We start from the raw sequence: 72,089 nt of genomic DNA, 5'->3' as shown, positions 1-72,089 counted from the left end.
TTGAACTCCGACTCTTTCTTCAATAGCCCTCTGATGGCGTACGTCCTTCCTGCAAGGTTCCGTATAAATTTCCCATAAAACTCCAACATACCCATGAATGACTTGATTTCATCCTTGCTTGTGGGGGGCATCAAACTCACAATAGTGTTCTGGAGCTCCGCTTTGGGCCGTATTCCTTCAGCTGTCACCTTATGTCCCAAAAAATCCAATTCTGCGCAGCCAAAGACGCATTTTTCTTCTTTCAGAGTAAGCCCTTGTGACCTGAACCTTCCTAGTACTTGTCTCAAAGTCTCATCATGTCCTTTGTGGTCTTTAGCGAATATGAGTACGTCGTCCTGATAACACACGACTCCAGGGATGCCTTTCAAAATGTTCCCCATGAGCCTCTGGAACACGGCGGCCGCCGAGACCAGTCCAAAAGGCATCCTCTTGAACTTGTACGCGCCCATGGGTGTCACAAACGCCGTGAGTTCTTGTGACTCTTCATGCAGCTTGATCTGAAAGTATGCAGAGGCGAGGTCGAGGGTGGAGAACACCTTGGCCCCTTCAAGCAAGCTCATCATCTGGGTGATGTTCGGAAGGGGGAATCGATCAACCACGACCTCTCTGTTGAGCGCTCTCAGATCAATGCAGAGCCGGACCGACCCATCCTTTTTCTTTGCGGCCACAATGGGTGCCAACCATTCCGTCGCTTCCACGGGTTCGATGACTCCTGCTTTGCATAGTATCTCCAGTTCAGATTTCACCTCTTCTTGGATGGCAATGGGAAGCTTCCTGACCTTGGCTACGACAGGCTTGGCGTTTTCCTTCAACTTGATTTTGTGGCAGTAGTTCTTTAAGCATCCTAGTCCTTCTCTGAATACTTCTTTGAACTCAGACACTACATCATCTTTATGTTGGATTATCTCCTGTATTAAGATCTGGGGGTTGCAGTTGGGATTGAGATACACCCCCAGCTCCTTTTGTGCCTGCCACCCCAAAATGTTGTCTCCGACAGTGGACACATACACCTTGGACACTGTTGACCTGTTCTTGTATTCTATCTTGCCCCAGAAATACCCTTTCATGGAGATGGGACGCCCAGCATACCCTCCGGGTCTCATATCCATTCTCCTCAGGATTACCTTCCCTTTGGATACACAGGTGAACTCCTTAGCATCAATAATTGTTATTCTAGAGCAGGAATCGAACAACGCCTCTAACTCAGTGTTCCCTACTTTTATGGTGTCTTTGGGGCTGCTGACCTGCCCCTCCTCAACCTGTACTACAATTTCTTCACACACAGTGTTATTTTTGCCTTTGACCTGACTTTCTTTGACCTGCACCACAAATTCATCACAGACTACGTTCGTCCTGTCCCTACTCTGTCTGTTGAACCCTTGTCCAGTCTTACAATATTGCTTAAAATGACCTTTTTTCCCACACTTGTTGCATGTGAACCTTAAAGCGGGGCACTCTTTATCATTGGCGAGATGCCCTTGCTTGCCACATCTGTAACAGGTGCCCTTGAATGATCCACTCGCTCTGTTTTCTTTCTGCTCTCTACTCGTTACTTTCTGCCCTTTGATCACTGAGACGGCCTCACATTCGGTCACCACTTCACTCACAACGGGCTTATCATCTTTCCCTTTTTCTCCTGTGTCCTGCTTAATCTCCTTGACACATTGCAACATGTGCTCCACCTGTTTGGCTATGATCAAGACCTCCCTCAAAGGTGGGTCATCCTTGAGCCATAGTTCTTCTCGTACACGCTCCATTCTGCAACCCACTACAAACTGATCCCTTATCCTCTCCTCACTTGCACCACCAAATTTACAAGTTGCAGCTAGTTTCCTCAACTCCGATACAAAATCTTCAATAGATTCTCTCTCCTTCTGTGCCCTCTTTCCAAAATGGTACCTCTCCATTATGGTGCTAGTCTTGGGAAGGTAATGTAAGTCCAATTTTTTAAGACTCACTTCTACCTCATTGAGGCCTCTCGCTTCCTGCGTACCTAAGTCCGGGAGGTGATCTAGGACTTCTTCCCCCTCTGCCCCTAAGTAATATGCCAATAACGCTACCTTCCTCTCAAGTCCCAGGTTAGGCCCACACACTGTGGCATAATTCAGAAATACTTTCTTCCATTTTTTCCATTGAATACTCGGCTCCCCCGGGTTAGTCAGGAAGAAAGGCGGAGGAGTTACGCTCTGCATAATTGGCGTGGGGAGCACCAAATCAGCCTAGGACCTCAACCCACAGGTGAAAGTATGTTGCAGGGGCAGGTAGAGGATAGAGTAAGGTATAATGTCACAAAAGTGCTTAAGTAAGCAGAAACGCAAGCACAGGGTAACAAGTAACCCAATAATATACAGAGAAATGCTCTGTGCTGTTCACAGTGACATGGAAAAATAGGGTACAGTTAATACTACTTCACATTTTCCTAAATGACTGTTATGAGGAGGGCATAAATCAGTTAGTGACAGCGGCGAGCATGCCAGTCCATGGGAATACAAAACACAAAATGAAAGGTGTATCCTCTGAGATGGCGCAGAGGGATAAAGAGCACACAGCGTAAGACCCCTGTCACTATGACTAATTCTACCAGGGTGCCTTACACTGTTACAAACACACCACCGTTAAAAACTGCAGGCTGATGAGGAGAGTCCCTCGCAATTTCCTGGGTCACACAACCTCACAACAAGACGGCATGAAAGTCAAAACGCAGCATGGGAAGGTTCCGGAGATCTCAGTTACTGAAAGTGAGAGAGTAAAAGTGACGACCTGCTTATGCCGTCCTTAACTGCAACACAATGCCAAGTTCATCAATTGAAATGACAGGCTGGCGCGCTGAGAATTCCTTGCTTGTGATCTCATGTGGGGCGCAAAGTTGGCCTGTCAGGGATCTGTCTTGCTGCAACGCCCTCGTGAATGAGCTCACTGCTAGAGTCAAAGGTCAAGTAGCACACCTCCTTCTCCCCTCTGGGCGCAATGAATCACTGAAACGGGGACGGGGTTAGAGTAGCCCACACTCTACTTTTCTGCTCTCTTCAGGAATGCCTCATGGAGGTGGGAGCTGCGCGTCTTACTTTGTTAGCTGGTAGACAGATGCCAGATGCCTACGATGTGCCTGCCAAATTAATCACTGCTCCAGACACCGGCAGTCGAACGCCTCGCTTCCTCAGCTGACTGTCAAAAAGCCGGTTAAAAACTGTCCGGCTGCCGCCTCAATCTCTGCTCGCAGGCACCAACAGCGGCAATCATTGACACACACGCTGACCCCAGCCGCGGGTACTGCTCTCCTCAATTACAGAATGCGGGCATTGAAATCGCGCACCAAGACCAGCTGGCAGGCATACCTTACTTCAGGCAAAGGCGCCGACCGGAGCATTCCTTCTTCCGACCAGCAGCTGCTTGCACACCCGCTTGCCAAGGTTCAGCACTCCTTCCACGATTGTTCCGTGGGAATTTCTTTACACGCCTCGGCTTCTTTCATGAACATTAGTTCATTCTTCCTTTTATTCAGCGTGTTGAGGTCGCAGGGAAGAACCCGTCCTCGTCGCCAGTGTGGAAATGTGTTGAATCACACACACAAGACGGTACGTGGGTTTACCAAAACCATTTATTTAACATCGGTAGTAACCTGACGACCTCAGCCACAGCCTCCCGCCGAGATCCTCTTCCTACAGTCCCCGGCGCTCGCTCTGGAATGCTGGTCGCGGTGACATTCGAAGTGATGTCACCGCGAGCAGCTCCATTAGACACGGAGCCGCCGGGGGTGACAGAGGTGGGAGATACCACACCTGGCCACTGTCACCATCATTTAGGCCGCACCTTTCCTATGGTGTAGGTTGGATATGTGTTTGAAGTGGTCAAGTTAGATATTTGTCTATGCACACATAGAGGGTATTAAATTGTCATACTTTTGTGGAGTTTTGTACGGGAATGTGTTAATTTTGCAGTGTGTACCATACACCTACTTTATCTAGAGTTGTAACAAATGCTGTTAGTGCTGTGTTTGCTTTCATGACTTGCAGTTACACATTATTTACACATGCATGCACTTGGTTATATTATTGGTTGTCCCTGATATACTTCAATTCACAGTTCCTGTGTGTATTGAGCTTTTCAGCCATGTGCAAAATGTACTGTGCCCCAGGGCCCCAGCCTTTTGAGGGTTTCGCATGATAGAGGCATCCCTATTCTGCAGAGAGTGTTTCTATTGTGCCCATAGAATGCTTCTCAGATGAATTATTTGGAATCTCATTTACTGACAGTGCCTTTTCATGTGCGTGATTTGTGAGAGTCCAATACAGAGTTGCAGCAGAGATGGTGTGTTTCACTTTAATGACGCATCCATACAGATGTCTCTTTGACATCAAAGCAGGTCCTGGGATATGTGCAGTGTGAGTGTGTCACAGAGATTAATAGGTGTGATATTGATAAGGTGCTATTGTGTGACAGAATTTAATGCACAAATCACTATCACTGATTATGAGTTGTAAACACATGTCCATTTGTGTTCCATGTTCATGTGCAGTAACAGTGATATGGGGCCAGATGGCATCATATAGATGTATTTGGGTTACCCTTTTAAAATCATCCCACACAGGATCCCAGTAAATATGCCTGACCATGCCACCCCAACACCCTTGCCTGGTCCACTTAGTTTTCCTGAGGAGTCTATGGAAACAGGTACTGGTATGACTTACCATTGGTTGTGTCCGCGACAGTGTGGGTTTGGACGTGATCAAGCACATAAAGCAGCAGCAAGACGTGTATGATCATCTCCATGGTGGTACAGAACTTGTAGAATTGAGTAGAGGCAAGTTTTCCCCTTATATACTTCCCTTTCTGCCAACTCAGTTGAAGTGGTTGAACTGCCCAGGTCACGACCTTTGTAAGGCAACTTGCAATTGGGCCAGCGGTTACACTGGCAGTCAGGACCTCAGACAGACTCACTGGCCTATTCTGATGCTGGCAGTTGTGGTGGGACTGCGATGGTATTTTGCATAAAAAATATCATGTTTCATAATACAGCGACCGGACCACCAGTGGTGTGGTTACCCTTGGTAAGGTGGACTTGGGACCACCAAACCCATAATCAAACCCTTAGTGCCAGTTGTTTCAGAGAACTACTAGAAATAATATCCACTTTCAGGATAATAATTAAATAGCTTTAGAATATAATATGTTAGAATTGCATTTAAGAAGGGTTTGATGAGAATACTAATGTGGATTTCAACATGGTTGCACAAAATGGAGATTTTGTCTCTTTTTAATTTTGAGCATGTGTGTTATATCATTAATATGAACAGTATATGTACAACAATAAAAAAATACCCTTTTCTATTGTTCACTATATCAGCCCTGAAGAAGCAGCATGTATGGAGCAAAACATGTGTTGGTTGACAATATCATGTGTTTGGAATAAGTAAACTGCAACTATTTGTTGAAGCACTTTGTAATGATGTGGAACAATGTTTTCAAATAGTGCTTTTATTTTATTTTCTATGGTAAACTGCCTGGGATACATCTGTAAGACAATCTATTCTGAATATTTATTTTCTGTTGTTTTCTATGGCAAAGTACCTGGAATAAATTTGAATGAAAATTCAATACTTAGATGATTATTTGTGGATTTGGTATATTGCTGTCACATTTAGCTCCCTACAGAACTGAAAGAGCTGTGATTGCAGCAATCTCTAGCAGAATATGCTGGAAGAGGCCAACATAGACAATGAGAGATGATTCCTGGACCTCCCACTTGTTTTCCTGCTCCCCAGAAGGGACAAGGGACAGATGAGGCACCAAGTGGCACCTACATAAGCAGAAGGAGATATGGAGGTTCTGTGAGTTATGGAAATGCCACAATATTTCCTTGGCACAATTTAAATGACCTTTGTGAATTTTGTCATTACTATCCTCATTGGTGTGGATTATTTACATCATTATTTAATATTACCTCAAAGTATGATGATGAGAAATTCATGGGGGTGTTGGTAGGAAAACTAGAAGTGGATTATCTTGACAACTTATGATTCTGCACAGTAGCTCTGATTGCAGTTTAAATTCTGTAATTGTTACAGATACCTATTCCCACTTCTATCAACAGACCATATTTTAATATATCTGCTTTTGAATTAAGCCTAATCAGAGTACTAGCTTGCTAATCTATCTCTTCACAGTGCAAATGCAACCATTTCACTTTCACCAGCTCCTTTCACAGAGATGCATCATGTCTTGGAGTTGCGTTCATGGCAAGCAATCTATTTTCAACATTCTCTCTGCTAGAGAAACACTGTGAAAAGCAGCATCACTGATATGGCTGCTGCAATCAATTTAATTGTATGGCATTAAGTCAGTGGGATAAATATGTAATTAGTTACAAACAGCTTGTTAGGTTCATATGATACTAAATCTTAAAGTATCAATTTCCCGTCTTCTGCCAGTTCCACTGTGTGATCCCTTTAGCCTCACAAGCTCTTTTCTTCGATCTGAATCACTTATTAGTAGATGACTCATTTTAATGTCTTGCTCTCGCATGTTCTGATAATTATGTGACGGGTGAGAAATATTCCTGACCCACTTCTGTATTTCTGTGCTGCTTTCTTATACTGTCATACCTTTTTTCTTCCTTACAAAGCGGCCTGTTCACAACTGTAAATTTACAAGTGTACTTCTACACTTAGTGTAAATCCACAGTTCTGTGTTAGTCATCATTTCTGAGTGTAGATTTACACCTAAATGTAGACTTACAAGTCCCCACCCCATTCCTTCAAGGGGTACAGACATCTACTACTTAATTTATGAGTTTCATGTTCAGTGTTCCCTGTAGGGTGTGCACAGTGCTATTACAAGTGTGCGGTGTGTTCTCTAAAGCACGCAACTTCACTGCAGATCCAATCACCCATTTTAAGCGCTTGAAAACAGGTAAAGTTAGTTGTTAATGTGTCACTTCCATTATCTTTTTATGCCTCAGGAATTTATTTTCACACAGCACTCATTGTAGTACTTCAAGACACACCACCTCACTGTTTTCATGCACCTTGCAAGAATTCATGATGTTTGTTCATTACCACTCTGCATCCTGGTGGCCTTTACAAAAAGATGCATAAACTTGAGTAAAGTATCACTGCTGGGATTGATGCTTCTTTTATAAGCCTAACAAAACTATACAGTGTATGGGTGCTACAGTTCATTTGAAACTAGCAGTAATAGTAGACTTTAGTGTGAGTGATTTAAAAACAATGTACAGTACTTTTTCTTATTTAAATGCATGTGTTTTGCAAATATATATAACACTCACACTACATCAAGCATGCAGAGAGGACAGCTTTACTAAAAAGGTCAGGGGTCTTTTGCATTGTAAAAGACATCTTAACATTGACAGTCTTCAAGCTGCAGTGGGTGCATTAGCCACCTGAGCTAACACTATAAGCTACTGAGGCACACACATACAAGCAGTATATTGTGTTATTTTAAACTGAGAATCACCATTTGATTTGGTTTAATAGCTCCAACCATTTTATTTTCTTGAGCACTGTGCATGTTTACTCATTATGTTGCAGTTCGCCATAGAAAACAACTGTGGTTTGTGCGCTTCTTCATGGCTTCTGTCACCGCATTACCAGTCCATTTAAAACACTATAAACTGAGGCATATGGATGCTTCGCATTGTATTCCTACTGACAAAATAGGGCAACCCAATTATCCCCAAGGAATTGGGTAAGTTCAAGTACATATAAAAAAATTCCTTGAGGAGTTATTCACATGGGCATTTCACATTTATATTGGTCACAAATGGTATCCAGACAGTAAAAGAATTACAACTGTAATCAAAGATGTATTCAAATTTCTCTGTATTCATTTATATTTTGAAATAATTATTAAAGCATTATATCCACAAATTCATGACAGAATAAATACACGCTGTGATTAATATACAAAAAAGCAAATAGCAACACTGCAACTACCAGAACAATCCCATATGATGCATCTGTTAGGGGATTGGCGGTAGTGTAGACACCCTTTTACCAACAAATAATATGGTCAGTATGAATAACAGTCCATATCTTTCACAATTCTTGATATTCAACACAACTTGAAATCAACTTAAATCAAGAAAATCAAGGGCAAAGAGGGTGTGTTGTCGACGTTTTTGTATTTTATGGCCACCTGGGTCCACAAGACCATCCTCAGGACTGAGCGTTGCATATAGGGAAACTCCTGTGGATACTAACAAAAACAAACAAATGAATACACTCTATATCCTATTGTATCATCTGCTCACAAGAGGCCAAACACCAGTGTCCGACCAACTAAACCATGCAAAAGTGTGACCAATTTAAAAACACACCATGAGGGCCCATATGCAAACATACAAAACACCCTGGTGTAGCCAAAGCAAACCAATTAAAATATAAAAGACCTTGCTGGTGTCTCACTCACATATGTTGAGTTTCAACCAGAATTCTACCACACCATCACTAGGGATATTGATCAAAGAAAAAAGTGAAAGTTTGTGATCAAATATTGCCACTTTGCAAACAATGTGCCAAGAATGGTGATTAGATTAGAATTCATCTCATCCACTCGATAAAGAAATCATCTTATCTACAAATAAATGGCCAAATCCATGATTAATATGACTACTAGCATATCGACTTCCACATAGGGACAACACATAACAAATAACAGGGCCCTCCCGAGCCAAATGTAATCATAAACGATGATCACTTACTTAAACTCAATTAAATCTGCAAACCAACAGCATCCGGCTGAAGTAGGCTGTTCTCAGCTTTAACCCTATTTGCGTCTCTACGCCACAGCACATGATGCATAAGCGCGCAAGTATCCACCATGTTTGAATGAGTAAAATATGGAAAGAACATGAACCAATGAGTATCTCGCAACTATTCCGAAACTCATAAGGGAACGAAAAACAAGATTCAGATAAGGGGGTGATTCTAGTGAGCACTCCCTTACTTACTTATCTCATAATTAATGAAATAACAAACCAGGACCATGGCGGCGGCCATGTTAAAATAGGAACACCGTGCCCGCCATACTGGAGTGTGTTAGAGACACACAAAAAAAACTCAAATAAGGGGCGTAGACTATAATACAAATTCTGAATGATGCAGTTACTGTCAAGGCAAATTAATATGGACTGTGAAAGAACCAGGACCAGGGAAATGGCCATGTACGAATGGGGACACAAGTAATATATGCAAAAAGCAATAATGCATCCACTTATTGCTACATATAATATGTTAACTTTGCAGGACAAACAAGTCCAGGTACGGGGACAAGAAAGGCTCTAATAGAAATGAAAATACTCACAAATAGCAATTAATATAACACACTTCATCAAGGCAACCACAAACATATATAGATATGGGAATAACAGATGTCAATGCAGGATAGAGATCTACCCCAACAGCCACAGGATGTTACAAGGACTGGTGCACAGGAATGAGCTGCTAGGTAAAAAGGCTAAATCAAAGAGGAGCATATAACTACAAGGTAGCCAGGCTCTGCCATTCCACTAATCAATCAATCAATCAATCAATCAATCAATGCATTTATAGAGCGCGCTACTCACCTGTGAGGGTCTCAAGGCGCTGAAGGGGGGGTGCTGCTACTGCTGGAATAGCCAGGTCTTGAGGTGTTTCCTGAAGGTGAGGTGGTCCTGGGTCAGTCGTAGGTGTGCAGGGAGGAAGTTCCATGTTTTGGCTGCCAGGTAGGAGAACGATCTTCCTCCGGTGGTGGATCTGTGAATCCGTGGGACGGTGGCGAGGGTGAGGCTGGCGGGTGGGAGTGTGGAACGAGAGGCGGTTGTTGAGGTATTCGGGGCCCATGTCGTGGAGCGCTTTGTGCGCGTCGGTGAGTAACCTGAACGTGATCCTCTTGCTGACAGGGGGCCAGTGCAGGTTTCTCAGGTGGGCGGATATGTGGCTGTGGCGAGGGATGCCGAGGATGAGTCGAACGGAGGCGTTCTGTATGCGTTGTAGTCGTTTCTGGAGTTTGGCGGTGGTTCCTGCGTATAGGGCGTTTCCGTAGTCCAGTCGGCTGGTGACGAGGGCCTGGGTGACAGTCTTTCTGGTTTCGGTGGGGATCCACTTGAAGATGTTACGGAGCATGCTCAGGGTGTTAAAGCAAGAGGATGAGATGGCGTTGACTTGCTTGGTCATTGAGAGGGAGGAGTCCAGGATGAATCCCAGGTGCGAGCGTGGTCCGAGGGTGTCGGTGCGGGGCCCCAGCACGGTGGGCCACCAGGAGTCATCCCAGGTGGATGAGGATTGTCCGAGGATGAGGACTTCCGTCTTGTCTGAGTTCAGCTTCAGGCGGCTGAGCTTCATCCATTCTGCGACGTCTTTCATTCCTTCCTTTTTGGCGGTGGCTGGGTCTTTGGTGAGAGAGAGTATCAGCTGGGTGTCGTCAGCGTAGGAGATGATGTTGATGTTGTGTTTGCGTGCAATGGCGGTGAGGGGGGTCATGTAGATATTGAAGAGGGTTGGGCTGAGAGAGGAGCCTTGGGGGACGCCGCAGATGATCTCGGTGGCCGCTGAGCGGAAGGGAGGGAGGCGGACTCTCTGGGTTCTGCCGGAGAGGAATGAGGTGATCCAGTCCAGGGCCTTTCCTTGGATCCCAGTGTTATTAGGGGACGGTGGCATACGGTATCAAAGGCTGCCGAGAGGTCCAGGAGGATGAGAGCGGTTATTTCTCCGTTGTCCATGATGGTCCTGATGTCATCGGTGCCGCGATAAGGGCAGGCACGGTGATGTGGTTGGCTCGAAATCCGGACTGGGACGGGTCGAGTCAGTTGTTTGCCTCGAGGAATGCAGTCGGTCTTCTCGATGACTTTAGCCGGGAAGGGAAGAAGAGAAATGGGGCGGACGTTTTTGAGGTCTTTGGGGTCTGCCGTGGGTTTCTTCAGAAGGGGGTTGATTTCTGTGTGCTTCCAGCTCTCAGGGAAGGTGGCTGGCGTGAAGGAGTTGTTAATGATGTTCCGGAGGCGGGGTGCGAGGATGATGTCGGCTTTGCTGAAGATATGATGGGGGCATGGGTCTGATGGGGAACCGGGGTGGATGGTGTTTATGATGTGGGTGGTGTCTTCAGTGCTGATGGGGGTCCAGGTGCTGAGGGTGGTGGTGGGGGTCGTTGGTTCGGTGACTGGAGGCGGAGTCTGGGGTCCGAAGCTGTCGTGTATAACTGTGATCTTGTGGTGGAATAATGTGGCGAGGGAGTTGCAGAGGTCTTGTGATGGTGTGATGTCGCTGTTGCTGGCGCTGGGGTTGGAGAGCTCTTTGACAATGCTGAAGAGTTCCTTAGTGTTGTGGGTGTTGTTGTCTAGCCGCTCTTTGAACGCTGCCCTTTTGGTGGTGAGGATCAGCTGGTGGTGTTCACGAGTGGCGTTCTTGAGGGCTGTCAGGTTTTCTGTTGTCCGTTCGTGGCGCCAGGTTTTTTCGAGGGTACGGCAGGATTTCTTTGATTCTTTGAGGGCGTCTGTGAACCATGATGTTTTCCTGTTGCCGGTCTTGTTTGGGGGGGTTCTTCAGTGGGGCGAGGTCGTCGGCGCAATAGGTTATCCACCGTGCGAGGTTGTGGGCTGCTTCGTTGGGGTTCGTGGCATCGGCTGGCGGGTTCTGGTTTAGAGATGAGAGGAGCTGGTCTGTGGTGATTTTGCTCCAGCATCTTCGGTGGGATTTGTCGTGTGCAGTGGTGCGATGTATTCTTTTCGAAGGTGAAGTGGATGCATCTGTGGTCTGTCCCGTGTAGCACGGTGGAATCGCTTAAGGAGACATGGTTGCTGGCGGTGAAGATGGGGTCGAGCGTATGGCCGGCGAGGTAGGTGGGGGTGTTCACCAGTTGTTTGAGTCCGAGGTTGGCGAGGTTGGCGAGCATGGTGGAGGTGCTGTTGTCGTTGTTTTTCTTCAGGTGGAAGTTCAGGTCCCCTAGGAGGATGTATTCTGGGGTGGCTAGGGTGTGCGGGCTGGTGAAGTCGGCGATGGTTTCGCTGAATTGTGTGCGCGGGCCTGCGGGTCTGTAGATGAGCGTTCCTCTAATGGTGGTCTTGGGGTCGGTGTGAATCTGGAAGTGCAGGTGTTCGGCGGTGGAGAGTGTGTCTTCGATGTTGGTCGTGATGTTGATGGTGTTACTGTAGACAATGGCGATCCCTCCTCCGGTTTGGTTGACGCGGTCCTTCCGGGTGATTTTGTAGCCGTCCGGGATGGCTATGGCGATGTTGGTGGCCGAGGAAGCGTTCATCCAGGTTTCCGTGAGGAAGGCGACGTCCGGTGCTGTTGTGTCGAGGAGGTCCCAGAGTTCGACGGCGTGTTTGTGGACGCAGCGGGTGTTGAGGAGTACGCATTTGAGGTTGTTGTTGCTTTTGCTGCTGTGTTTGGTTGGCGGGGGTAGGTTCGAAGGCATGTAAATTTGCAGGCTTTGAAGGCAAAGGGTCCGTGGGTTCATTTCGGGGTGGCTCGGTAGCAGGCGGGTGGGTGTCCGAGGTTAAGTGCGTTGAGGTTGGCGGAGTCATATCTCAGTCGGGTACTCTGGGTGCGGCGGGGGTCAGGGGTTCTGGCGTTGGGCGCAGTCCAGGCGTGGATGGGCGCAGACGGGCTTGCCTTTGGCGCGCCAGCGGCGTGGCCTCCATATGAGGGGGTGTGGGAGGGAAGAGCAGCTGGGAGGCGGGAGTGGGGTGGCGAATGGGACAGCGGGGCGCGGGGCCGCAGGGACGCAGTGGCGGGAAAAGGTGGCATGGAGGGGAAACGGGGAGGGGGGCAGGGAGGCACAGAAAAATGAAGGGAAACAACAGTGATCAGGGGCACAGAATGCAAAAAACGGGGGAGATTGGGCACAAGGGCACAGAAAAACGAAGGGAAACAACAGTGATCAGGGGCACAGAATGCAAAAAACTGGGGAGATGGGGCACAAGGGCACAGAGAAACGAAGGGAAACAAAAGTGATCAGGCACAGAAGGACTTACTCAGGCAGCAGCGAGAGCACTAGCGGGGCAGGGCCACAGGTGGACCGTGTAGCAGTTGGGGGGAGACCTACCTGCTGGCAGGGTCAATTGAGTACATTCACCACCGTCTTTGCTGATCAGATCCACCTGTTCTCCTTCATTGTGAGCAGGCGATCACCATCGTGTGTCTGTCTAGAGCATTTGACTACCTCAAGTACAAACCATTTCATGTCAGAAGGTGCATGTGACATATTCAGATAGTGTTCAACAAGGGGTGCAGATGTTATTCGTACATTCTCCACGCTCCATACATTCTATCTGAATTTACAGCTCATTCATACCATCACTTAATACACTTCACTGCACACTACACATGCTTTCATACACCAAACCTGAATATATTGCAACAATTTTACTGAAACAATACTTGATACTAATTCAAAAATAAGGCCATATACAACATCTTCTAAGTCAAAACATGTGCAAATTTCATCTATGATTGGCCTGAAACACTGTGGTCTGTGCGTTTCGAACCCCTTCTAATACAGGGATTCCCATCAGGACCAGAATCGCTTCAGTTAAATCTCAAAAGAGTCCGATCCTCGTTCTTTCAATATTGACACACTTGGAACACGCTGGGGGCGACGCGGCGCCGGTCGGCGGTACAAATGCCGTTCTTACATCTCTGTATTCCATCTTTTATCTCAAGAGCGGGTGTTGAGGAGTACACATTTGAGGTTGTTGTTGCATTTGCTGCTGTGTTTGGTTGGCGGGGGCAGGTTCGAAGGCATGTAAATTTGCAGGCTTTGCAGGCAAAGGGTCCGTGGGTTCGTTTCGGGGTGGCTCGGTAGCAGGCAGGTGGGTGCCCGGTGTTGAGTGCGTTGAGGTTGGCGGAGTCATATCTCAGTCGGGTACTCTGGGTGCGGCGGGGGTCAGGGGTTCTGGCGTTGGGCGCAGTCCAGGCGCGTATGGGCGCAGACGGGCTTGCCTTTGGCGCGCCAGCGGCATGGCCGCTGCGCGGCCTCCATATGAGGGGCTGTGGAAGGAAGGAGCAGCTGGGAGGCGGGAGTGTGGTGGCGAATGGGACAGCGGGGCGTGGGGCCGCAGGGACGCAGCGGCGGGAAAAGGTGGCATGGAGGGGAAACGGGGGAGGAGGGCAGGGAGGCACAGAAAAACGAAGGGAAACAACAGTGATCAGGGGCACAGAATGCAAAAAACGGGGGAGATTGGGCACAAGGGCACAGAAAAACGAAGGGAAACAACAGTGATCAGGGGCACAGAATGCAAAACACTGGTGAGATGGGGCACAAGGGCACAGAAAAACGAAGGGAAACAACAGTGATCAGGCACAGAAGGACTTACTCAGGCAGCAGCGAGAGCACTAGCGGGGCAGCGCCACAGGTGGACCGTGTGGCAGTTGGGGGAGACCTACCTGCTGGCAGGGTCAATTAAGTACCTTCACCACAGTCTTTGCTGATCAGATCCACCTGTTCTCCTTCATTGTGAGCAGGCGATCAACATCGTGTGTCTGTCTAGAGCATTTGACTACCTCAAGTACAAACCATTTCATGTCAGAAGGTGCATGTGACATATTCAGATAGTGTTCAACAAGGGGTGCAGATGTTATTCGTACATTCTCCACGCCCCATACATTCTATCTGAATTTACAGCTCATTCATACCATCACTTAATACACTTCACTGCACACTACACATGCTGTCATACACCAAACCTGAATATATTGCAACAATTTTACTGAAACAATACTTGATACTAATTAAAAAATAAGGCCATATATAACATCTTCTAAGTCAAAACATGTGCAAATGTCATCTATGATTGGCCTGAAACACTGTGGTCTATGCGTTTCGAACCACTTCTAATACAGGGATTCTCATCAGGACCAGAATCGCTTCAGTTAAATCTCAAAAGAGTCCGATCCTCGTTCTTTCAATATTGACACACTTGGAACACGCCGGTCTTTTAAAGCTTGAGTCCTCAGGAGAAACTCGGAGTTAATCTTAGAATAATTTGGACGGAGTTGCGCTGTTAATGCTCTGGCCATTCACGTGGTCCTGGTTCTTATCACAGTCCATATTAATATGGCTTGACAGTAACGGAGCATTCAGAATTTTTACCACAGTCTACACCCCTTATTTGAGGCTTTTTGTGTGTATCTAACACTCTCTAGTATGACGGACACGGTGTTCCTATTTTAACATGGCAGCTGCCGTGGTCCTGGTTTGTTAGTTCATTAATTATGAGTTAAGTAAGTAAGGGAGCGCTCACTAGAATCACCCCTTTATCGAAATTTAGTTTTTCGTTTCCTTATGGGTTTTTGAATAGTTGCGAGATAGTCGTTGGTTCATGTTCTGTCAACATTTTACTTATTCCAATATGGCGGATACTAACGCGCTTATACACAGATGATGTGACGTAGAGACGCGAATAGGGTTAAAGGTGAGAACAGGTAGCTTCAGCGTACAAGGACCATATGGAGTAGCTGGACGCTGTTGGTTTGCAGATTTATTCAAGTTTAAGTAAGTGATCATCGGTTATGATTACATTTGGCTCAGGCGGGCTTTTATTTGTTATTTGTTAATTGTTATGTGTTGTCCCTATGTGGGAGTCGATATGTTAGTAGTCATACTAATCATGGATTTGGCCATTTATTTGTAGATAAGATGTTTTCTTGATCGAGTGGGTAAGATGAATTCTTATCTTTCCACCATTCTTGGCACATTGTTTGCGAAGTGGCTATATTTGATCACAAACTTTCACTTTTTTCTTTGTTGACAGACCCCTGAAGAAGGGTCTCGGAGGACCTGAAATGCATTGGGTTGCTCAAGGATTTGGAATGTTTATAATTTGAAAATACATTGGTGCCAGGAAGAGCACCTCAACATGAACAATAAAGCAATTTTGATGAAAAAAACTTAGAGCCATTGGAGAATAATTTGGGATATTGAGAATTTAAGTTACTTTGAACATAAAGAAGAGTAGAAACTCCTCAGTTTCTAGATAATAGTGCACACACCTAAGGAAAGGGTGTCCCCAACCCACATTGATTTTTGTGTTTTTAAATTGGTCACAATTTTGCATGGTTTGGTTGGTCGTACAATGCTGTTTGGCTTCTTGTGAGCAGACAATACAATAGGATATAGGGTGTATTCATTCATTTGTTTTTGTTAGTATCCACAGGAGTTTCCCTATATGCAACGCTCAGTCCTGAAGATGGTCTTGCTGACCGAGGTGGCCATAAAAGACAGAAACGTCGACAACACACTCTCTTTGCCCTTGATTTTCTTGATTTATATGGACTGTTATTCGTACTGACTATATTATTTGTTGGTAAAAGGGTGTCTACACTACCGCCAATCCCCTATCAAACAGGTGCATCATATGGAATTGTTCAGGTAGTTGTAGTGTTGCTAGTTGCTTTTTTGAATATTGGTCACAACGTGTATATATTCTGTCATGAATTTGTGGATGTAATGCTTAATGAGTTATTTCAAAATATAAATGAATACAGAGAAATTTGAATACATAATTGATTACAGTTGTAATTCTTTGACTGTCTGGCTCACATTTGTGACAAATATAAATGTGAAATGCTCATGTGAATAATTCCTCAAGGAATTTTTTGTATATGTACTCACATTGTATTTCATCATCAGTTTCCTAGGAGGATTTGCTTTTACAGATGAAGTGAATAGGTATTTTTATGCAGCATATGACTTGTTCAGTGTATACTGTGAACTAAGTTGCATTCAGGTGCCTAGAATAGAAATGTTGGGTGCATTTGTATAGAGGTACTTGATTGAAAGCTCTGGAGTTGAGGCAGATGCATTGCTAGTTTCGCACAGTGCTTGCCAATAGGTCCTAGACGTGTCAGGACTACATGCAATTCCAAACTTTGGGCTCACTACATACAGTAGTGGCTGCTACCGAACGGGGGTGGTGAGGTGGGGGAAGGGCGGGTGGGGAATAAAAAGCACTTACCTTAATACAGCCGGCCTCCACCTCTCCTCTGTCTTCCCCGAATACCCTAGAAAATCATGATGCTGCCTTACACCAGCATTGCAATTGATCTGAGCTCCATGGTATGTAGCTCAGAGAGGGACTGGAATAATGTTCATGTTCTCAACCCAAGCTGTACAATACAGCCTGTAGAAAATAAGCAAAGTGCACATGACAGTTTGGCCAGCACGAGACGGCCAGCCAAACCGTCATGTGCAGCTCGAGACGGCTAGCCAAACCGTCATGCGCAGTTAAGGTGCAGCCACCACTCCTCCTCCGTTGACATTAGGGAGCCAGGTCCCGAACTGCTCTAACCTAACCTGGCTTCAACTGCAAGCTCAATACAAACAATTTAATGATAATAACGGAATGTCATTATCATTATATTTTTTGTATTGTGCTTTCAGTTGAAGTAGTGGTGTGATGCTCCTTCGCCTTAATGGAGGAGCCGCCGCTCTCTACATACCACAGAGAGTGATGTGTGAGGCCAATAACATGAGCTCTATCCAGGTGAATAAGCACTATTAGGCAGTTTCTGTGATCTACTAGAAGTAATACAGAGATGGGCTTTGGGTTGGCTCCCTTCAACCAGTGCTTATTGGGGGGGCTTTCATGGCTTGCCATTTCTTGGATGTACTGTCCATCAAGACCATCACATGTGTATCTTAATTGTAAATCTGTCATATGTCCCCTCACATGGTGCTGTATGTGTGGAAAAGCACCTTCTTTTCACATTAAGGAAAAGGTTGTAGTGGTACTTGCACTGATATTTGTCGCTGCATGTATGGCCAGGTTCTGGGCGCAGATAGACTCGGCTGCAGTGACTATTCATGGCTGCACGCAGAGATAAAAAATTAGAGGGTTACTACCAGTAACCTTTCGCACCTAAGTGGAGATCTCTGTAGTTTGATACATGATGCTTCTATTTTGAGAATTTGTCGCCTATTAGAAGCTGGCATCGGACATCTGCGTTTTCACTGAAGATGTTTTTAGAGCGTTTCTGGAATTTCTGATTCGGCTTGTTGAATGTTAAGATTGGGTCTAAGTACAATACAATTACCTCTACTGATTTTGCCCTGAGCAAGCCTGTGACAAAGCAAAATGCACAGACTGAACTTGCTTGTATTCTTTGATGAGGAAGAAGAAAAAAAAAAGAAAATCACAAAGGATCTATTTGTCCTGTTATGCTTGCGACAAACTTCTCACTGCATACCCTACTTTATGTTGCCTCTCAATTATGTACAATATTTCTTAAAGAATAGTCAGAAAGTTCTCAGAGAGTTCACCTACCCGTCAACCACCAAAAACCCAATAACATCCTCACAGGAACTCTGCAACGCCCTCGCTGACCATTTCCACAACAAGATAGCAACCATCTCCGATCCCCAACCCACCAACCTCCTCAGCAGCCCAGCGACCACCACAGCTGATTATCCGCTCACTGCTTGGGAGCATCTCAGCACACCAAACACAACCACTCTAATGAACTCCATCCACTCAGGGACATCCACAGACCCTTTCCCCCAATGACTTTTCAACCTCGAAAGAGACAAGATCATTAAACAGCTCAACACCATTCTCAACACCTCCAGAACCACAGCCACCTTTCTAGATGCCTAGAAACAGGCAAAGGTGGGACCCCTTCTCAAGAAACACTCTGTAAACCCAGCAAGATCCAGGCCTACTGTCCCATCTCACTGTTAATGATCCCGCCAAAGTCCAGGAGAAGGCAATCTACCTTCAACTCACAGAACACCTGACGAGAAACATCCTGCTGGACCCTTCCCAATCAGGTTTCAGAGCCAACCACAGCACCAAAACAGCCCTGATTGCCGCATCAGAAGACATCCACACCCTACTTAACAGAAGAGAATCAGCTGCTCTAATCATGCCTGAACTTTGTGCAGCCTACAGAATGATCTTCTGGTGCACACTCATCTATCGGTCATGCCAGATTGGAATCACAGATGATGCACTGGGTGCACCCAGATAGTCTGTCTCATTCCCTTCACCTCACAACCCAAGCACACCATCTTTGGTGTCCCCCAAGGCTCATCCCTCAGTCCAGTCCTCTTCATCATCTACATGAAACCCCTCATAGACATTGTCAGGTCTCACAACATCAACATCATCTCCTCTGCCAACAATACCCCGCTTATCCTTTCGCTCTCAGGGGACCCCACCTCGACGAAGACCAACTTCCACAACTCTATGAAGAACGTCTCAGCCTGGAAAAAGAACAACTGCCTCAAGCTCAACATGGACAAAAAATAAGTTCTGATCTTCTGCAGACACTCCATCCTCCAGAAAGACTCCTGCTGGCTATGATCTCGGGGACACCCCCACTCCAAAAGACCATGCCCGCAACCTCAGTGACATCCTGGACAGCGAACTCTCCATGAAACATCAGGTCAATGCCATCATATCAGCCTGCTTCCACATACTCCACAAAGTCTTCAAGTGGCTCCCCATCAGCACCTGGAAAAAGGTGACGCAGGCCCTCATCACAAGCCAGCTGGACTACAGCAATGCACTCTATACAGGCACCACCACCAAACTCATGAAAAGACTGATGATGATCCAGAACACAGCTGCCAAACTGATCCTCAACCTAGCCAATTGGACCCACATCACCCAGCACCTAAAGGACCGCCATTGGCTCCCTTTCCAGGGGAGATGCCATAAAAAGCTTCTGACCCACTCCTACAAAGCCCTCCACAACGAAGGACTCACTTACATGAACCACCACCTGCATTTCCACTGACCTCCAAGGAACCTATGCTCCACACACCTCGTCCTTGTAAAAATACCACACATCCGCCTCTGCTGCTCCAGATGATTCTTCTTCTCCCACCTTGCTGCCAAATCCTGGAACTCCCTCCCCCTCCACCTCCGCACCTCGCCCTCGCTGACCCACTTCAGGAAGGGACTCAAGATCCGACTCTTCGACTAATGCCTGCAGCACAGCACCTGGATATACTCTTGGGTGATAAGCCACACTATACAAGTACAACTTGATTGATTGATTGAATAATTTTAAAAAGTCTGACCTACAAAATCATTTTTATTTTTAACATCATTTTCTATGGGGATTTATTTTAAGACCCTACCTCCATCAATTTCTGTCGGAGCTTGTTGCAATATCTGTGAGTGACCATGCATGGTACTTGACTTACTCCAGGCTACACAGGAGTATCTTTACTAGTGTTTACTGTTTTGTCATCTTTAGGGCCCTAGTACCTTTAAAATTGTAGTTTGTGAATAGAAAGTAGCTTACTCTTTTGTTGGTGATTAGAGTTGCCTATCCCTCCTTAAATTCTTCTTTACTTTTCCTATATTCCTCCCATATTGTAGTAGCTATTTCCCATTACCTAACACTCCCCTGCCCCCCCCACGTTTACTACAAGTAGTACAATCACATAGGTGGCGATCTTGCTTTAGAAAAGATAAGAGAGGTGAAGGTGGCGATATCCATCTTTTGTTTGTAAATTGCATTGTGTAGTAAGCAGTACTACAGTAGAACTACTTTACAACTACAAAATGCAGTTTGTGAATCAGACCCAACGTTATTTGATTACTTATTGTGAATTTAGTAGCATTTGCAAGGGCCAAACCTCAAACCTGAAGCACTAAATCAAGACAGTTGAAATTCATACCCTCATAAATAACTTGGCAAATTTTAAATATAGGAAATGTTCTCCTAAGGGAATCATGTTTTTTGTGTGGAAAAGTGACAAAAATGTAAGGACCAACTCACATTTTGTAGTACATAACCTAGGACTGCAGTAGAGCTACTTACGTGCTACAAAGTGCAATTTACAAACATGCCACAGAAGGATTCTGCCTCTGTCTTTCCTCTCTTTAATGTGCAGAGATCTCTGTCACGAAGAATATTTACCCAAAATGTAACTTTTAACAAAGTTTACTAAAAACTAAATAAAAGGAAAAGTTACAAAAGTGGATTTTTGTTTTCACTTATTGTTTAAAAATTAAGATTTATAATTTAAATTACTATATAAATGATTGTATTTAACATCCACATAGTTTGATGAGGAGTTAATGTGCTGCACAAGTTATTGTATTAGTTACATTAAATATTTTCAATGATTCCATATTTATTGCATAAATTAAATACTTGTTTTTTTTAAAAAGCGTTATAAACTTTATTAAATGTTCCTCTACTTTTCCATAGGGAGATTACCATGGTGGGAAAAGCAGTTGGAAAGTTTCCAGTTGTAAATTTACACTCAAATTCTGTTGCAGGAGGCTACAATGAGGAGGTGGAAACTTGTAAGTCTACACCTAGGTGTACATCTTTTCCACTCAGAAATAGGTAATAACTAAAAAGTGGAGAGTTACATTGAGGTATAGGAGTAGATCTATACGTAGGTGAATATGCACATATATTTAACATTTGTGAATCACCACCTAAATGTACTAATGCAAATGTGTCTAAAATTTCTAAGGAAATGTCATCCTGGCAGAAGATCTGTCATGTATAAATTGAATCCGTATCAGTTTTTTTCCCGTTCCTACCTCCGGGGTTACTGGTGGCCCTCATGTGGCAGTACCTGCAGTATGGGCTGCACTTGTTAAAAACAGGGCACTTCACAGTAGTGCTGTAAGGGTGCCACCTAAATAACACCACATTCTAGGGCAATGATATTTTCTGAAATAGAGCTGACAGGAGATTAGTTTCCCTTTCTGTGTGTCTCTATGTGCTGAAACTGCCACTGCTCACATTGTTGTGGTGAAATACACAATTTTCAGGTTTCTAAAGAATGTTAGCCTTATCTCCATAGCAGTGAGATCTGCGTATTTATCTGAAAGGCTATCTCTGCCATTCCACCCACAAGGGCTGTTTAACCCATGATGGCCTACAAGAATAAATGCAGAAAGCCAGGAATGATAATTTGTTGTGCATTTCACTACTCTGCACGTTGACACCACAATATACAATGCCATCGTCTAGTATTGTTAGCATAATTTTTTTCAAACAAAGGCATGTTGCATTGTGTGGCTTATAGTTTTTCTTTTAACCCCTTCCATGCTGATGACGAACCCCAGCCGTCATGCACTACGGTGCTCGTGTGCTGATGACGGCTGGGGTTCGTCATGAACCCGCCCACTCAATAAAACTGCCGCACAGGCGCAGAATTGCGGCCGCATGGTAGGGGTTAATACTTTCCTTATGGGCTGAAAGCCACAGCATACAAAGTGTTGTTGGCAAAAATTCCAGAATCAGATATATTTCAGCTATCTTTTAAAATTTAACAAATTTGTTGTTGTAGTGTGATGAACAATCATGTACCTAGAGGGATATTCTTCAACAGTGGGTTCTATAACTTGCACTGGGAAACATTCAACAGTACTGTTTACTAGTTGTACAGACTCCTGTATGGGCCACCTTGTTTATGTGCATTATGTCACTTATGACAGCATTTTATGTTCTCCCATTGTTAAACTGTCAGACTTATATTACAATTGTACATGAGTGACTTAAAATATAGTTTATTGGTGTCTACCATGAGATTAAAAATAGGAAAGCCAAGCAACAGGCCCTACTTCTCTTTTCCATAGACTTGTTTTGCTGCTAGATAATTGCCCTGTAGGGTCAACAACAACAAAGATTTTCCTCAAGAGTGTTTCCCAAGAATATAGGTATCTCACATCAAATATTGTAAAACAGTTCCTGCTTCATACCGCATGTTCACCAGCCTCAGAAAGGGGGTGGAGGGGGTGACTGGGCAAATGTTCGTAGGGCCCACTCCCCGAAGAGGCCATACAACACGCTATTGGTGAGGCTATCAGCACGTGTAACATATTTCTCAGGGTGAGTTAGCATAATCATAGCCTGCACTATAAAGCAAGCCATGCCCACACTGCAATGCTTCAATTACAGCTGACTGGGTGTGGGTATGCAGAGGCCTTGAGACTGTGAACAACACATCCAAAACCAAAGCATCTCCTGCCTCACTACCAGCAAAAATTGGGGAGTGGTATTTAGGCACTGACTGCTGGATTCTATAATTTCGAGAAGTACCATCTGTGTTGCAACCTGTCTAGAACGGCAGACCAATGGAGGATGAGCAGACCAACTCTTAGATCTTCCTGGACATCCTACTCTGATGGAAGTGTTCCTGGTTGCTACTTTATTTATTGCTAAGGTGAGACATTTTACATAAAGAAATTCAATTGTGTTTGTTTCCACTTTAGTACCACATATTATATTACTGCACTGATTGGCCTCTATTAAGGTCAATGAACCATGCCCTTTCTGCCATGACAGTTTTACGAGTGACTTAAGGAGAAAGTGAGTTGCATTGTTCCTCCTATTTAAGGCTTTATTGTATAGCAAGATCAAAATTATGTTTTTACTAAACCATACAAAATAGTGGAAATCTTTAATAGAAGTATTTGAAGGTGCTCTCACATGTGATGATCATGGAATGGATTCACAGAGAAGAAAAGTATGTGTGTGAGCTCATACTGTTTGGTCAAGCTTGGAAGCCTGGATGGAAACCAGGTTTCCTGATTAGACATTGTGAAATTCTGATCCTCTGTGGGTATCACATTCTCTCCCTGTTCTGGCCTGAAGACAATTTTATTAGTGCCCAAGAGTCAAGTCAGTTGCCCAATGCCATCCATACAAGGTCTTTATTGTTGGTATTGATGAAGCAACATTTATGGTCAATTATACTATATATGAGAGAGGTTTTTGTAGAGTGCATATTCTCAACTAAATTATTTAAAGGGGTTCTTAAATAAAAATAGAAACGGAGGCATAGAGAAGAAATGTAAGCAGCCAGAATCACAAAGGTTGGACAGTCAGTAAGCTGTGATTAAAACTACAGTCTGTGGGTCAGTGCTCCGCAACTAGTATTTGTGCTGGGTCCAACAAAGCTTCTGATTGGCCTGTTCTGAATTGCATTCAAAATAATCTTTGTATTTTTATATGATTGGGAAACAACATTGGAAATGCCCCCTTCATATAACACATACATCTTGGCCAGAAACAGTGCAAGCGTCCCAACCACAGTGAACAGGAACAGTGAGGGAAGCATCAGCACACGCCTTTCTCATTGTTGGACTGAAAATGCGCCAAGTCGACTCCTTCAAGCATTGTGTGAGTTAAGTTAGCATTTGTGGTACCATTCTGTATAAAGCCACCATTTTGTACCATGATCGAAATTAAGCTTCTGTTTCATACTGCCTGCTTCAGCAGAAAACAGACTCAATTGTTTCTCTTTATTATTCAAGTTTGAGCTTCACTGCACTGATGAATAGATTGTTCTGTCACTGCATGCCTTTCCCAGTAGGTAAGCCTGCTCCCACTCTCTGAGGGATGGGCACTGGCAGAGTAACACAGAAACTAAGATAGCATGTACCGGGTCTTAGGATGGTAGCTCATCCTTCTGTACCACCTTTGTTCATCAGCTCCCAGACTGGAAAATTCCATTCTGCTGGTCTTTAGGGGTGCTGGAAAGGTATATCTTGTATTACCATGTTGGCGGGGGTCAGTCCCTCTGCAGTAATCCCCGAAGGCTGGTCAGACTGAACTCCCCTCAAGTGTATGACTAATAAATAACTTTGGTTTGTATTCTGCACTGTCTGACCAACTCTTCATTTGTATGGAAGGCTGAGAGGTGGTCGCGAGTGACCCGGGTGGCCTTAATTGGGTCACTTCCTTCACCAGCACAGGCCAGGGGCAATTTTGGCAGCAGCAGTGCAAGGTTTACTTCCTTACAGAACTGGGACAGTATGGCAGTGGCAAAGCAAGCGCCCCTCTCTCACAGAAGGCAATATGTGCAATCTTCTTTTTCTAGCTGAACAGATCAAGTAGGTAGTACTAGCATTCATCTCTCAGAGAACATACACAGTGAAGTCATGAATGGCATGTAGGTCACAGACAGATTTCGGGAGTGGGTTTTAAGTCACTGCGACAAATGTATAAGTGGATGGATTTGTGAATTTGTGAGTTCTGACACCATTCTTGTTTAGATTATATTTCAAGTCGGCATCCTGAAAGACCTGCTGCTATCAGATGGAGTCCTGCTGTTTGTGTTGATTCTTTGGTGTTCCATGTATTGAGCAGGAGCCATACCCTAGTAGGTCATTGTTATTTGGAGCAGCCTCGCCACAACATACCTAACTATGCTAAAGACTGCAGGCAGGTGCCACTGCCAACCTCTTCGAAAAGGTCTTGAATGCACCTGCAATTCCAGGTTCAGTGCAGCACCTGTACAAAATGGTGATGGCCAACAGTGGTAGGGACCAGTGTTTCTTGACATTTTTTAGGAGGATATGCTCCTATGGTAAAACCATAACCACAATTGGGAATTGTGTTAATCCCCTGCATGTTATATGACTTAGGAGGAAGTACAAACATCTAATAAAGCATTCAGTTACAGGGGTTGCTAAAATGAAACCTGATTTACCGCACATTTTAGCACACATTTAACAACTACCTGAATGGTAATCCACTCTAACACTCATGCTAACATGTTACACCCATCCGTGCTTACTCTTGGAATGTAGGCCAAGAATAAGAATTAATTGTGATTCAGAGTGCAAATGTATGCATAAATGTGAAAAAATCATCTATTCCCCCAAACCATGCACAGTTGTAGGGAGATCGGTTGTTTTCAACTTGCCACTGAATTTATTACTTTTCTTTCCGTGGAATTGGGTGGCAGTTGTTTGCGCGTCCGGCGACCAGGTATGAACACTGTGTACTCCACTGAGAGCACCCTCTCTGGGCTCCAACTAAGATTGTAGGGTGGATTTTCGGGCCCCCCGGGGGCTAGCTCGATTGCTGGACCCCAATTATATGTTGGACTACACGCGCTGATACTGCTCATCTCACAACGGTGAATGCATGGGGTGTCTTTGAGTCTTCTTCATCCGCAGGCGCACCGAGGCCACAGATCGAGGCCTCTCCTGTCTCAAGGAACCTCTGCACCGGCTCCTTGCTCAAGCTTTGAACCACTCCTGCACATCTGACCTGCTGCACGCACTGCCAGTCAACGGGGGCCTTCTCCACTGCGAATCTGCTGAGGGGCCCTATGGAGGACACTGTTGGATCTGCCTCCGGACCTGCCATGACCACCATATCCATGGGAACTTTTTGCCAAACTACCTTCCCCCTACCCCTCCTCGCACTACTCCTCTCCACTTTCCTGCTATTGACCTCTGCCTTCACCTGTCCTGGCCCTAGTCCCCGCCCTATTTATTTCCTCGCTCTACTCCTCTCCACTTTCCTGCTGCTGACCTCTGCCTTCACCTGGCACGTAGTCCCCACCCTGTCTATCTGCAAATTTTCCCTCGTCATTTGAGATCTAGCTATTTTGTCTGATGCCCGATGGAGCTACCTGGTTTAGCTATAGGGGAGACAGGTTGGGGATTCCCTCCTTGGACGTCACCTACCCAGTCGGTCTTCAGCCAGACTTCCTTTCGTCTCTCCTGTCGTCTCTTCCTGCATCCTCCCTCTATTTTTCTCTCTCCTTCTCTCCTCTCTCAAGGTTTTGAGACTGAACTATTCTGTCGAATGCCTGATGGAGCTACCTGGTTTAGCTATAGGGAAGATGGGCCGTGTACTCCCTCCTTGGGCGTCACCTACCCAGTCGGTCTTTAGACAGACTTTATTTCATCTCTACGTTGTCTCTTCCCTTATCCTCACTACCCCTCCTCCCCCACCCCCCTACTTTTTCGCTCCTCTCTCTCCTCCCCTAATGTATTGCTGATTGTTTTGATATAATGTTTACTTGTTTGATCTTTTCCTGATATATTGTTGAACCACATTGTTGCACTTCCTTTCGTCTCTCCTGCAGTCTCTTACTGCATCCACCCTCTATTTATTCTATCCTTCCCTCCTCTCTCAATGTATTGAGACTGAACTATGTTGTCTGATGCCCGATGGAGCTACTTGGTTTAGCTATAGGGGAGATGGACCGTGGATTCCCTCCTTGGTCGTCACCTACCCAGTCGGTCTTTAGACAGACTTCTTTTCATCTCTCCTTATTGTCTCGTCCCTAGCTCCTATCCCCTCTCCCCCGAATCTCTCCCCTTGCCTGCTACTCTGCCTACCCCCCTGTCCTTTGTGCCCTTTGACTAAGCACTCCTTCTCCCCTTGTTGGGAAAGATCCAATATTTACACTCTGGAGTCTCAGCGAACCCGCTGAGTGAGTCCACTGCGCCAAGGGAGCCACTCACACTTGAGGTTTGGTATGGCACCCCTTGCCAAAGCACTCCCTCTCCCCTTTCTGGGGAAGGATCCAGTATGTAGGCCTTGGAGTCTCAGAGACCACTCTGAGAGAGTCCACTGCACAAAGGGAGCCTCTCGCAACAGAGTTAGGGAAGTGATACCACTTCCACTGGGATCACAGCTTACTGGACTTTGGACGTTTGCTTTGACTCGTCTACCGGTTTGTGTCCCCGTCACCCTTCCCCTCCTCTTCCCATGCTGTGTCTCTCACCCTACCCTCCTCTTTCCCGCCTTCATTATCTGTCTACTTCCCCTGCTCCAACCCCCTCCCCTGATTCTCTCACCTTGCCTGCTTTTCCCTTTTCGTATTTGTGCTTATTGTTTATCTCGACCTTACAAGTTACTATGTGGCCATGCTGTACGAACTATGTAACCTTTGTAACGATGTAACCTGTAACTGTGATCTGATGCTCATGTAAAGCGCTCTGATACCTCCAGGTCTAGCCAGCGCTATATAAAACTTTTGAAATGAAATGAAATGAAATACGCATAAAATATTTTGAAAACTGACCTATCCATTGAATTCTGAAGCAAAGGAAAACAACAACTGCTTGTATTATTTTTTCCAGTGCAAAACTGTTTCTTTGGCATCCCACACTCTAGATGTGAACCTTGTGTTTCGTGCTTTTATTTAAACAAGTCAATGTTAAGGAGATGGCAGGGATGCACCGTATTTACAATACCGTGCAACCCTGTGTTTGCGCTATCGCTGAACTCAGATACCTAGCGCCAATGCAGGCACTCTTGCACCATTGTGCAAGAGTGCCTACGTTGATGGAATGATTGTTTATGTGCAGGAAGGTGTCCCTGCACATAAACAATCCAGAATGGCGTTTTGCTCTTTCTATGTGTGTTGCAACCCTGCGTTTGCGCTATCGCTGAACTCAGATACCTAGCGCCAATGCAGGCACACTTGCACCCTTGTGCAAGAGTGCCTTCGTTGATGGAATGATTGTTTATGTGCAGGAAGGTGTCCCTGCACATAAACAATCCAGAATGGCGTTTTGCTCTTTCTATGTGTGTTGCACAATAGAAGCACACATAGAAACAGAAAAAATGAGGAGTTATAATACATTTCTCCTAGTTTCGCAATTTTAAGACCAAGTTATCCCTGGTCTGAACTTTGGTGCTGCTTCCTATTTATTCCACCCTTGTAACTAGGGGAGAGTGTCAAAATCAATGGGTTTTGCAGGGGAGCACCCATCACAACACCCATGGGCCACCCCTTTCTTGCTAATTATAGCTTGGAAGGGTGCCTTATTTACAAGGCAGTGTTAAGTCACTTTAGGTGGCATTACACCGCCTTGTAAATAAGGCAAAGCCCCTATTGCCACAGGAACATCAATAAAAGTACTGGTCCTGTGGCGAAAGGGCCTTGTAAATATGCACCTTAGTAACTCTGTTATAGAGGTTGAAGAAGAATTTACAAATTGTGTAACATTGGTGACCGACGTGGCATTACAAAAACTGTGCCTAATGAATCAGGCAGAACCTGCACCATGGTTCAATGAAGAATTTAAGGAGGCAAAACTCAGACTTCGCCAATTAGAAGAGCTGTGGTGCAGGAAGCCTGAGGATGACTTCAAAACCAAATTCAAAGAGGAATAGCTAAATACAAACTAAACTATTATTGGTAAATTCTAACTGTTATACTGATTGGATTACGAAAGCTACAATTGCAAAAAAAGAAACCTAGAAGAACTTATCGCTTCAGAAAAGGTTTCGGCTAAGGTGAAAAGTATCCAGGATTTGTGTGATAAGCGTAACTTCTTTATAGATAATTAAAGACCATACCACCACTAATCACACAAGCCTGTCGGAGTCAAATAAGGAGGTCATTAGCACAGCATAAACTTTTTTCTCTGAAATCGATGTTGATTGATTGGGTGATTTAATTTCTAAAGTCAAGTCGGGCTCACCGATGGATGCCTGTCCACCATATATTCTGATGGAACTTGTTACTATAACAAATAGCCCACAGATAACTACACTTAATACATCTCTTCAACAAGGCATTGTGTCAACTGTCTTCAAACATGCGTAAGTCATCCCACTGATAAAGAAACAAGGCGAAGATCCAATGGTACCTTCTATTTCCTGCAAAACCTCTAGATGCCCGCATTGCTCATGAACTGTATAAACACCCACAGGATACTGCCTTTTTCATCCTTGTCAATCTGTTTTTCGAGCTGTACACAGCATGGAGAGGCATATTCACAAGCCCCTGCTGCCACCAGACCATCACTTTTTTTGACACTCCGATGGCTCTGTGTGCTGGTCGATATTTACAAACTTGCATGGCTTTTCATGGCTTTGTAAATTCAGCCACTTTTCATGCATCAATTTGCGTGAAAGTGTTGAGCAATGGATGTTGTTGTGTGTGTTCCGATGCAACAGCCTTTGCTTTTTGACGCTGCCCATAATTTACAAGGATGATATGTTAAAAAGCAGGTATTAGAGTGGCGCAATGAGGAGAAATACTATTATTTCTCCTGGTTTGTTGCTCTTTCTATATGTGCTGCAGATAGAAGCAGCAAATTGCCATTAATGATTGTTTATGTGCAGGAAGACGTCCTTTCTTGAACATAAACAATTATCCCTGCAACACAGGCACCCTTGCATCATGGTGTATGGGTGTATGCATTGGCGCTAGGCAGCTTTTTTTAGTGCTGGGGCAAGGGAACAGTGGCAGCCTGTCAAGGTAAGCGTGGTAGGGCGGTGGGCAGGGGTGGGTGATGTAGAAGTGCCAAACGACGGAATAGGTCAAATAAATAAAACCACTTACCTTGCGCTATTTCTTTGTAAATATACCCCAGAGTCTGTTATACTGACAATTTTGGCTGAACTAAGATGGAAAGATGACCAGGAGAAAGTCATCGCCCAGGTGTTGCTGCATTTTTCCATGGCATTTGATATATTTGATCATAAGATCTTAATCGGGTAAATGAGACAGGTGTTCCAGGGACTGCATTGCACTTTCTCAAATCTTTCTTATGGGAGCGCAAACAGTCAGTAAATTAGTGTATTTTTCGGCTAACGTGATTTGCCATCTATTTAATCTATATATCAGGCCTATGATTGTGGAGCTGGTCACCAAAGACTGCAGAGTATAAAACTACAAATGATTCTCAGTTGTCATTCCATCTAAATGGTACTCATTCCTCATACGCAAAATTCCAGAATACTGTGAGGTCCATTGCCATTGGATGGGGGCTAAGCAACTCGAACTGAATGTGGACAAGAGGGAAAGAGTCTTGCTGAATATCAAAACAAGTGTTTGGAATTGTATACACTGTCCGAGTGTACTCAGTTCAATGGCGACTCCCACAACCTCTGCTACTAGTTTAGGGGGTGGTGATTGACAGCAACTTTACATTACACTCTCCAGTAGGATCTACTGGTTCTAAATGTTCTTTTTTGTTAAAAAATTATGAGAAACAGCCACTTTCATGTGGAGACTCGACTATGGTAATGTTTTACAAGCAGGATTGCCTAGCATCACTTGTGATAAACTTCAAGTCATTCAAAATGAAGCTGCAAGTTTGATATTCCTGCTTTTTAGGCATACACATGACACACCTTAATTTAAAAAAACTTGACTAGATTCCAGTAAAGGAACGCATACAATGTTAGGTGTGCTGCATGGTGTTTAAAAGTTTGAATGGAACAGTCTATACATTTGTAGCAAACGCTGCGAATCACTAAACGAGATGTATGAGACATCTTCGCATCGCAACATTAAGGAATTACTAATTTACTGTGTGAATTCCCAAACTGCGACTTTCCAGTTTGCAAAATCGCTAAATGAGAAATCGCAGTTTTAGAAATCGCAATGAAATATATGGAAAAATCGCAATTTGGGAAAATTGAACATTTGCAAATTAGCAAATCACAATTACCACCAAGTACATGCAGGTGGTAACCAGGAGCATGCTACTTAAGCCAGCCCACAATGCATCAGGTTCTCCACAATGGCAGCACTATATGTAATAGCCAGGAGACTGCGAATTCGGGCAGTAGCACAGAGGAGAATGCGACAAGAACGGATCTTCCAACTGCGCGTAACTCTGTTCCAGCAGACTGAAGAGTAGATCCATGAGAAGTACAAGCTGGACCAAAAGACCATTTTAGACCTGAATAATGAGCTGAATCCCTATCTGGAACACCCAACACGCAGGACCCAAACAATTCCCACCCATGTGCAGGTCCTGTGCTCCCTGCACCTCCTGGCCTCAGGGAGTTTTCAAGGGGTGATAGCAGTGGCTTGCGGGGTCTCACAGAGTGCCCTGTCATGCTTCATCCATGCCTTCTTAGATGCAATGCTACAGAGGCTACCACATCACATACACTTCTCCAGCCAAAACAGGCATTACAGAAAACCAAACTGGACTTCTACTAGATTGCACCTTTCCCCCACGTCATTGACTGCATAGATGATACCCATGTGGCCCTCACCCCCCATCAACAAATGAATACGTCTTTAGAAACTGTAAATGCTACTATTCCCTGAATATACAGGTTGTGTGCTACGCCAATAATATCATCAATGACATTGTAGCTAAATACCCAGGCAGTACTCACGACTCTTTCATCTTTAGACATAGTGGGATACACAGACGTCTGAGTGCTGGCGAATTTGGTGATGGCTACCTGCTAGGTAAATGCATGGCACACATCCATCCATACAGTATATCTTGTGAGGGGGGACAGTGACTCACCTATTGTTTCTATCCCTGCAGGTGACAGTGCCTATGCAGTGCGGGACTTCATCCTGACCCCGTATCTCGATCCAGCCAATGCAAGGCAGAGGAGATTCAACAGGGCACACAGATCTACGTGCTGTGTCATAGACCGTACGTTTGGGATCCTAAAGAGACGGTTCCGGTGCCTGCATAAAAGCTGAGGAGCACTCCAATACAGCCCTCAGACCTGCTGCAAAATCGTGGCAAGCTGTGCAATGCTCCACAACATAGCAATGGAAAAAAGGCACCCCAATTGACGTTACTGATACAGATACATCGGACGATGATGGCCCGGGTCCCCCTGGCAGACCAGCATCTGGAGTTGGGGCAGTTGCCAGAAGTCAGAGACGGGCTGAGAACACACAGAACTACTTCTAGGTGAGTAAGGATGACATGAGGCAACATCATTATTTTAATCAGTTCTGAGTTTATTCAAACCTTAAATAGCATGATGAAAGTGTGTCACACAGTCTGACAAACACAATGACTGTTGCTGTCCACAGCACATTTTATGTCCACAGTGCAGGTAGTCCTAAAAATCAGTGAACTTTGTTGGGATGGGTTGCATCACCCATTGGTATGACTCTTTTATTGTACAGTTCACCTCCTTCAGTGACGGACTGCTGCTGACCGTTCTCCTGGCTGAGTGCCCTCCGTTGGGTACATAGGTGCTGCACCCTGTCTGCCACTGCGCCTTCTTGCATCTGGCAATGTTGGTGTGTAACTACTCCTGCTCGATGTCTCCTCACTCTCCCCTGAGACCATGAGTGCTGTGCCACCTGTGTATGCCATCTGCATCTCTTCTAAAACACTGGTGACCTGCGCCAGGCCTCTTGGGATGTTGTGGCAGCAGTGTGACATTTCTACTTGCATGCTTATGCTTCGATGTGTCAAGTTGCTTGTGGTGGTGCACAGGCGGTTCACCGCCTTTGTGTAGCTGTGCCAACGGGCGCTAGCACGTTGGGCAACCCTGTCCCGGGCTACTTGGTCACGGTTCAATGTCACACACAGGTCACGGCCATGATGCCCTCCCCCATGTTGCGCTGATTTCTGTTCAATTTGCAGAGCTGCCTATTTATTGACCTCAATTATTTTTGTTGCAGGCGCTGTACCTGCAGCATGCTGTTCTCCATACCTGCGAAGACTGTGGGATCTTCTACTGTGGCAGTGCTGTTCCTGGCCCTTGACCTGCGTGTTTCAGTTCCTGTCTCCCTCAGTTGGTGACCATTATCAGAAATGGGGTAACCCTAAAAAGTCAAAGACCTGGGTGTTTAACGCTATTCAAATACAATGGTCTCTAACCATTACTTTTACTGGAATTGAATGGATCAATACATATTAAACTTTTTCTACTCAGTCACGGGATATGTCTCGTAGATCAATCCTATACATTCAATATATTATAGCTAATCAAGAGCCAAGAACACAGAGTGCAACAACAATAATTATAAATTCAGGAGCATATTTAATTCATTGCATTCATAACTATCTCAATATAAAAGAGTTTGAGGTTGCCCAAAGTGAGCGTGCATAGGATAAAGAAATGGCAAGTGTTTAAGAAAAGGAAGAAGAGACATACAGGTGTATTTACAAATTCAAATTCACAATAAATCAATCAACACAATACATCATTTTCAGTAACCTGGGTGGTGATATAAATTCTATACACTATTTTCATTAATTGGAGACATCGCTTCCAAAATTATATTTGCACAAGAAAATGTGTCACACTATCCAGGTATACAAAGAAGGGAGCGTCGACGTTTCGACTCGTCTTAAAGCCTAAATGTAAGTTAGACCAAATAACAACAAATAAAGCAAACAACAATACAGTTTGAAAATATAAAGACCTTCTACTGTGCACATGTGCACTGCACACACCTCTGGTGGTTTATTGTAGAATACAACATGACTATCCCAGTGACGCTTGAGACAGGATTATGGCAGGTACAGAATCATGCTCCCAGTGTAATAAAATGTAAATTGGTGGGCATAGAGGAAGCTGGAGGAGTGCATAGGGAAACTCTGTTCAGTAGCTAGTCTAGTTTGTGACAACCCGCCCTTCCCATTGAGCAAGGTAATAAGTCCATTCGCTGAATATATTTAGTATTCTTTCTTTTCCCCTTCCCCCCTTCTCCCACCTCCTCCTTCTTTGCTCTCTCCCCTAAAATGTAAATAGCTTTTTACTGTGATTTTATTGCCTACTTCATTATGATTCAAGTCATCTTTTATAATCTGATTTTTCTGTAAGCCTTTAATGTATGTTTATTGACTTTAGGATTCAATAAAGCGTATTAAACATAAAAAAAAGTCCATTCGCAGCTCTCCAAACTAGTTATCATTAGATAAAGGACTTAATTAAAAGTGGCAGATTCATATCTTTGCAAGGTATCAGAGAGAAATGCAACATAAGTTCATAGGAAGTGTCACTATATTGCTGACTGAAAGCCCCTCCCAGGGGATATTTGTATCCTACTCAGACCATCCATATTGGGTCCCATTATTAACATATGCCCTTACTACTCAAAGTAGGGCAATGGAATTACTTAATTATGTAAACTTACACAAACACATAGTCAGAATGCAAGCTTACGTTCTAAAGCGGTTTGGGAGAAGGTCTCTGCAGACTGCTAAAGTCCAAGGATGGGTGTGTAGCTGCGACCTTCTGAAGTCGATAAAATGACTACCATTGACAGGTTTAACAATAAATAGCTGTTGTTTCAGAACCATGATATTCTTCAAGCTACCCTTCATTATAAATATGTACCTTACAAATATGCATATTATGTTATTAAATTAGTTAAGTCAAACTTGGATAACAAGAAAGGAAACTTAAGTTAAATACAAACAATTATCACTGTCAATATTATTTGAAAATAATTGCTGTACATTTTCTCATGCTCATTGGAGAAGTATGATAAATATTACAATAATGTGTAGTGATATGTTGAGATGCTGTGTCAAATGTGGTCAATTTATACTGTAGTGTCTGTGTAACCACAATAGTCAATACGATTAAGTAATATATAAAAATAAATATCTTGAAAGTCCATACTACATTTGAGCAATCTTTAAAAGAGTTAGCCAAGCAGGAGCTCTTCATTTCCCCTCATCCATCGGCACTGGAGTGGACATACTACATTGCCCATCATCCATTTACACAGAAAGTGACATAATTTCCTACCTGCTCCTGACTTCAGTCAACACTTCCGTCTATTCCACCTTCTGGGTGTCCCCAGTAAAGGGTGTACACAGACAAGGGAATTACCTCTATGGGCCTGTAAGTGTCTTTGAGCCAGAACCCTTGTTCCAGTGAAACCAACTAGGAAAAATTACAATAATGTGCCTCACTCAGCACCCAATAACTGTCAGTCTCCGTGATCACACCCAGATGTAGACAACCCAGACACTCACATAGCTTTCACACTACAAATAGACCGAACCTCAAACACATCTCACTAGCAAGAAAAAACCCAAACTACAGAAAACACATACCACCTTATGATTATTTTTGTTTGCTCTGTAGAGCTCCAGGTGCCAGACAAGTCAGACCTCATCATCTACCACAAGCTTGACACCCTCTTCATCACAGAAACCTGATTCATCCCCACATCTTCAAATATCCGAGACGCCCATCATCCCAAAGGCTACAGCGTCCATTGTGTTTACTGTGCACATAAGGTGGGAGGAGTTCAGACTGTCATCCGTAAAATGTCATAGTCTTTCACTAGAAATGCAAGTAACATTCAGCTCCATGGAGATGCTGATATGCCATTTCCCTTTCTCTGCAACTCACACTTCTGTATTGCATCTCATCTACAGGTTCCCAGGACAGAACAAGGTATTCATTGACTAATTCTTAGTTCAATTCACCACTTCATACATCCAACCTTTCCAAACTACTCTCTTGGATGACTGCAACCTCACAGACAATGCATGTTCACAAGAAAACAAGAGACACCCTCTTCAGTCTCATTGGTATACCCATTGTTGTTCAGTATATCGCACAACCAACACACTCCAAAGGCCACATCCTTGAACTGGTCTTCTAAACCACATTAGAAATGCAATGGAAACCACCCATAACCTTGAATTGGACTGACCACTCTGCTATCCCTATCTCCCTGCTCAGCGTACTACCAACAAACCAAAGTCAACACAAAAAAGAAGACCAAGCCTTCAGATCCTTCAAGGATTTCTTCATAGGCAACCTAATGCAGGAACCTACTGCTCACCCCATCACTGTCACATCTGATGCCAGCACCTTTCTTTTTTTTTGTTTTATGTTGGAAGATCTTTATTTGGAAAATAGCAAGAAATGCAAAGACCAGCAACAGATTAAATATAATGAAATAGAATCATAACAGAAGAATTGTCTAGTGCATGAATACAAAATGAAAGCTGGTAAAAAAAAATAAAGGGGTGAGTAAGGGAAGGGGGAGGGGAAAAAGGAGGAAATAGGAGAGGGAGAGAAGTCTTACACATTGGCATAATGATATAATGCATATTTACACAGGAGTGTGAATACAATCTTAATTAATAAATAGGAACAATAAGCCAACCAAGGTAAAAAAAAAGCTGAAAACAGAGAAGATAAACAGTTCAAGGAGGTTTAACATTTTCAGAACATAAACAGGATTAATCTGCTAAAACTAGATTATCTAGATAAGTCATAAGAGGCAACCAAAACAGATCTCTAATAACCATTGGTTTACAGGAGGAGGCGAAAGCAATGTCAAGTCGATGAAAATGGCAAAGACTATTCCACCAGTGCTGGACAGAGAGTTTTGAAAGATTTTTCCAGTTGAGAGAAATGTGTTGGAAAGCTAGGGCAATCATAAGGTCAAAGAGACCATGACCATGGGAGGAACGATCTAAGGGATAAGAAAGACTTCCAAAGAAGAGAAGAGGAATGGAATTGGGGATAGAAAGGTTAAACAGGCGAGAAATATAGGACCAGACTTTCTCCCAAAAGTTAGAAACCGAGGGACAAAGAAAGAAAAGATGAATGAGATCAGCATCAGAAAAATCACAGGTCCACCAGTTAGAGACAGCGGAGTGGGAACATTTAGCAATGGAGATAGGGGTGAGATAAAGTTTATGATAAAGAAAAAACATAGATTGAGTAAGAGAGGCAGATCAAGAGATTTTAAGAGAACGGGACCAGAGTTTGTCCCAAAAGGGAATGGTCCTTCGCATCCCAGGTCAGATTCCCAAGAAAGTTCCAGTTTGGTTTTTGCACATTCTAAATTAGGAGCGCAGAAATGAGAGAAGCTTTGGGTAAAGAAAGGAGTATCTTAAGAAGAGAATTTTGAATTACAGGAATAGATGAAGAGGGGAGAGAATAGTAAGCATCTAGAATAACTGCCATAAGAGTAGTGGATTTCTGTAAGAAGGATCGAGAGGAATGAAATAAGATTTGGAGTTGGGGAAAGGAACGTGGAGAGAATCCATCAAATAGATATTTAACCCAAATTATACCCTTTAATCTCCAAGTTTTCCAAAAAATGGTCCTGTTGTTAATGCAAATATGGGAATTGTGCCATATTGGAGATTTAAAAAAAGGATTCTCTAGAGAAGGGATTAGAATGTATCAAGGGTTTCAAAAGGGAGCAAGTGTGTTTAAACAAAGATAGAGAAGTAAAAGGAGTTTGGGCTGAAAAAACCATAACTTCCTTGAGAGAGAAGGGTAATAATAAAGTTTGTTCAATAGACAGCCAGAGGGAAGGGAAGGGGGAGAGTTCAGAAAGGAGCCACTTCGATGCTTGTCATAGGGAGAATGACTAATGATATAGACGAAAGTCAGGGAAGTTCACACCACCATTATATTTTGGTGCGCAAAGAGAAGATAAAGAAATACTAGCTTTTTTGTTCTTCCAGAGAAACTTAGAAAGACAAGAGTCAATTTGCTTAAAATAATAGGCGGGAATATGGATGGGGATTTTGTTTAAGACATTAAGGAAAAGACGAGAATTATCTGAAGTCAATCTACCCTTGACAATGCCACACTGTTCCATACCAAGCAAATGGGGCATAAGGGGGTCTAAGTGTAAAGCAAGAGGTTTGGCAAACAGTTTATAATCAATATTGACCAATGAAATCGCACAATAGTTTTTACAAAACATAGGATCTCAACCTTCTTCACGTATAAGGCAAATTGTGGCTTCCTGAAAAGTTCCTTCCGTCTTACCAGCTAGAAAAAAATGAATGGAAAAGATTAAAGAGCTTAGGAAGTAATACGTTTGAAAAGTGGAGGCGAAATTCAACAGAGAATCCGTCTGGACCAGGAGTCTTACCTTTCTTTAAAGAATGTAAGGCAGTGAATAATTCATTAAGGGATGCATCTGATTCAAAATTAGAGAGTTTGAGGTGAGAATTAGAAGATTAGTAAGGTATGTTTGGATAAGGGAGGAAGAGGAAGGAGATTCTGGAGTATAAAGGTCTTTATAGAAGAGTTTAAATTCATTAAGAATATCCTGATCTTTGTGAGCGACAGAACCATCTGAAGAGTAAATAGATTCAATTAAATTATGTTCTTTGCGTGTTTTAAGGTAATTTGTTAGAAGTTTACCTGCTTTATTATGACCACCATAATAGCGAGCGCTACTACAAAGAAGTATTGAGGATGCATTATCGGTCATAGTCTTATTGAATGCTAATTTAGCCCTTATCAAGTCTGATGGTATCGTGTCCATGGAGGAAGTATAACATGTATGTTCTAAATTCTTAATATGTGCTAAGGAGGCTTTTATTGTTGAAGGAAACGTTTCTTCTTTTTTGATACAAAATCTATAATAAAGCCTCTCGCAGTAGCTTTAAAGGAATCCCAAAATATATATGTGGGGAGGTATCTGGGTCACAGTTAAGGTAAAAAAATTCATTGACTAAAGAATTAAAAGAGGAAGAAAAAAAGGGGTCAGAAATAAGGGAATTATTAAAACGCCAACGGAAGGACCTGAGACGCGGAAGGAGCAGGTCGAGATCTGTCACAATTGGGGCATGATCAGAGGTGACAATAGGTTCAAAAGAGGAGGATATCAAATTTTGAGAAAAAGATTGAGAAAGGAAAACATAGACTTAATGGGAAAGAGAATTATGAGGAGGAGAGAAGAAAGAAAAGTCTAAAGTATCAGGATGGGAAAGTCTCCAAGAGTCAACGAGGTGTGTCTGAGTAATAGTATTAAGAAAATAAGGAGTGTAAGACCAATGAAGGATAAAGAGGATTAGAAACAATAAGAAGGAGATAGAGTAAGGGAAGGGAGAATAAGAATAAAAGAAGACAGTACATATCAAAACGATGACTTTAATACCTACCTTAAAGAAAAAGGGACAAGAACGAGAAGCGGCAAGGGACAACGGAAACAACACACCCAACAGGGGGCAACACATCACACTAGGACATCTATACAATAAACTCAATCAGAAGCAGGAATATGGAACATGGATAAAATCTAGCAATTACCCTGAACCTGTAAATGTCAATAAATAAAGAAGCACATAAGAAAAGGGAAACAGATAATGAAATCTGGTAACATAAAATTTGGCCATTACAGACCAGAAGTAGAGTAAGGAGAAGAAGAAGTAGGAATATTCAAGAATGCGATGAGACAAATAAAAGGATGAGATGCTGACAGAGAGAGTGATCATATGAACAACAAGGAGATTAAACATTATAGAGTGTCTAGTGAAATAACAGAAATAGGAGTGGAGAACATGAAAAAGAATAGGGTAAAGCTAACCATTTACCTGCAAAGGAAACAAGGGATTATGTATAATAACATTAGGAGAAGGGAGGAGGTCTAAAAAGCAAAAGTTAGAATAACAACCTCAATACAGTAGTACAATGAGAGAAGTATAAAAGTCAAGATCCAGAAGAGGAAGGAGTAGTTTCCATTGATTTAGAAGAATGGGACTGGATACATCTGTGGAGGTCAGCTGGATCTTCAAGGGTTGAAGTTTTGTTGAGAAAAGTAACTTTAAAGAGGCAGGGATGAAACAAGCTGTATCTTGCGCCTAAGGAGCTAAGAACAGGAGGAAGATCCAGAAACTCCTGTAGTCGTTTGGCAGTCATTAAAGAAACATCTTGGGAAATGAATACTTTGGTGCTGTGGCATGAAAGATTCTTTTTGGCTTTGGTGACATTGGGTACCAAAAGAAGATCAGTGAATTGTAGAAATAAAATAATTGTTCCACGAGGGTTTGAAGGAGCGAATGAGGAAGAAAGACGAGGACCCAGTTTATGAGCTCGTTGTATGTTCAGTTTACTTGTAGTTTGGAGGTCCGGAAACTGTGGCAGAAAAGATGCAAAGTACATGACGGGGTCGTCACCTTCAAGGCCTTCAGGAAGATCATGAATGCGTAAATTATTGCGATGGTTCCTATTTTCCAAATCTTCAGTCGCTGTCTTCAAATGTACGATTTTCTTCTGCAACGAGGATATTTTAGAAGATGAGGCTTGTACATCAGTAAGATGATGTTCCACCACAGAAATACGGGACTCCATAGAAGACCATTTATTGTTGCAATTGCAAACGACAATTTGTTTCCACAATAAATGGACGAAGAGCATGTAACTCCTCCCAGACCATGTCCAAGGAGACCGGAGAAGAAGACTTAGGTGGTGAAGGAGGATCTTACTTAAGTCACTTGCCAGTGGTTAAAGATAATGGCATTTTAGATGCCATCTTGATGGGTGAGCAGTTCTCTTGTGACGAAAGTCCAAATAAACAAGAAAATGTGTTAAAAGTAGAAACGTTGGCTGCAAAAGAGTTAGAGTCATGCACTTCCACTGTTTTGGCATGATGCAATAGGCATCTACTCCTAAACATGAAGTGTGGTAAGGAGAGCGTAGAAAAATAGTGGCATCACATAGGAGATACAACAAAGTACCTCAGAAAAGATGCCCAAATCGATGAAAATGAAAGCCCCCTCCCAGATAATCACAGTCAGGTGGAGAAAATGCATAAACTTCGTAGGAAAAATCAAAAAAAATTGCATGAAGGAGTCGTGTAAAGAAATGTGAGGAGAAATCCAGGACAGAGAAGAAACAAAATGGCGGCCGTCAGCAATGCAAAACAGTCACCTGTATAAAGTTATCTCAGCAAATTATCAACCATCTCTGGAAAAGGCATCCCTGGAGAGTGGCAACCTTCCGATTTAATATTCTGCCATTGTGATGCAAAAACGAGCAGTGAAACCAGTCCGAAATTGTGCTCGAAGTCCGGCACGAAAGGGAGCACCGACGCTAGGCGGCCATTTTAGGTCACGGTACACATGACTCTCGATGCCAGTCCCTTTCTAAACAACATCAACATTTTTTGGAAAGCTATGTGAAAGTCCAAGCCCAATTACACTACACAAGTTCAAGCAAAAGCCTTTAGTACCCTGGTATTCTAAAGATCTTGCTGAGAATAAACAATCCATATAAAATAAAATGGCAGAAAAACAGAACTCCTAAGGACTTCTTCATACTGAGGCCCTCCGCTCAACACAGAAACAGCTCAGCACATCAGCCAAAGAAAAGTACTGTTCCAACAATGAAGCCACTAACAGAAGTATAACAATGTTCAAGACAATCAAGCACAGAATCAACCCCCTACCACACCCACCTATTCCTCCCTCCACACAAATGTGCAATGCCATCAACCTTTTCTTCATTGAAAAAATACATAAGGCCCAAAAGCACACCAATAGTACTAAACCTGCTTCATCTCTCACAACCTCCTCTTCCCATAGAATCCTGCAATGATCACCCTTTCACATTCCTATCTCTCCCAGATCTGGCTGTCATACTCAAGTCCATCAAAGCCACTTCATATGAAGATGATGGATGCCCTACCATCGTCCTTCACCAAAGCTCTCTCTGGGATGCTTTCTTACCTCCCTACTTACCATTGGCAATGCTTCCCTCATTCAAAGCATTGTCTCAGAAGCTCTGAAGACTGGCAAGATCATCCCACTGCTAAAGAAACCTACACATAACCCTGATGATCTTGCCAGTTACCAGCCCATAATCCATCTACCATTCATTGACAATATCATAGAAAAAGTATTCTATTTTCAACTTCAAGATAACATCAGTGCTAATCTTCTCCTGCATGAATACCAGTCTGACTTCGGATCACGCTGCAAAATGAAGAATGCCACCTTACATGTCATAGATGGTGCCCTCTTGAGCACAGATGCCGACCTATACCTCCCGATATTGCTAGAGCTCCCTGCTGTCTTTGTAAGTAGTGAACATCAAACCCTTATACTCACCCCTTAGTTGCTAATGGGATTCACCAACTCTCCTCCTACCTTTCCAACAAACATCAGTTTGTTCACATGGGCACATCCAGGTCACAAAAGATCTCTATTGCATGTAGAGTCTCCCAGGTTTCCCTCCTGTCTTCTATCATTTTCAGCAATTACATGGAGCCACTTGGTGCTCTACCCAGAGACAACAGCATCAAGAGTCACCAATTTGTTGATGATAAACAACACTGCCTGTAAGACCCCCCTGTTTTAGACATCCAACATCTCAAAATCTGCTTGCACATCATCCAGACCTGGAAACCAGTGCCTACCTTAACCTCAACCAAACCAAAATAGAATTTATAATTTTTGCCAATAATAAGAAACAACATACAGTACAAACCTGGCTTAATGACAGGAATCTTGATGGTTTTGAACCCCAATTCTCTGAAAATCTCAAAATACCTGGGGCCAGATTTATTAATGAGTTACACTGCCCTTGCGCCACTCCAGGGGGCTGTTGTAGTTTGTAATGATGAATCACGCAGGTATATCTTGTAGATATTTAGTTTATTCGCAGCACAGAATAAATCAAGCTGATCACTATCTGGCCAAGCATCAACTGCCAGCATGACAATTCATACATAGAATCATGACATCAGGAACGTCCTAAAGTTCCACATAAGAAACATAGAAAACAGACCAAATGGATAAAGCTATTTACAACATATCTCCCTCCCTTAAAACTATAAAATTAAATAAAACCCAAAAGAACAACAGGTGGAAGGCGAGATCGAACACTTCCCAAGACACTATTACGTGTAGAGATTGTCTCACCTGAGAATACAGGTGTAGAAGTAAAGACAGCATCACCTGAGTGAGAAGTGCAGGAGCAGAAACAGCAACACCTGAGTAGGAAGATGTGGAAGCAACGCCACAAGATGTGGAAGCATCACCACTACCCACTTCCCCTCTACATTGGATTGAGAATAGGAATTTGAATCATACTGAGCAGATAACATATAGCCAATGTTGAAGGAATCAGAGAAAGGTAGGGTACCCTTCGCAGACACCTCAGAATGACTCTTATACAAAGCTACCCTTCTAAAATTCCAGCTTTCTCCATTATCAGGAAGGACGAAGTGAGGAAAAACTCGCTTTACCCGAAAAGGACCTCTAAATTTCGAAAGTCCCTTAGAAAATCTTCCAGGCTTTACTTTGACTAAATCCCCCACATATATTGGTAGAGGAACTTTATCCAAAGAAGACTTCACAGGAGAAACTTTATCCTGATTTCTTATCCAGGAAGGTGTTAATTTAGTTACAGGAGAACGGCCACGCATCAACTCAAAAGGAGATTTACAGTCATGTTTGTGAGGAGTTGAACGATAGGCCCACACAAGTTCTTGAACTTTATCGTTAGAAAAACAACCAAATTCAACAGACATTTGAATTATGCCCTTAACCAACCTATTAACTCTCTCACACATACCATTGCTTTGTGGGTTATATAGACTAGTCCGATAATGACGAATACCACACTCTTTCAAAAACATAACCATTTTTCCAGATGTTAATTGTGTACCATTATCTGTTATTAAAACAGAAGGAAAACCCTCATCCAGAAAAACACTTCTCAGAAAAGTGATTGTAGAATCAGTAGTAATTTCCTTGACAAAACGAACAGTGAGCCACTTAGAAAAACAATCAATAACGACAATTGCAAAATGCTGATTGAAAGGCAACTCATTTATAGGCCCAATAAAATCCAGACAAACGGTGTGCCAAGGAAGATTCTCAAAAAAAATGCTACCCTCATTCTGAGATCCAACTACTTTCTAACGTTTCTCACCCTCCTTACAAAAACTGCAACGTACAACACACTCCACAGCGTCAGCATCAATTGAAGGCCACCAGAAATTTTCTTTCACTCTTCGTTGGGTGAGAGTCTGGCCTAAATGTCCCTCATGAGCTAAGTCAAGTATTTTCTTTCTCAGTGAACAAGGAGGAATAAACCTGTCACCCCTCATTAACACATTGTTATCGGAAAGAGACAATTCATCTAAAACCCTAATAAAAGGTCTCACAGAAGGCTCCACAGTACTCTCTCTCCTAGATCCCTTAACGATAAGATCTATAACTTGTTTTAAAACAACATCACTCTCCATTCCTTTTGACCACTCATCTAATGAAAACGACTCAGCACACAGAAACAAAACATCTTGAGTAAAGGCAATCGCACAATCGTCTTGAGACTCCACTAATGAATTCCCTGAAACCATGGACTGAATGGGAAGACGGGACAGACAGTCAGCCTGAATATTTTCCCATCCCTGGACAAACTGTACCTCAAACTGAAAGTCTTGTAAGCGCAACGCCAATCTGGCCGATCTGGGTGAGCCCTTCCCAGTACCCCCAGGGGCTAAAATATTTACTAGGGGCTTGTAATCAGAGCGTAACACAAACTTAGTACCCCATAAGTAGGTCCTGAAATAATAGATACCCCAGACAGCAGCAAGAGCTTCACGTTCGATTACAGAATAATTACATTCTGATACAGTTAAAGGTCTAGAAGCAAATGCAATGGTTTTTTCTTCGTTCCCATGCCGCTGAAAAAGAACAGCACCCAAACCGATTCCACTAGCATCTACCATTAAAATTGAAGAGTGTTTGATATCAAATGGTGTGAGAACATTAGCAGAAGCAAGTTCAGCCTTAATGAAATTAAAACATGTTTGTTGTTCATTGTTCCATGCAAATTTCACCCCTTTTTTCAGCAAGCCCCTCAAAGGAGCAGTCTTACTAGAACAATCTCTCACAAATTTGGAGTAGAATTCAATTAAGCCCTTAAAGGACCATAATTGATCCTTATCTGCTGGAGAAGGAGCTAGTTCGATTACTTCTAATAAATTCTTTTTAGGCTTAACGCCATCTGCAGAGAGAGAAAACCCTAAATACTCGATCTCGGTGACTAAAAATGCACACTTCTCTTTACGCAGAGTAAGGCCAGCCTCATCAATTCTGCGCAACACACTTTGAAGAACAATATTATGTTCTTCCATGGAATCTCCAAAAATTAATATATCATCCTGAAAATAGATGAATTTTTCTATCCCTTTAAACACCTCCGAAACCATTCTCTGAAAGACACTCGCAGCTGAAATCAGCCCGAAGGGCAATCTAGTAAACTGAAAGGTCCCTTCGCTAGTAATAAAAGCGGGTAAATGTTTAGACTCCTCCTCAAGTCGGATCTGGTGGTAAGCATGTTTGAGATCAAGTTTGCTAAAGAATTTAGCCCCTTTCAAAGTGGTAACCAGCTCCCCAATATTAGGTAATGGAAAAACATCAGCAACAACACACTTATTTAGTGACCTAAGGTCCACACAAAATCTGATTTTGTTGTCAGGCTTCTGAGAAATAACCACAGGAGAAATCCACGGGGACGCTTCCACAGGCTCAATAATCCCACCCTGAAGCATTTCTTCCAGAACTGCTTTAACTTCATTCCTCACTGTAAATGGCACCATTCTTGCCTTATGTTGAACAGGGATACTGTCCTCTTTTAACATAATCTTGTGAGAATAACCTTGTAATTCCCCTAGTTTTTCTCTAAAGACACGGTTAAAATTTAACAGAATGTCATTCACAGTTAAATCGTCCACAACCATCACTGGTTCTTCTGCTCTGGGATTTACCACAATGTGGAGATCATACTGATGAATGCGACCTAAGATAGCTGGTCCACTAACAGATATATAAATTTTACCATGTGTAGATCTGTTTTTAAAAAGGATCTCACTCTCGAAATACCCTAAAAGGTCTATTTTTTCTCCCTGATAACCAGAGGGAAAAATATCACAATCCATCAGATTTTTTTGACCCCACAGAAGCTTTACTAAGGATAAGGGAATAATGGTCCATTTAGAACCAGTGTCAACCATAAGACTGATTGCCTTATTATCAATCATAAAATCCGCCTTGGGAATTCTTTCCCTTTTGTCTTGACAAGTACAAACCAAATCTTGCAATACAAGTAATTTGTTGACATCGCAATTCATTTCACAATACTCATTCACAACAGTCACTCTAGCATTGTTTCTATTTCTACACATCTTAGCAAAGTGACCGTGTTTGCCACATTTTAAGCACTCCTTATTATTAGCGAAGCAAAATTTTGCGTCCGACATATGAGTATTGCTACCACACCTCGAACACACTTTAGGTTGTGGTTTGGTGTACTGTTGACCCATGTTTTTTTTTTGTAAAGCGTAACTCTTTTTTCTAACAAGAGCAACAGCACAATTTTCAGTATCACTGTTATCACTAGAGACATCAACCTTATTAGAAACTTCCGCAACTTTAAGATCAAGACCACTCTTACGTAATTCTTTCATGCATTTTTCACTTTCTTCCACTATTTTCGCAAGTTCAATGGCAACTTTTAAAGTGGGGTTCTTTGCAGCCCATAAACGTTCTTGTATTTTCCGATTGATGCACTGAACAATCAGTTGGTCGCGAATATGTTCATCAGCCATCTGACCAAAGCTACACTTCACTGAGAGTTCTCGCAGACGAGTGACAAAGTCATCAATGGATTCCTCTTCAAGCTTTTTTGTTTTGTAAAACTTAAATCTTTGTAGAACTAGATTCTCCTCTTTTGCAAATCTAGTCTCTAGTCTTGCGATGGCCTCTTTAAATTCATCAAGAGGAGATTGCGAACCTGAAGGTAAAACCTGAGGTAAGTATTTAAAAATTCACTGACCTTCCTTACTCATTAATAGTGCCTTTTTCCTTTTTGGAGAAAAATCTTCCCCATCTAATGCCTCTATGTAATTGTGGAACATTATGATCCAATCTTCCCAGGCAGTAGAAGGAGTTCCAGGTTCACTAAGAAACTGAGGTGGGAGTGCCACATTGATTTGTGGTGACATGATTACCTTCGCAAAACTAAAGAAACATATAGTAATAGAATATTTTGAATTTAAAGGTAAAATAAATATATTTTTCGAATGAAAATAAATAGTCTTACTTATATTTTCAAAGTAAATAATGAAGGAATTCTCCACACGAACAGCAGTTATTATTTAGCACACTGAAGTATCCTATGTTTCGTTAGGATATCGAGGAAGATGCCCATGCACGTAGGCTGCACTACTATTATAAATTGTCGACTTGTTGAAGGACTCGTAGTATCACCGTGGAAACTGAAGATCAAAGATGGCCACCAACATCTGACGAACAGCGTTAGAAAGGTGAAATGTCAGCTACGTAATGTCGTAATTGATGTTACAGCAGACGCGCTAACAAACTGGTTGCACGAGAGGCTTCGAAGGTTACTGTGACAACGGTTCACGAAGTTAGCCTCGTAGACGAATGGCAACTGAACGGTAACCAGGCAACGCAGGTAAAGTTTTTAAAACTGAATTTGTCAATCTTTCATAAGCGCTCACCTCTGTAGAAATAGATGCTCCTTCAAGTGAAGAAAGTAAAATGTCTTTTTGCTGCACACGGAGTTCTTTTCGTAGTGATAGCTCTGTTTATTCTGTAGATTTCAAATTTCTTTTCCCCGCTGCGCCGCTGATCACCAGGATGATGTCCAGATACTAGTTGAAGTCCTTGTCGCCAAAATGTTGTAGTTTGTAATGATGAATCACGCAGGTATATCTTGTAGATATTTAGTTTATTCGCAGCATAGAATAAATCAAGCTGATCACCATCTGGCCAAGCATCAACTGCCAGCATGACAATTCTTACATAGAATCATGACATCAGGCACGTCCTAAAGTTCCACATAAGAAACATAGAAAACAGACCAAATGGATAAAGCTGTTTACAACAGGGGCGCAAGGGTAATGTATGTACTAAGTCATATTTATCAAGCCTCACAAGGTCACAGTGTGTGTTCCTTTGTGCCTTAATAAATCTAGAGTAACACAACACAGTGGAAATTACTGTGTTGCATTACTCTGCCCCAGGGAGGCATTCCATGGGTGGAGAGTGAGTGTTCTCACTCATCCACCCATGGATTTAGCCACATTTCAGAATTTACCATTACTAGTAGACCTGGGAATGTGCCAAAATGCTACGCCTCCCCTAGTTAGGAGTAACGGGGAGAAATATCTTCTCGCTGTTCCTTCTTTCTATGTGTGCTGCATTCTGCATAGAAAGGAAAATGCCTCAGATGATTGTTTTTGTGTAGGAAGGTTCCACTTTCTGCACAAAACAATCCTGTTTGCAATGCAGGCACCATGGTGCAAGGTTGCCTGCACTGGCGCTAGGCAGCACATCATGCACCAGCGCAAGGACAGGACAGGAATGCACTTTATGATGTTAAATAAGGCACATTCCTGCCCTTTCCCATAGTGCAGCACAGTAAGAAGGCTTGCTGCAATTCGCTGTGTGTATTGATAAAACTGCCCCCTAGATTCACCCGAGTCACCAACCTCTTACAAGGAAAGCATTTTTCACTGCTGGATCCGCGCATCCAGTGCGCAACCCGTGCAACCTGCGATTCCTGATTTGAAGTGTTGACAGCCAATTAGCATGAAGCTCGTGATCAGGAGGGTGCACGGATCCGGCACGCCTCTAGATGTATACATTTATTTAATTTTGATTCTCTCAGCAACTACCGAACGGATTTACACCATTTAACAAAAAGTGGTCTTTCTGAACCAAGGGCCACCTTTTTGCCAAATTTGGTGTAATTCCGTTCAGCAGTTCGGGCTGTAGTCGTGTCTAAAGTTTCCTAAGGAAAAATGCATGGGGAAAACACAGTTTGGGACCCCCCTTTTTTCTCAGCCCCTGCTTGCACAATCACCCCAAAACTTCCAAGATAGGAGCAGACCGAAGCGGGCCATCAGTTTTGAAAGTTTCGCAAAGATTCGTAAATCGGCGCCAAAGTTATTGGGAATAGAATGTCGCGATTTTCCTATGGTAACTAGGTCCTAAATATAACTACCTACCGGCGACCACCAATAGGTAATATATATATATATATATATATGTATACATATATATATATATATATATATATATATATATATATATATATATATATATATATTACCTACTGGCGGTCGGCAGTAGGTATATATAGTTAGGATTTTTTTCTCTATGGGTTTTTTGAAAATTCTATGTCTAATAACTTTGGTGTTTGTGGACGGAATTGGCTGAAATTTTCAGGAAAATGGCACATTTTGTTTCTGAGCAGCCCCTGAAAATTGGGGGGGGGTTTCGTCCAGGGGGGGTCGAGAAAAAAGGGGGGTCCCAAAACGTGTTTTTAACATTGAGTTTTCCATAGGGCGGTTGGCCTCACTTTTAGCCCGAACGGCTGAATGGATTTGCACGAAACTTGGCAAAATTGTAGGGACTGGTAGCCCGATGTGCCTTTTGTAGGTCTCAATATATGTGCTCCAGTGGATTTTGAGAAATTAACGTTTAAAAAAAGATATATATCTGTAACAGCGGACCGGGCAGCGTCCCAGGACGCGTACTTTTCGCGCAACGGAGCTTTGTGAAGCGAAGCTGATTGGTTCTCCGGCGTCTGTCAACATTCCAAACAGTCCGTAGCGGCCGCCATCTTGTCTCTCGGTAGGATCGAGAGACAAGAGGAGGCCAAAGCGAAGGGGCAAATGACCATAAGGGGGCATAGTAGATCCTCGCTGACCCCCTAGGTTTGATGTGGAGGTTTTAAAAGGGCCCCGCGGGGCAAAAAAAAAAAATAATAATAATAATCGAACGGCTGAATGGATTTGCACGAAACTTGGCAAAATTGTAGGGACTGGTAGCCCGATGTGCCGTTGCTAGGTCTCAATATATGTGCTTCAGTGGATTTTGAGAAATTAACGTTCAAAAAAAGATATATATCTGTAACAGCGCACCGCTTCGCGTACTTTTCGCGTTACGGAGCTTTGCGAAGCGAAGCTGATTGGCTCTCCGGTGTCTGTAAACATTCCAAACAGTACGTAGCGGCCGCCATCTTGTCTCTCGGTAGGATCGAGAGACAAGAGGAGGCCAAAGCGAAGGGGCAAATGACTATAAGGGGGCATAGTAGATCCTCGCTGACCCCCTAGGTTTGATGTGGAGGTTTTAAAAGGGCCCCGCGGGGCAAAAAAAAAAAATAATAATAATAATCGAACGGCTGAATGGATTTGCACGAAACTTGGTAAAATATTAGGGACTGGTAGCCCGATGTGCCTTTGCTAGGTCTCAATATATGTGCTTCAGTGCATTTTGAGAAATTAACGTTCAAAAACAAGATATATATCTGTAACAGCGCTCCGCTTCGCGGAGATAAAATTATATCTGTATTACCTAGCTGTTGCTAACACCAGTTAGCGACGGCTAGTAGGAGATAGCGACCATCTTGGGCCCCACTTTGCATGTGAGTGATATTTATCACTAATGACATGCAAAGTGGGCATGCCAAGATGTTAGCGACTGGAAACAGTCGCTAACATCGCTATCTCCTATTATCAACTTTTGGAAATATTCGAGATAAGCACGAATATCTCCAAAAAGTAACAGCTGCCCTGAGCAGTTCTTAGCCATGTTATCCAATGGGAGGTGGATAACATGGCTAAGAGCATTAGCTCGGTAATGCATGAATATCGCTGAGTTTTCAGCGATATTAATGCATTGCGGTCGTTTTTTATCGTATTTGCGATAAACCTTGATAATAGCAAGGTTTATGTGCGATAATTTCTGACGGTAAAAAAATCTTTGCAATGCATCGTTAGGGATAAATATCGCTTAACTTTGGTAATATGCCCCAACGTCTGTTAACGTTCGATTCGAAGGAAATCAGGAAGTGTTGAAAAACATTGTCTGCGCCATCTTGTCTTTTTTCAAATGCCACACTTTTGTCGTGCACGGCAGCCATTTTAGATGCCTTGACCAGACCCACTCTGTGCACGCTGTCGATCCTTAGCATGGCTCCCCACCCTCGCAAGCATCTCACCCAGGCAGTGGTCACCCCCGCTCTCTGTCTTATGCATGGGTAATAAACCTCCCCCCATCTGCGCTGCTCTTCCCTGAGAATCACACCCTGTGCCCGCCCGACACCTCCCTTTCGCCCTATTCACTACCGCACCCTCTGACACTCCTTTTCCTCTGTGTCCGATTGTCCAGGCCGGTCCTAGGCTATCAGCTAGCCCTGCAGATGTAGTTTATGGCCACAGCTGTAAAGAATCACCCCTCTTCAAAGGAGTTATAGTAGATCAAGGCCCACACTCGATGAGATCCGTCACAGCAGAAGCGTTGCTATTATCTGAAAACCATCCTGTATTGTGATTGGGGAGGGGACCGAGCGTGAAGCGGTAGATTCCAGGGATGACTCTTTGTACATCAAAGTTTTTACAATTATGTGTCACATTAAAAATATATAGCACTCCGACAAAGTAGTAAGATTATAAAACTTTAATAATTTATAAATATATACAAGAAAACAAAAATAGTAATAACATATAAAAAATTTTAGGGAAAAACAACGAAGTAGCGGTCGGCTGTGCGAATAGTCCCAACGCAGCACAACGTCCAGATTTAAAAAAACCATAGGTTATAGACCATATATAGTTAGGAATTAGCATTTACAAAACCTTGAAAATTCACTGAAAAAACCATAGGTTATAGACCATATATAGTTAGGAATTAGCATTTAAAAAACCTTATTTTACTCACACAAAACCATTGAAATTCCATATATAGTTAGTTGCACTAACTATATATCGCGCACCCGCAATCCACTGCTGATCATGTCACATATTACATCATTCATGACATGGTCAGTGACATCACTGATGACATCACTGATGACATCTCAAATGACATCACTGATGAGATCACTGATGACATCATCCAGTGACTGTGTGTTTCTGTAAAGTTTAAATATGTTTTACATATTGAAGAATGAGTAGATGTATAAGTGTCTGGACGAAGGATTTAGTAGGTGCATGACTGAATGTATGAGTGAGTGATTAAATGTGTCTCACTGAGTGCATGGGTTAGTGACTAAACTGTCTTAATTTGTGCATCATTATGTCTGTTGTTCTGTAAACTGCTGCATGTGTTGATCAGTAGCTATATGATTAACTATATGGGTTATTGATTGATTGTCCAAGTATTTGTATGGGAGACTGAGTGTGTGTGTGGCTGGCTGGGAGGTGTGTGACTCTGTGCAGATCAATGTGTACTTGTATCAATGATTGTATAAGAAAGTAAGTATGTGTTAGTATATGTTTGAAAATGTAAGGTGCTCTATGTTTAACTGTATAGACAAGAAAATGGAAGTGTGATTGATTCTTTACAGGACTGACTAGGTGTGTGAGTAACTCCATGGATGAGTGGCAGAGTGTGAGTGTCTGTATAGGTGTATGAGTGCATATGATAGTGTTGTAAAGATGAGTGATTGTATGTATGAATGATTGTATGGGTGAATGAGTGAATGTGTGTGTAGACGTAGGAATCAGTGAGTACGTATGTAGTAACTAGTATTGGTGTGTCAATGGTTTCAAAAATTATACTCTGTATTTAACACTGGGTGAAACAGAGGTTATATTAAAATGTGAGGAGATGCATTGTATTGTCACATGAATGATATCATCAGTGATGTGGTCATTGATGTCAAATGAGATGTCATCAGTGATCTCATCAGTGATGTCATTTGAGATGTCATCAGTGATGTCATCAGTGATGTCACTGACCATGTCATGAATGATGTAATATGTGACATGATCAGCAGTGGATTGCGGGTGCGCGATATATAGTTAGTGCAACTAACTATATATGGAATTTCAATGGTTTTGTGTGAGTAAAATAAGGTTTTTTAAATGCTAATTCCTAACTATATATGGTCTATAACCTATGGTTTTTTCAGTGAATATATATATATACTCCTCACAACAATGATCCTCCACCGCACTGCGCTCTCCTGTGGGTGCTCTGCCTAGGGGCCGGATCCTGGCCCATGTCGCAATTTTACTCCAAATGAAGCGGCACACAGGTAGAATCTTCTATAACGATAGTTTATTCACTCGTACTCCAAGTACGAGTGAATAAACTATCGTTATAGAAGATTCTACCTGTGTGCCGCTTCATTTGGAGTAAAAAATAAATAAATAATAATATATATATATATATATATATATATATATATATATATATATATATATATTACCTACTAGCGGTCGCCAGTAGGTAGTTATAGTTAAGACCTAGTTCCCATAGGAAATTCGCAACATTCTATTGGGAATAACTTTGGCACGGTGCATGAATCTTTGCAAATTTCTCAAAGAAGATGGCCCGCTCCGCTCCGCTCCTTCCTTGAAAATTTGGGGGGGATTCGTCAAGTGGGGGCTGAGATAAAAGGGGGTCCCAAAACGTGTTTTCCCCATGTTATTTTCCATAGGACGATTAGACACGGCTACAGCCCGAACAGCTCAATGGAATTATAAGAAATTTGGCAAAAAGGTAGAGTCTGGCTCGCAGATTACGCTTTTCTTTAAATGGTATAAATCCCTCCAGTAGTTGCTGAGAAAATTAAAGTTGAAATCAATTATATATCTATAAGCGCGCACCCGTGCGCGACCCATGTGCGTGAGCGGAATTCTGATTTGCTGTTTGACGTCTGTCAACATTCGATTTGGAGGAAATCAGGCAGTGTTAACCACCATTTTGTCAGTGCGAGTCAACATATTGTAGAGAACAAAGGGGCAGAACGTGGAAAGGGGCAGGGTGGAGACTCCCTGTCCCCCTAGGTTTTCTCAGGGGGTCCATTAAGGACCCCCAAGGCCCAAAAAACATCTTTTTTTTTCTAAAAAGTTGCGGGGTGCGCGCACCCGAACGCGAACCTCGTCTCAAAATGGCGTTTAACTCGATTCCCATAAAAGTTTCAAAATGTGAGAAGGAGGCTTGGTAGACAGTCCCTGACCCCCTAGGTATACTCAGGGGGTCCATTAAGGACCCCCAAGTCCCAAAAAAATCTTTATTTTTTTTCTAAAAAGTTGTGAGGTGCGCGCACCCGGTCGCGCTCCTCGATTTACAAGACTGTTAAAAACTATAGCGGAGATCGTGGAAAGGGGGCAGGGTGGAGACTCCCTGACCCCCTAGGTTTTCTCATGGGGTCCATTAAGGACCCCCAAAGTCAAAAAGAAACATTTTTTTTGTTTTCTCCTCGCAAAAAAGTTGTGAGGTGCACGCACGGTGCGCGCACGGCGACAAAAAAAGATTTAAAAAATGGTGTTAAAATACAAGTTTGAGTGTTTAGATGTTAGTTGGCTATAAAAAGAGCTGTTGTGTTAATTGGGTGTTTTTTGTACCTACAAGTAAGTACCAATGCAGAGTCTTATGTTACAGAGGAAGACTCTATTCCCCTCATCGGTGAAATACACACCATCTCTCCTATAGATGCCTTGCATGTTGTAACGCAAGTTGTTGTGGTATATACTACCCATTCCATAGTCTCTCATGTAAGCAGAAACAGATTTATTTACATGTTTCCTTGCTTTCTCAATCTGTGGACAAAATTGGTTGGACCAGTTCAATTTTTGCCTTTGGCATATATTAGAATATACCAAGGTAGTTTTTGGAAAAAGTGACATCAATTGCCCAAAGATGTCCTTTAAAAGCATTTCCAGACCTACCCCAGTCAATGTGCCTAAATCATATCCACCACAGTGCACAATTATGAGGTCAGGGTGTGGTAAATGCATAAAGGATTTTACCAATGGTATCAATTGGTGACTTCTCAATCCTCTCTGTCCAATCCATACAATGTCCACATTTGGTAAATCAAGGTTGTAAATACCTCTGTTAGCGGCATTTTTTTGACTCCAGTGGACAAAGCTATGACCCACAAACCAGACTTTTGGCATCTTGAAGGTAAATGTGCTTGTATTCAGATGAGTTGTGGAAATTAAATGGCAGTTTGAAAGTAGGAGTTATGAAAAAAAGTGGTTGAGATTCAGTGCAATTGAAAAACAAGAAATGATTGGTGCTTTCTTAAAATTCAGCACTTAAAATTAGGGTGCATGCTTTTTTTTTTAAAGAAGTCATTTCAATGGTTGAGGAAAAGTCATTTCAAGAAACATTGCACATGATTAGCTGGTACATTGAGAGGTCAAACACCCTTGCTGCAGTTTTTTGTAACATAGTATGATGAAGTTTTCAACAGTGTGCTGGTTTAGGAGGGAGTTACCATGGTAACAGGGGAATGAGCACTGGGGGGATGGGTGAATGTTATGTGACTTTCAAAGAGTTCAAATGTACAACCAAATAAAATGTGCAGTTTGGTTTTGAATTTGTGTGGGAAGAATTTTTATTGGTTATGTACAAGAATATGGGTCTGAAATGAGAAAGAATCTGTGCAATTATTCTCAGGCTCCAGTGAAAGAAGCATTATTCAGAGATTCTGCTTAAGAAAATCTGTTGAGTGTGACTTGATACTGTTCTACATCTTCCAAAGCATTTTTAAAGGTGAGTAATGATTATTTTAATAAAGATAGACTGCTGTATGCACTATGGGGAAGATTAAGAAGCATATTGTGCTTCTTTATTCTTGTATTTTGTGTCTGTTTTTTGTAATGCTGTTTAAAAATAGAATGGTGCATATTGGAAATGTATTTTGAAAATGAGTTAGGTTTCTGCTTTGTTTCTGTAGTGGTCATTTAAATGAGCTGTGCTTTGTATCAAAAACGATTTACTATGGAAAATGTTTTCTGGTAAAAAGTCTGGTTTTTAAATTTTGGTCAAAGATTACACTGAGTGTCTGTTTAAAGTAAGAAATTATATTTTTATAATTTTCAATAATGTCACATGTGCCTTCTAACAGTTTGCCTCTTTTAGCTTAAAGGGTATTCTGTGCCTGTGTCTCATCTTACTCTGTGCCTGTGGGTTATCTGAAATATGATTCATTTAATGAAGATACACTGCTGTATGCAGTATGGGGAAGATTAAGAAGCATATTGTGCTTTTTTATTTTTGCATTGTGTGTCATGTTGTTTTGTAATGCTGTTTAAAAATTGTATGGTGCATATTGGAAATGTATTTTGGATATGAGTTAGGTTTCTGCTTTGCTTTGTAGTGGTCATTTAAATGGGCTCCGCTCTGTGTTAAAAACGATTTACTATGGAAAATGTTTTCTGGTAAAAAGTCTGGTATATATATATGCTTATATATAGGTGGGCTGTTTTTGACCAGTAGAGACAGTGAAATATTATGAGCACAGACACACATACTGCTTGTAGAGACAGACATGGTAGATTATATGTAACATTCTGGTCATGTGCCTAAGATCACACTGTGAGTCAAGCTTGATTTTAAATGGATCTGGTGAATAATATGCTTAGTTGATGTCTTTAAAAATATGGAAGTACATGTTTTTTAAAGACATGGTAGATTACATGTAACATTCTGGTCATGTGTCTAAGATCACACTGTGAGTCAAGCTTGATTCACCCATCAGTGTGATCTTAGGCACATGACCAGCATGTTACATGTAATGAGAAATGAATGTTATGTCTTGCTTATATATAGGTGGCCTGTTTTGACATGCTGCCTAAGATTCTCTAGCAGTACATATCATAAAGATTGCATGTAACATCCTGGTCATGTGTCTAAGATCACACTGTGAGTCAAGCTTGATTTTAAATGAATCTGGGTTAATAGTTTGGTTACTTGATGTGTTAAAAAACCATTTCTAGAAGTCAGTTAGGCTTTATGATATATACTGCTAGAGAATCTTAGTCAGCATGTCTGTTGGGCCTCTTAGTTGCCAAAAGATCCATGGTGATTCCTTTTGGCAACTAAGAGGCCTAACAGACATGCTGCCTAAGATTCTGTAGCAGTACATATCATAAAGGTTGCATGTAACATCCTGGTCATGTGTCTACGGTCACACTGTGAGTCAAGCTTCATTTAAAAATATGGAAGTACATGTTTTTTAAAGACATGGTAGATTACATGTGACATCCTGGACATGTGCCTAAGATCACACTGATGGGTGAATTAAGCTTCACTCACAGTGTGATCTTAGGCACATCAGCAGGATGTTACATGTAATGAGACATTAATGTTATGTGTTGCTTATATGTTGGTGGCCTGTTTTTGGTCTGTAGAGACAGTGAAATATTATGAGTAGAGATACACATACTGCTTGCAGGGACAGATATGGTAGATTACATGTAACATGCTGGTCATGTGTTTAAGATTACAATGTGAGTCAAGCTTCATTTTAAATGAATCTGGGTGAATAATATGCTTAGTTGATGTCTTTAAAAATATGGTAGTACATGTTTATTAAAGACATGGTAGATTACATGTGACATCCTGGTCATCTGCCTAAGATCACACTGATGGGTGAATCAAGCTTCACTCACAGTGTGATCTTAGGCACATGAGCAGGATGTTACATGTAATGAGAAATAAATGTTATGTGTTGCTTATATATAGGTGGCCTCTTTTTGGCCTGTAGAGACAGTGAAATAATATGATGAGAGACACACATACTGCTTGCAGAGACAGACATGGTAGATTACATGTTACATGCTGGTCATGTGTCTAAGATCACACTGTGATTCAAGTTTCTTTTTAAATGAATCTGAGTGAATAATATGCTTAGTTGATGTCTTTAAAAATATGGTGGTACATGTTTTTTAAAGACATGGTAGATTACATGTTACATGCTGGTCATGTGCCTAAGATCACACTGTGAGTCAAGCTTCATTTTAAATTAATCTGGGTGAATAATATGCTTAGATGATGTCTTTAAAAATATGGAAGTACATGTTTTTTAAAGACATGGTAGATTACATGTGACATCCTGGTCATCTGCCTAAGATCACACTGATGGGTGAATCAAGCTTCATTGACAGTGTGATCTTAGGCACATGAGCAGGAGGTTACATGTGATGAGAAATAAATGTTATGTGTTGCGTGTTAAAAATTATTTCTTGAAGTCAGTTATGCTTTATGATATGCACTGTTAGAGAATCTTAGGCAGCATGTCTGTTAGGCCTCTTACTTGCCAAAAAGGCTCTATGCTGTGTAATAAAGATGTGTGTAACATGGTAATAAAATTAGTGTTTTTTGTTTTTTTTAGTGTTTGCTGCTGAAATCCAAGAATCTGGAGTGTAATTGAGAGTGTTGTGAACCTACAAAACCATTTTTAAAGGTGAGTTGCTAATTTGTAAAGGGGATCTATTTTTTGTGCAGTTTAAAATAATAAGAAAAAAATCTCTCAATGTTTCTACCATTTGTTCTGTGTTGTACCATTTTATCTTTTATTTGTACCGTGGCTGTATCTGCTTGCACTATTTATGTATGTTGTCATACTATTTTACTGTCTCTCGGCACTATCTTTTTATGGGACTGCTCCATGTGTTGTATTCTTTGCAGTCCTACTTTATCTATCCTCTGCCTGTAACAGTTTAGTTTCTGCCTGCATTATTTCTTGCTAAATCTGCATTATCTCTCTAACTCTGGCTGTACCATCTGTCTGCACCCGTTCTTGTGTATTCGCAGAGGCCTATTATGATATCGCTGTTGGTGTGTGTTATGCCGTCCTACCATGTTAAATATTTTCCCTCTCTGTCTGTAGTTTTGCACTCTCTGGTTGTACTGTTTACTCTCTGTCTTCTCTATCTGCGCCTCTGTGTGCTTCATGTAGCCTCTGGATGTAACATTTCAGTCTCTGTTTCTAGCATTTTTTCAATACTGTACCTTTTTATCATCTGTGTCTACCATGTTTGAGTCTGCTTGCACTATCTGTGTCTGTTTTCATACCATCTCACCGTCTCTACTGGCAGAAAACAGACCATATACATGTAAGCAAGAAATAACATTCCTTTTTCATTTCAACAGCACACCCTGGATCTTTATTGCATAACATAGAGCCTTTTTAGCAAATAAGAGGCCTAACAGATATGCTGCCTAAGATTCTCTAACAGTACATATCCTGAAGCCTAATTGTCTTCCAAACATGATTTTAAAACACATCAACTAAGCGAATTATTCACCCAGATTAATTTAAAATCAAATTTGACTCACACTGTGATCTTAGACACATGACCAGCATGTTACATGCAATCTACTATGTCTGTCTCTGCCTGCACTATGTGTCTCTCTGCTCATACCATCTCACTGTGTCTCTGCACCTTCTTTTTTTGTAACTGCTCCATCTGTTCTTTTACTTGCAGCAGTGCACCATCTATTCTCTGACTGTAACAGTTTACTGTCTGCCTGCGTTATTTCATTTTTCGTCAGCACCATCTCTCTATATCTGTGCCTGTACCATCTCTCTGCAGCCTTTTATATGCATTTGCAGAGGTCTATTATGATATGGTTGCTCATGCTTAGCATGAAATTTTGTACATGCTGTGCAATTTAGATGCTGAGTGTGCTGTTGAAAGGCAAAAGCAACTGTCTCTGTGGCAAGTAGTAATCTTTTTAGTGAATTTACAATTGTGCACTGTAAGTTCCACCTTCAGTCTGTACACAGTTTAAACACCAGTTTATTGTGCCAAACTCAGAAAATCCATCCCTAGAAATACATTTTAAAGTCTTTCAACAGTTCTACAGTCCAGAAAACCCTTAAACAAAACTCACAGTAAGACCCCCTTTGACTGCAGTAATTATTTAAATAAATTGCAAGGGATAGTGTTATGTGTCTAGGATTACAGTGTGAGTCTGTTTTCAAAAAAGAGGAAGGTGGCAGATTAATTTGTGTAGTTAATGTGTTTAAAAGTATGGTAATATGTGTACTTATAAAATTGGTAAAGGTAGTTTTTAATTATCTATTTGTGAAAAAGATATAATTAAGTCTTTATATTTTTTTGGAAGGACCAGCAACATAATATTATTGATACAATGGAAGAGCATCAAGAAAACGTTGCTTTTAATTTTGACATCTCAAGTGATTTATTGAAGGAAGTGAAAGATGGACTTTTTCCAGAGGAAAATGATACTGGAAATGAAGATTTTTTTGATGATAGTTTGGACAGTGCTTTTGTTGAAGTGGTAGAAGATTTTGAATTGGAAAAATGAAAATTTTGTTTATGATGAAAATTAAATACCGGATGAAGTCATGTTGCAAGTTTTATTGGACTATGAAATGTTTGACGAATACATTTATAATTTATAATAAAACATTTTTCAAGTCAGTCTTCTTGTAGTATTGATCATTCATGTGTTTAATCAAAATGAGAATAAATGTTTTAATGAAGTGTGTTAGAGATTAGGGTCAGAAACATTAATTCCACTATGACCCCCTACACCACCTGAAAAGCACTGTACTGTTCTTAACCCTGAAATATTATTCTCAGCAAATACGTCTAGAATGTTGACACACCAATGCACTGCCATCAAGTCACAAAAAGCACTCACTACATGATTTCCTACTCTGTTCAGAGACTGTTGCTATGCCTTAATTTTACTTATAAACTGAACCAGTGTTTACATTATTTAGTGGTTATAATTTCTATGTCATATGTTAGTAGAGGTCCATAATATTTTTTTTCTTTATTCATAGCAGATTATAATTTTGAACAGAAAGAAAAATCAACATGCCAAACAAAAGTGAAAAAAGAAAAAAACAAAAACAGACATATTATTCCAAGAGAAAACAATTAGAAGAATTACGTAATCAACAAAGGACGGACAAAAAGAAGAGTGCTCCTGGTAAGACAACCAAGGATTTTGTAAAGAAATTATGTCAAAGGAAAAAAAATTGGATAATGTGGGAAAGGAAAAACATTTGTCAGTATCTACAAGGAGAAATCAGAGAAAAAAGAAAAATGTTTCCCAACTCTGCGGTGAACAAATTAATAGATGTACTAATCAGTTTGCGGAAATCAGGAAGCGTATGTTTTATATTTTTTGAATTTATTAAAAAATGTAAACATTTCTAAAAGGAAATCTGCTTTTTATAAGAAAAAAAGTACATATTGAGAATATTGTTAAACGCGCATTTGAGACAAAAAAAGTTATTTGTTTTAGTAATTAATAGAATAAATACACTGAATAAGGGAATCAAAGTTTTAAAAGCTAAGAGTAAATGGAAAAGAGTAATTAATCTGACTAATTTTTGTGATGTTTTTTCTGGAAAATGGATGCATAGTTCAAGTTGTGAGCCATTTTTTAATGAAGAGAGTTACTTTCAAAGTAATGATTTGTTGCATGCAGTTGACACCAGTGGTCGAGCATATGAGGTGAAGGACGGTTGTCCTATTGAAAAAGAGAAAATTGTGCCTAGAAATACAGAAGAGGTGATAGCTGATGAAGTTTTAGGGAGACGTCCTAAGGCTCCTGTGTACACTTGGAATTGTAGTAGTATTTGCAGTGTACGACAGGATTCAATTGATTTCTTTCGCAATTTCTTACGTAAGTATGCTAAGAAAAGTCTTAAACAAAAAGTTAAAATGTTGCAAGTATTAGACCCTTGCAGAGTAAGAGAAAACACAGGTCTGCAAGGGTATTCTCTGGCTTGTCTTTCTAAAGAAGTATGCCAGAGTGTTTTTCACCATTTCAGGATGTTAGCAGTGCATCATACCGAAGTGAGGAAATTAGTGAGAAGGTTGTATTATGCAAAAAGTCCAGCACTTAAGCTCAAACAGTTAAATAGTGCTCTTGTGCATGGATCTGAATTAGATGTTAAGAAGATCTGTGAAGAAATTGAGGTTAGTTACTTTGGTCCAGAAGAAGACAGTGCAGAAACTGATACAGTAATAGAAGGAAATGTGGTAGAAAATGTCCGGAATTTTAATACTGAAAATTTTGAACAGGAAATAACAAAGTTTAAGGTTATTGCAGGTGAAAAACCAAATTTCCCTTGTGTGTGTTGTCGACTCACTCATTACAAAAATCAAACCAGGTTAGTTAATTTATATTTAAAAAGTGAAGAGGAAAATAATAGTGAGTGGAAAACTTTTGCAACTTATTTGTTGGTAGAAAATTGTTTTAATTTGAGTTCTGATCAACGTGTGTAAATATTGTTATAATAAATTAAGTGATAATAGAATGCCTGCTAGAGCTGTACATAATAATCTTGAGTTGGTGAGTATTCCATCTGAACTGAAGGATTTAAATACCTATGAGACTATTCTGATTCAATGTGTGCATCCATTTCAGGCTATTGTTCGTATGGAGACAGGGAAATTAAATCCTTCAGATTTACAAAGAGGATTAAAGGGAAGAGTTGTATATTTGCCTCTTGATTTAAAGAAAAACATTGAGACAATTGGTGTTGAAAATGTAGAAGAGGAACCTTTAGTTATTCTAGTTAATGGTGTGCCCACAAAGAGTAAGACAATCTGGCAAGATTTAGTGGATGTTAGAAAAGTCAAAAAGGCAACATTGTATTTGGTCAAAAACAATAAATACTATCAAAATGTATACGTAGGAGAAGAAGAAATAAATGAAGAAGAGGATAATGATTTGTCTGCTGGACAAATTGAAAAAAGTGGATGTGTCCAGAAGTGAAGAAATTTATGAACATTACAGTGTTCATCCACTGCATTTCAAAGAAGCAATGGGGAATGCTATTGAATTGTTTCAAATGAAAAAAGCAGAAGGAACTCCTATTAGTGTATGGGAAGAAAGCTTGGAAGCTTGTTGTTTTCCTCAGTTATTCCCAACAGGTCAAGGTGCACGATATGATGACCGACCTATGCAGATTCCTGCATCTGAATACCGGACAACAAGATTATATGCAGAAGATCCGAGATTTCGTCAATGTATTTCATATTTGTTTCATCTTCTGTTTGGCAGTGACTTATCTGGACTTTCTTATGCAGTAAACCATATACTAAAAAGTGGAGTACATCTGCAAAATGTTTCAGCAAGGGAGTTTATGGATAAAGTCCAACAGAAAGACACTGTTTTGGATTCTCACCTAATTAATCTAATGGCATGTCAGCGTGGTACTAATGAGTATTGGTACCGTCGTCATGGGGATTTGGAATATATGCTAAGAAACTTAGGAGCACCTACATGGTTTCTAACTCTGAGCTGTGCTGAGTATGCTTGGGAAGATTTACTTGAATTTCTTCGAGAGGCAAATGCAAACATCGAAAATATAGAGTACAAGACACCTGGAGAACTGTGCTCTTTGGATCCAGTTAATGTTTGCAGATATTTAATCATAGATTTGAAGCTATGATGTCTTTTATTACAAACAAAAAAAAACTCTTGGCGAAGTTCTGGATTTCTTTTGGAGAAAAGAGTATCAAGCGAGAGGTGCTCCTCATATTCATATGCTATTATGGATCAAAAATTCTCCCAAATTTGGAAAAGACTCAGATGACACTGTACTGTCTTTCATTAAAGAATAAGCAACATGTGATATACCCAAAAGTACAATTGATAAGGACTTAAGAGGGAAAGTGTTACGATTTTCAAAAGCCATCGTTGTGGCAAATATCGTCAACAAAAATTCAAATCAAAGGATAAATTCTACACCAAATGTCGTTTTGGATTTCCACGACCAGTAATTTCAAAAGGAAGAGTGAACAATTTTATGTCGTCTTTGCGACATACTGTCACAAGAAGATCACCAAAAAATACGTACAATTTAAGAAAAAATGAAGAGTCAAAATACATAAATGACTATAACCCAGTCATTTTGTCCATATGGAACGCTAACATGGATATTCAATATGTTTCAGACAACTCTATTGCTGTGGCTCGATATGTAACGTCTTACACCACCAAATCACCAAATCTGAAAAGACGGACCTAAAGGATATGTGGGAAGACATTTCTCATGAAAAGAGCCTATGTAAGAAATTGTATATCTACAGTTTGAAGATGTTATCTCATCGAGAAATTGGAGCATATGAATGTTGTGATCGATTATCATCAGCAAGTCTTTATGCAAAATCTCGAACACTCATTTGGGTGAGTTTAGGTCTTGCAAGAACACGAAACCGAGTTTTGAAACCTGTTCAAGAAATTGAATATTTAGCAGAGAAAGAACCAAACAGTACAGACATTCTGAAGACAAACATGTTGGATACATACTATCCAAATAGAAGTAATCTGCTTGAAAACATTTGTCTGTATGAAATACTACAAAACTACACTTTTAAAAGGAATTTTACAGAGGATATTGATAAAGGTGTGTATGCTGTGATTGGATGTGAAGGATGTCTGGTGAAACAAAGAAAAGGATATTTGATTAATCACCGAAAACTGAGTGGTGAAACTCCTGACAAAAGAGAATTTTACTATTTAGCTCTTTTGCAACTCTTTAAACCATGGCGTAAAGAAAGGAACTACTTGTTGACTTTGTCAGTTATGAAGATTCATTCAACGCATCTAAAAATAGTATAGAATGTCCTGTTTTTAGTAATTATCTGCAAATGTTGAACGACGAAATAGAGCAAGAAGCAACAATAGCAGCGGAGATTGCTAGAGACAGTTCTCAAGATAGTCAAAGTTCTGCTTCGTTGAGTCAAGATCCACTAGGACAACGAATTATCCAAAATGAAGCAGCCACTGCCATGGATGAGGTGGAAAGAGCAATGGAACAAGTTCAAGAGGATGTAATAAACTTAGAAGAATTGGAAAAGCAACTTAATCTTGAGCAAAAACAAATATATGATGAAGTGACAGAGCAGATTGAGCATGGTTTTCGTCACGAGAAAAAAGATTGCTCATGTATGTCATTTCAACCTGTCCGACTATATGTGAGTGGAGAAGCTGGAACTGGTAAAAGTTTTCTAATTAAAGGAATTGCCACATATCTACATCAAAGAATTGAGTCATCACTCTCTTGTGTTGTTACTGCTCCAACTGGGTTGGCAGCACACAACATTAAAGGCTGCCAGTTGAACATGAAAATAAATTACAATACCAGAAGCTTGTTGTGAAGTTTCTAGAGTCCTTAAAAAAATGAAACTTCTCATTGTTGATGAGGTAAGCATGGTATCAAATTTAATGCTTGCCTTTGTGCATTTAAGAATGCAACAGATTCTTAAAACAGAGTATGATGTGTTATTTGGAGGCAAACACGTCATAGTTTTTGGAGAACATCTGCAGCTAACTCCTGTAAAAGGACAACCTGTATTTAAAACTGTTACACATGAAGACACCAGAAAGTGCCTGGGAAGTATTGGAAATGTTAATATATGGTCACATTTCAAATATACTGAACTCATTCAAAATATGCGACAGGCAAAGGATGCTAAATATGGAAATATTCTTCAAGATATAAGAATTGGAAAACTAAGTGAACATGCCAAAGAAACTTTACAAACACGATTACTTTCCGATTTGTTTCCAAATGAAAATAATGTGGCAGAGAAAATATATAGTAAAGAGGCAGAAGATAAGTCAGTTATATGCTTGATGCCAACTCTACAAGAATGTTCAATGTTCAATGAAAAAATGTTGAAGTTAGAAAATCAAGAAATTAAGAAACTGGAAGCTAAAGATAGAATAGAGCATGAAGGAAGTACTATTATTTTGTCAGAAAGGTTGAAGTTAAAATTGGATTATTTAGAGAAATCAATATCTAAAACTGCTGGTTTAGAAAAGAATCTGTATGTATGTTTAAAATGTCGGATTATTTTACGAAGAAATGTACATGTGGAAAGAGGTTTGGTGAATGGAGCAATGGGTAATGTTGTTGGTTTTGTGAATTACCCAAATAGAGATGAGATTGAATTTTTAAAAATCAAATTTGATGGAATTGAAGAGGTACAACAAGTCAGTCGTTGTTCAAATCGATTTTTGCTTGTAAAAGATTTATATGTCCGACGAAAACAGTTTCCGGTTTGTTTGGCATATGCGGTGACTATTCATAAATCTCAAGGTTTAAGTGTAGATAGTGCTTTGATAAATATTGGAAGTACTATGTTCAAAGAGGGTATGGCCTATGTTGCTTTATCTCGTGTTAGAACTTTATCTGGATTGTATCTGATTGATTTTGATGAGACAAAGATTAGTGCAGATCTAAATTGTGTGAAGGAGTATAACAGGTTAAGAAGAGAAAATGGTCCAAGTTTACCTCAATATCCTTTATTTGAAAAGTGTGTGGTAGGTCAAAAAAGGAGATATGAGGAAAAATTTACTGAAGTAGTAGAGAAACAAAAAAAATAGATGAACCTGTGATTGGTAGCAAAAAGAAAAAAGTTACTACTGAAGAGATTGTTGGATTTCAATTTGAAAACAGTTCTGGTGTCAACTGCTATGCAAATGTAGTGGTTAATGTGTTTTTTTTTCTTAAAAGTTTACAGCAACAGATTGTTGAAAATCGGGACCAAACATTTTGTTGTTCATTACATTTTGTGTTTCAGGAATGTAACAGTGATAATGGTCAAATAGCAAATGTTTCTCAACTTCGAAATGTTTTAGACATATGTGCTGGACTAAATCAATTTTCTCAGAATATTCAGCAAGATTGTCAAGAATTTTTTATGTATATGCTTACAGTTTTACAAGATGAAGGTGTAGATATTGATAGTCTTTTTGGCCTTTCTTTTAAATGGCAACATAACTGCCACAATTGTTCATTTTCAAGTTTTACTGACATACACACTGAAAGATTTATATATTTAACATTACCAGACTGTAAAGCAGTGTCTTTCAATAATCTAGTTAGAGATGCGCGTCAAAACATGGTCTTGTTCTCAATGTAACTCAGAAATGTTATCAACATTATTTATCCGAAGATATGGACAGTATGTAATTTTAATGTTCCAACGATCCATACCTGCTGGAACAAAATTGACAACTTCAATTAAAATTGTTGTGGCTTCTCAACTATCAATTTCTGGAAGAACTTTTGTAACTGTAGCAATTATCTTCCATGATGGTCCTTCAAAAACATCAGGACATTACACAGCTTATTTGAAATCTCCAACAGGCTGGACTCACTGTAATGATAGTCAATTGACTTTTAAAAATTGTTTGCCTTTTGACTTACCAAATTCTTATCTGGTGTTTTTGCAACCCAAATTTCAGTAAAAGTACTTGGCATAGGAATATTACTGCTGTTAAAAAATATACTCTGTTGTTCAGACGTATCGGGCTAGTGAGGGTGACCAAATTTAAAAATGAAACTTGTATTTGGCATTGTGATAGTATCAGGTACAGATTTAAGTAATGTTTCATGGTACAGAACACGTTGGAACGTTTTATTCTAAAGATCAGGAAAAGAATGGTTAAGAGTACAATTAAGTAATTTGCTAAATAAGGACTTTACTCATACTATTTGTCCGTGAGGAATAGTATCTGAGAACAAAATAACTACTTCAGATAAATGTTGTTGAAACATGCTTGTACGGTAGTTTATTGAGAGGTATTTAAAAATAAGTCATATTATTTTATTACTTTGTGATTGTTGAAGATGTAGCATGCTTACACAAGAAATTGCGATTTAGAGAAAAACATTTAAGACATGTTTTTTTCAAATATTTACATTATGTAATCAAATGTTGTCTGGGTTTTTTAAACAAAATCATTTTGATTGTGTTTTTTTTTCCCCGCTGTTATATGATGAGTAGTATTGAACTCACTGTTTATAGTGAAAATCAATATATTCTGAGAACAGCAAAAATAAACCATATAACATATTGTACAAGTTATTTTGTATTTTGTATTCACAAATATTTATTATAACTGATTTGTTTATTCTCTTCCACAGATATTACATTTATAAGGTAAGTACGACTAATAAAAAATAGTTTTTCATTAGTTTTTTATTTCTATTTCTCCCTATCCTTCCCTCACTCCCTCTCTCTTACCCTTACTTCCTTCATCCCCTCACTTTGTAAATCCCCTTCTCTCACGCTCACTCCCTTTAACTCATCCACATTTCGTCATTTACCTTTCTTTGCTCCTTCCCTGAGTCCCCTTCTGTCACTGTTTCCTTCACTCCCTCTGTCTCTTCACTTTCTCACTCCCCTTGTCTCATGCTCACTCGCCTTTATCCACCCTCTATCACCCCTGTTTCCTCAATCTCAATGCCCTTCTCTTACCTTACCTCACCCCTGTTCCCTTATTCTGCTTCCTTCACTTATCCTCATTCACCATACTTCAATCCATACTTCAGTCCCCTTAGCCTACTCTATTTCCCTTTGTCCATCCCTTACACTCCTTCCATGTCTCTACCCCATTCACCTTCTCTCACTCACTCTTCTTCACTCTATTTATCTTAGTGCCCTTTCACTCTCCTTAACTCACTCCTCTACCCTTAGTCCTTTTCTTTTACACACTGTTTCTCTCATCTTCCATTACTCATCACACTCTCCTTTCCTCCCTCACCATACTTTTCTTTCCACAGTCATTCTCTCAGTCCCTTCCTCTCTTTCACTCAGTCATCTTAGTCATTGATTTATACACTACACATTCTGTCCCTCTCTCTCCCTTTCTGTTCCTTTGTTTCACTTTCTGTTTCCTGCACTCCTACTTTCTTTTGTTTTATGAAATGTATATTATAATTCTATTTTTTTCTTTTCTTCCACAGATAGTATATTTTTAAAAGAAATTTACTATTAGTTTGTTACTATTTCTAAGGTAAGTATGACAAACAAAAATACGTTTTATTCACTCTCTTACTTCTCTTTGTCTCTTGGTCATTGTTAAATCTATCTCTTATTCGCCTTCCTTAAATCTTTTTACTTTCCTTTAGTTTCCTTTACTTATTCCCATTATTTCCCTTCTTTCTTCTTTACAGTCTTTCTGTCATTATTAATACTGTTTTTTCAGCCTCACTCACCTTGTCTAACTACCTTTTTCTCTCTCTGTCCTTTACTTGTCTTTCCTATCTTCTACTATCACTACGTTTATCTTGCTTTTTTTCCATTACTCTTTTACCCTCACTCTTATATCCCTTCCCTCACTATCACTGCCCTTTACTGAATCTCACTCATGGTCTCTTCTCTGTGCATCACTCCCATTCCTTTTCTTTTTCTACAATTTCTTCAGTACCCCTCATTTTCTTTTCCTCACTTCATCATTCTCATTCCCTTGTGCTACCTCCTTTTCATTTACTCTCTCACTCATATTTTGAATATTTTTTTCTCCCTCTTTTATTGTGTGTTACTCAGTCTAACTTCTCTTCCTGTCTGTATCTCACCCCTTTTCTCTTTTCCTCTCTCTTTCCATTACTCTCCCTCACACTCTTTCACTCATTTAATTCCTCAGGGGCAAATTTAGAAGCCCATTGCGCCTCTTTTATACCGCCAGTGCGTCACTTTTCTTACGCAGTGGCAGTGCAAAAGAAGCGCCATAGTGCAGAGAGATGCATCACGTTGTAAAACCCTGCACCACATGAAACCAGTCTCAGGTTTCATGTGGGCATTTCCACGCAGGGGTAGGCGTTCAGTCACAAGAACCACTTTAAAAAGTGATTCAGTAAAATCTACAAGATTTCACTGAGTCACTTCACCAACACTGCTGTGTCAAAATATCTGTTGAAGCAGGTGTAAAGGTTGACGTAGCACGTTGCAGATAGAGCAAGTTGCAAATGCGGTGCATCATGAGTGGTGCAAGGATTAATTTGTGTATCGCATCTTTCCTGGCGCATCTCTGCTATTTTGCAGAGATGTGTTGGGTAACATAAATCTGTCCCTCTGTTCCATTCCCTTTCTATGCTTTCCTAAGTCCCTTCATTCTATTACTCAATTTTTTAATCACTTATTTCCCAATTCTCACTTTCACTTACCTCCCTTTTATCATCCTCAAATCCCCTTCCTTCATCATCTTTCCATTTCTTTCACCTTCACTCCCCTAACCCTACTCTATGTATCTCTCTTTGTCCCTTACTCTCCGTCCATATATCCATCCTCACTCCCCTTCTGTGACTCCTCCACCTTTACTTTCTTTTCCATACTGCTCTTCCCATAATTTTTAATTTCCCTTAACTCACTACCCTACCTTTAGACATCTTGGGGCAGATTTACGAGTCCTTTACGCCTCTTTTGCGCCGCCGTTGCGTCACTTTTGTGACGCAGCGGTGGTGCAAAAGATGCGCCATGGTGTGGGCTATTTACAAAGTGACGCATCTGGGAGATGCGTCACGTTGTAAAGCCCTGTAAAGGAGGCGTTCTGGTGCAGGGGGGGGCGTTCCTGCGCAGGAACGCCAGTTAAAGTGGCTAAGTGAAATCTACAAGATTTCACTCAATCACTTTTAGGCCAATGCTATGTCAAAACCCTGCGCCTGCTTGAAGCAGGCTTAAGGCTTGAAGCAGCATTAGTTGAATGGGCCCCCCAGGAGCATTGCTGGAGCTGCATCGCGCATGCAACGCAACTCCAGCAATGCGACACCTTTACGGCACAGATGCGTCACGCATGTGTGCCGTTTTTGCCCCACGGTGCGCCACATTGTAAATGTGGCACATCAGTGGTGGCGCACGGGTGGTTTTGCTTGTCGTAGGTTACTTGGCGCACCCCTGCTGATTTGCAGAGATGCACCATGCAACGTACATCTGTCCCCTAGTTTCAGTCACTCTTTTACTTCACTATCTTCAGTCACTATACTTCCTTTACCTCACTCATTTGCTCAGTCCCTTACTCCATTTTTGTCATTCATTTTATTTAGTCATTTATACAATACACATTCATACAAAAGAAAGATGACACAGTGCGTAACAAATAGAGCTCTCTTTGGAAAAATAAGTTAGTTCTGAAAAGAACTTTTTTTTTGGTTTTGTTGTTTTATATATTTTTTTCTTTTTTGAAAGTTTCATATTTTTTTTGATTTTTCTAACAGGAACAGAAATCTTCAACTGAAACACTGTTTAACAGGAACAAAATAAATCCAAACTTTGAAAAAATTAATCTCCTCTGGGAGCAATGATGTTCATTAATTCTCCGCTCGATCAGAGTGGCTCTGCTCCCCGTACACAATAATTTCAAAACATTTGTTACATCTCTTGTGGACTTTGTCAAGAATGGTCTTAAGTCCAACTTTGCAGTGGATGGAGATGCAGGTGGTCCTCCAGATGATGTGCTGGCCACAGCTGGTGGTATTTTTGTGGCTAGAGCTCTTGTTGATGCCTGTGCAAATTGCACAGGGTGCACTTGTCCGACATGCCTTATCATTGTATGAATTGAACATGAGTACTTTTTTGAAGGATTTCCTCTTGATAGAACAGCGCCACATATAGTACAAGTGACTTTCGGGGCATTCACTTTTTTAAGTCCTTCAGAAAACGTAAAAAATTTCCATATGAAAGATTCCTTCCCTTTTCTTTGAGGTAGCCGATAATCTTCCCCAGAATCAGAAGAAGAATCCTGTCTTGCAGCCATTTCAGAAAATTCTCAGGAAACTTCAAAAAGGCACCTTCTCCCATGAGAGTAAACAGATAGTGAGGGAAGTGGGTGGGGTTTTTGAAGATTGTAGAACAGAAACTACTATAAACCAATCAAAAGTGTTGTTTTCGAGTCACATGACTTGACGTGCGCGCTCGGGTGCGCGCACGCGGTGCGCGTACCCGGTCGCGCACGTCTATTGAAAATGGCGTTTTGCCCGATTTACATAAAAGTTTCAAAACGTGAAAAGGAGGCAACCTAGACACTACCTGACCCCCTAGAGTTTCTCAGGGGGTCCCAGAAGAATCTCGACGGGCCCAAAAACCCTTTTATTTGTTGAAAAAATAGCGGGGTGCGCGCACCCGGTCGCGCACGTCAGTTTAAAATGGCGTTTTACCCGATTTACATAAAAATTTCAGAAAGCTGAAAAAAAGGCAAGGTAGACAGTCCCTGACCCCCTAGAACTTCTCAGGGGGCCCCTAAACAACTCCGACGGGCCCCAAAAACTTTTTTTTTCTTGAAAAATTTGCGGGGTGCGCGCACCCGGTCGCACACCTCGCAATTTAATAAAAAAAAAAAGGTCAAGTCATGTGACTCGAAAACAACATTTTTCATTGGTTCATAGTAGTTT

Source organism: Lissotriton helveticus, chromosome 9, assembly GCF_964261635.1.
Source record: "Lissotriton helveticus chromosome 9, aLisHel1.1, whole genome shotgun sequence".
NCBI lineage: Eukaryota > Metazoa > Chordata > Amphibia > Caudata > Salamandridae > Lissotriton > Lissotriton helveticus.
Note: the sequence above shows the minus strand (reverse complement) of the source record.